This window comes from Scomber japonicus, chromosome 8 (genome assembly GCF_027409825.1).
Source record: "Scomber japonicus isolate fScoJap1 chromosome 8, fScoJap1.pri, whole genome shotgun sequence".
Lineage (NCBI taxonomy): Eukaryota > Metazoa > Chordata > Actinopteri > Scombriformes > Scombridae > Scomber > Scomber japonicus.
The window spans coordinates 26,807,021-26,878,411 of record NC_070585.1 but is presented as its reverse complement, the minus strand read 5'-3'; the positions used below and the strand labels follow the sequence as shown (position 1 = coordinate 26,878,411).

Sequence of the window (71,391 nt, the reverse complement as noted above, 5' to 3'; positions counted from 1 at the left end):
TTTCGTTAGGTGAATCAACCATTCAGGACGCAGCTTCAATTCTCGTCATTCAGTCTTCCTCCAATGGCGACACAGCTTGTTACCGGCTGCAACGTTGCTACTGGCAACGGTCGTAGCGTTTACATCGGGGGTTGTCAAGTGTTGAATTAACAAATTGAGCCTAATGTTCGTGTTTAAGGAGGAGTTGTTTGGTAACACGCACTAACAGCGGAGGTGCTTGGTGTGTTTTTATTTCGCTCAGTAGATTTTTTAAAAATATTTTTTTCCAGCTGGCGTGCGAATAAATCGTGTTAGCCAATTAGCTTGCTAGCTAAAGGTAGCACGCCGAGCTAATCTCCTCGCTTTAGATAATCCAAGTCCCTCTCTCTTTCACATTGACATCGTTTTCTCATTCTGGTGTACATCCTGCCAACGACCTGTGAATGACGACTGTCTGCAGTGGACTGACTACTTCTTATCGGTACAGTTTCATAGACTGATAACCAGCCTTACTTTTTCCTCTTAAGATAAAACATCCAGTGGAGAAAGAAGATGGAGCTTCATCTAAATCGAGTTGACTACATCCAGGTAAATACTAAATCCAGTGTGTCATTTACTGGGCTTTACTTGGGTACTATATAATGTACAATCATGGTATTTCTTCTTATGTAACTCTGTCAGGTTTTGTTATAATTATTGTTTTTCCTTCTGCTCTTTCCTCTCAGGTTGGAGTAACATCCCAGAAAACTATGAAGCTGCTCCCAACACTTGGAAAAAAGGCAACCCAGAAGGTATATTAACTTGTCCTGAGCTTACACACTAATCTAAATGTATTAAAGTGTGTAACATACTTAGTTTTAGGGGTTTTTTTGTTCATCAGATAGCTGTTTTACATTACACTTAACTGGTATTTCTTTGTTTCAGGTTGCTATCGCTGATCATGATGGTGTAGTTATATGTTTTGGGATGAAGAAGGGTGAAGCAGTGGTGAGTATCTTGTCTGGGTTGAGATATTTCATAAATTATTTTTGTATTTGTCAGGGACCATGTACAATTGGCATTAATCTCAAAGAGAAAAGATGATAGTCAGACACAAGAACTACAAACATTAAAAAAGGGTAGACATACATATATATGAACAGATAGGGCAGGGTGGGTAGATAGACAGTACTCATCAGGAATGGTAAGAAAACATAGATTAGTAGACGCATAACAATACTGTAACAACAACAAGACAATAGACAATCAATACAACAGCAGCTGAAACATTAAATACAGTTCCAAATGCTAAAATATTTCCCATAGGACGACCCCTACATATCCATCTTCCCTCAACACCTGGCAAAGTGCATACAGAGTATTTTAAATGTCAGTGCATCCACAACCCAAATTAGCCTCCCCCGTCACATGTAAGAATATACATCAGTTCAAATATCATGAGAAAACGCAACAATAAAACATGTATTTGGTTTGATGCTGGCTTCCTTAGTAAACAGCCAATGGTTCACAAATATGTTACCAATATCAGGAAACGTGTCTTTGTGTTGTAGCCCGTGTTTAAAACACTTCCAGGGCAGAAAATATCCAGACTGGACCTCGGAGGAGCTGCGGGAACTCCACAGGAGAAGATCTTTGTCTGTTCTGGTTCTCAGGTCCGAGGATTTACAAAAAAAGGCAAACAGTTCCTCACCTTTGACGCCAACCTCACCGAGAACATTAACGCCATGTAGGAACCACTTCTCTCTACATTTTATATTTTAATGACTATATAGTACAGATAAAGATGGATCATTAGAGAAATACAACGCTGGCTCATGTCAAACTATTTGATCTCTTTTCCAGGCATGTCTTAGGCGCCGACCTTTTTGTGTGTGCGAGTTACATCTACAACCACTACTGTGACTGCAAGGACCAAGACTACTACCTCTCTGGAGACAAAATCAACGACATTGCATGTTTGTCCTCTGAGAATCTGACTCGCCTTGTCCCGGTCCTGGCGTGCCAAGATCGGGTCCTCAGGGTCCTGCAGGTAGACCACGCTAATATTTATTCATATGAATGGTTCCAGACAAATCGAATAAAGCTTGTTATTCCAAGCTATCTTTCTTTTTAAATTCTGTAGGGATCTGAGCTCGCCTACGACATTGAAGTCCCTGGCCCTCCATCTGTCTTGGAGCTGTACAACAAAGATGGAGGTAAGTTTGTGCTGTTTGCTCTGCCTCTGAATAACATTACAGTCAGCTAGAGTAATTTACCAGTTTACTATTTCCTCACTCATGCAAAATAAAGTATGTCTTAGACTTAGAACATATAATGTTGTTAATTCATTGGAAGACATGTTAATTTTGTATACAAAACTTACATTTTCTAGAAGAATAATACATGAGACTATGACTAATATTTTTTTTCTACAGGAGAGGAAATCCTTTATGGAACCACAGATGGAAAAATAGGATTGGTTGAGATTGGTGAGAGCTCAGCTGCAACTAAATGGGAGATTGACAATGACAAAAAGAAAGGAGGTATGTTATTTATGGAACCGGAGTGCTTAATACAAATCTGTTACATCAATACCAACCATTTACCACAGCACTGGCAATGTTAAAGTTATTGTAAGACACTACATCCCCTCACCTCATCAGTTTAGTGTGTCCAACACCCAGTCTGAACATAAAATTATGACCAACAGCACAATTACACTTTTCTGTCTCCTATCAGGAATTCTCTGCATTGACACGTACGATATTACTGGAGACGGAGTGAATGACATCCTGGTGGGCAGGGATGATGGGACGGTGGAGGTTTATGGATTTGACAGCTCGAGTGAGCCCACGTTACGTTTTGAGCATGTGAGTTGTTCCTGCTTTGCATTGCTCATCAAAACAGAACTTTTCATAATCATATCCTGAAACTGTTTTAGATGTTGCTTATATTGTATGCTGAAAGCCAAACCTGTATGTCTGTGTGACTCTGGCCCACATCCCTTCATTTGTGCCATACAAATAAACCTGCTGTCAAGTCAAGTGTTCATTACTTGCAGAGGTTAAATTGGGGTGGGGTTGCCTGGGGTTCAGCCAAGGCACATAGGTCTATGCTCTTCTTTGTCATCAGGTGACACTTAATTTCACACATCTACAACAATGTATATATTTTTACTCTTTTCTCTGCCAACTGCAAATATCAGAACTTTTACTGGGTTTCATTATTTTCTGTCAGTGATTTTCCTTAAAGCTACCCAGCAGATCAGCGACTTCAGTCACTTGTCAGTCAGTCAGACAGCACAGATGGCAGAATGATGAAAGTGGATAGCAAGGTAGGGAGAAACACAGGTCAGAAACTGACAGGTTAATAACAGAATGTCTGATATTCTACTTAAAACATATTTGACTTTAGAAAATGATACTATAATTTTAATGCACAATAGTTTATGGGCAGATTTCCTCCAATCTTTGTTAATTAACTGTTACATTAAGCTAGCTGTGAAGGTCTAATAAGTCAAGCAAGCTGGCATGTTGTGAAATCTCTACTGAGTTGAGCAGAACAGGGCAGGTGATGAGAGAGGAGAAGAGGAGCTTGGAGAGGAGAGAGCAGCAGTGTAGGAGTAGAAAGAAATTAATTTGAATATTTCACCTAGTTTTTCACACTGCCAACATTATCTATGACTCTGACTAGTATTTTAGTGTTCAGAATAGAGCGTTATCTCACCTTGTTTTGGTTTGTTGAATGATATCATTCAGATTTTGTAGTCTATGCACACCTATGGTAACGCTGAAACCACTGCCCCACATAACAAATCCCAATTTAACCCCTGCTTACTTCCTGTACTTTTCTTAGAAACTGTCAGCCATTACCCCAGTGAAGCACTTTGTAACCTGTATGAAAGGTGCTGTACTAACTAGATTACACTGGTTTACTTACTTCCTTACTCATTGACAGACATGGTGTCCTTTCTTCCTCTGCCACAGGTGTTGTCAGAGAGTGTGACCTCCATCCAGGGTGGCTGTGTGGGGAAAGAGTCCTATGATGAGGTCTTGACTGCCACTTATACAGGTAAGATTATTCATATTTCACCAAACAGTATACCCAGAATTCTGTGTCTGTAATTTTCCCTCATTGAAAAAAAATGGCTGTCCTGTCTTTCAAACTTCCATCTTCAAATCTTAAAACCAGAATGCAAAACAGTTGCAATTAGAGTGCATGCCACATACAGAGCCGACCCCAGTTCGAATCCCGGCCGGAGGTCCTTTGCTGCATGTCACACCCCCTCTCTCTCCCATGTTTCCTGTCTGTCTACTGTTCAATAAAGTTGTCTATTCCAAAAAAAAAAGTAAAGTAGTAAAAAGAGATTTGACATGTATAGTATACTCTGCATTACTGTTATCACCTCTTCCAGGATGGGTGACTGGTTTGACCACTGAGCCCCAGAAGGCTGAAGCAGGTCCTGGAGATGAGCTCAAGATGAGCAAAGAGACCCAGTCCAAAGTGGAAGCACTCAGGTACTAGTTTTGTTCTCATTAAGGAGCATATTCTGGTGCAGAAATTGTTCAAGAACGATTTCCAAAGAAAGCGGTTCTTCAGGCTTGTACATTATTTCCTTGCAGGGCTGAGTTAGAGCAGCTGCAGGCCAAAGTCCTGCAGGGCCGGGAACAGTACCAGCAGACCTCTCAGTCCAGTACTGCTGTCTCTGCTGTGCCCGTCTTCAGCATTAATGACAAGTTCACCCTCTGCCAGGATGATGCCAGCTACAGCCTCACCCTGGAGGTGCAGACTGCTATCGACAACCTGCTGCTCCAGGTATAATCAGTACGACTTGTGATGCAAGACTTGAGTAATGCCTGTTTTTAATCCCAGATATAAATGTTAAAGATCATTTTCTCCTATGCAGAGCGACGTCCCCATTGACCTGCTGGATGTGGATAAGAACTCAGCCGTTGTCAGTTTCAGTGAATGTGACTCAGAGGTGAGCTGTGTCAACTCTAGATGCAGAACATAATTTAAATACTAACTTAATCACAATCTGTTTAATGCTCTACTGACTCTTACTGACATTTTTCAAGCAGCCAAATGGGAACTTCCTCCTGGCCACATACAGATGTCAGGCCAACACTACCAGACTTGAACTAAAGGTAACACTTGCATAATACTATAGTCGGTCTTCTTTTGTGAGATTATAGCTGTCCTGATTCCAGAAAGAATTCTTGGCTTTATCTTGAACTCATTACTACAAAGCATTACCTAGATTATTGTTTGTCCTCCACAATTTTGTAGGTGAGGTCCATTGAGGGACAGTATGGCACCCTGCAGGCTTATGTTACCCCCAGACTGCAACCCAAAACCTGCCAGGTCCGTCAGTACCAGATTAAACCTCTGTCGCTCCACCAGCGGACACACAGCATAGACCAAGAAAGGTGAGGATACATAAAATTTTAGTAATTTAGACTGAAATTTGAAATGATAATGTAATCTTACCTTGATGACATTTTAGGTGTTATTCTTGTGTTTTCCAAAAATCAAATGTAAAGGTTTTGATAGTTTTGAGGCATAAAGTCTGATTAATGTCAATCCTATTGAATTGGTAATATGATTTCAGTATTGCTGACAACATCTCAGATTTGTTCACAATGAATGAGGTGAAATAAAAAGGCACTCATACTACTGGAATGGTAGATTCAGGCTGAATTTAGAGGAATAATGAGTATTTGTCTCTCTGATTTTGTCCCTCTGTCTGTCACACAGGCCCATGAACAGGCTCAGTCTGGTGGGGCAGTTCAGTTTTGCAGAGATTCACTCTTGGGTGGTTTTCTGCTTGCCAGAGGTGCCAGATAAAACACCAGCAGGGGAGAACATCACTTTCTATTTCCACAACACTTTCCTCAGCACGCAGCTTGAAGCCACCTACTGGTAAATGTGGGCACACAGCAGCACAGATATGTTTGACTGAGATTATCAGGCAGCTGACTACTGCTTATGAAATGTAATCTTCTGCATGATGCTGCTAGAACACTAAATATTTAGACAGTTCATTTTAACTTTTTTTTTTAGTGAGGATTCATGTTGAAATCTACTTGAAATTAAACACCCATTTTTGATTTGTAATTTTAGCAAAGGGGAGGGTCACTTCAAGTCCGACAACATATCTACCATTTCCATACTGAGTGATGTTCTTTCAAAGGAAGCTACCAAACGGAAAATCAACCTGAACATTTCATACGGTAGGTTAAATCCGTTTTTATTCAATTTTAATGCCTGTTGTAGATTAAATAAAGTAAATTAAATAAAGTGGTAAATTAAATCTTGCTCCATTGGCCTTTTGTTTGTTTATCAATCTTCCAGATATCAATGATGACTCTGTGAGCCACACTCTTAGGATGATCCATCCAAAACTGGAGTGCCAGCTGTTGCTGGCTAAGAAAGTTCAGCTTATTGATGCACTTAAAGTAAGTGTTGGTTAGATATATCACACAGAAAAAAAACATACTAATGCAAACATAATCATTACTCTCTTGATATACTGTCTGTCCATATACCCATCTTTGGTTGAAAGAACTCATGCTTGCCTCCACCTTTCTCTGTGATTTGTAGGAGCTTCAGGTTCACGAGGGGAACGCAGACTTTCTCATCCCAGAGTATCGCAGCATCTTGGATGAGTCCACTAATCTCCTGGATGAGTACAAGAAGCAGCCAGCGCACCTTGAGAGGCTTTACGGTGTGGTATTAAACAGTCCCTTTAGCCTTTATTCTCACTGACTTAACTAACTGACTTAGTAGGCTTCCATTTGCATTTTGGAAAATGGGCATTGTGGAAAATGCATTTAAGAATTTCTAAAATTTGCAGAATATGATTGCTTATGAAGACCTAATTCATATTTTTTTCTTCTTCTAGGCATGATCACAGACCTCTTCATCGACAAATTCAAGTTCAAAGGCCAGAATGTGAAAACCAAGGTGTCCTCATTACTGGAGATTTTGGATAATTATGATTTGAATTCCCTTTTAGATTTTTTCAATGAGGCATAATGTCATGTAGCTCAGAGAGTTTTGTCTTTATGTGGGATATTTTTGTATTGTAAATACAATAGTTTTATTTTATGGTGGTTAGCAGTGTCACTGTCATAATGTAATTTAGATACTGTTGATCCTATCCATGGTTTGCAATATTTAAATATTTATCATGTTTGTCAATAGCATTTAAAGTGTGTAGCAGGGTTCCCGCGGGGTCTTAAAAAGTCTTAAAAGCATTGAATTTCAAATTTGAAAATAATACCTTAAAAAGTCTTGAAAAAGTCTTGAATTTTTATATTTGGGTCTTAAAAATTGTGCTGTTTGTAACTTCTCTCTATTTTTAAGTTTTTATTTGTCAATCGCGAATATTTAATAAAAAATAATGTAAATACAGAGAGGCGGAACTAATCATTTCGACCGCACCGCAATCAGGAGGGTATAAATAATCTGAACACAAACTAGATACGTCACTGCAGATTTTCGCGCTACAGGAGACCGACGTGACGAGCTGGAAGAAGCTAATAATGGGGAAGTGTAAGTTTAATGAGGGTTGGTTGGATTCTGTGCATTACCGTAAATGGTTAAAACCCGTAGTTGGTAATATTTGTGAGGCCTACTGCACCATGTGCAAGAAAAAAATTCAACTCGGCACAATGGGGGTAAAGGCGCTCGACTCGCATGCCAAATCTGTTAAGCATGCAAGTAACGCGCGAGCAATGGAGAAAACTCTGCCCATCACCGCCAGGTTCCCGCCAGCAAACGGGGCTAAAGAACCCGTGGCCAGCACTAGCCGGCCAACGGCTACTGCTCCCCCTCCTGAAGCTAACTTCAGCCAACCAGCTGCAGATGCTCCACCTGCTCCCCCTCCTGCTACAGCCGCTGCAAGGGTCGATCTACGGACATCCTTCGGGTCCACGCCAACCCTGAAAGCTGAGGTTTTGTGGGCCCTGCACACGATCTCCAAGCACCACTCCTACAATAGCAACGAGGGAGTTTCAGCGCTTTTTAAGTGTATGTTCCCCGACTCTGACATTGCGAACTCGTTCAGTTGTGGCGCCGACAAAACGGCTTATATAGCTAAGTTTGGTTTAGCCGTTTACATCAAAGAAGAGCTGGTCTCTAAAGTAAACAAGTCGCCGTTTGTGCTCATGTTTGATGAGAGCCTCAACCAGACCACAAAGAATAAGCAACTGGATGTGCACGTTCGCTTCTGGGATGAAGGGCAGGTGCAATCACGATACCTGGGCTCCGAGTTTATGGGTCACTCCACTGCCAAGGACTTACTGTCCCACCTCAAAGTAAGTACAATTAACCACACACACAATGACAGACAGACACACACATGCACAGACTGTCCTACATATGCTAGAGTGGATTGTTCGTCACATTTTTGTTTTGTATCTTTTATCTAATTTTATTCTTAGAGGATGATACACAAAAACTAATAATGCAGCTAAATCAATGTTGTTACTAATCTTTGACATATCCAAGACTGTAATAACAGGTAAAAAAAATCTCTAGGCTCCAATAATTTTTTATATTGAAAATCAGCCATTTTGTGTGTTTGTTTGTTTTTTTAAATCGGTGACACCACTTATATAATTGGCATTTAAAATATTAAAATTATTAAAAATATTTAAATATTTGATAGGACAAGGGGAGTATACAGAATGTTAAGATTTCACAAGGATTAATTTTTATTTTTATTTTTTATCAGTATTTATTGATTTCTTCAATTTTTGTCCATAAGAAAGGGTTAATTGACCAATTAGCTACTTCCTTTAGCAACCTGTGCTTATTTAGTCCTTTTATCTTGGGTAAATAAAAACACAACCCTTTTGTTCTCAGGGATGTATGGGCAAACTGGACCTCAGGGGCTTGGTGTCCCTCTCTATGGATGGGCCCAGTGTGAACTGGAAATTGTTTGATCTTTTCCAGAGAGATCACATGGAGCAGTACGGAGGTAAATAGTTGTAATTCTAGTAAACATGTTTATGCGATTGACTTTTGTATTAATGTGGTTTCTAATATTTGGTTTTGCAATGAAACCCCCAGGTGTTCAGCTTGTTTGTGTGGGGAGCTGTGGCCTGCACACGCTCCACAATGCATTCAAGTGTGGGTTCACTGCATGGCAAATCGACAAGTTACTTAGAGCAATGCACACATTGTTCCACAATGTGCCCGCCAGAAGAGAGGACTACATCACAGTCACAAACTCAACTGTCTTCCCCCTGTCCTTCTGTGGCCATCGTTGGGTCGAAAACCTCCCTGTTGTGGAGAGAGCCCTTGCAGTCTGGCCATCACTGCTCCTGTACATGGAGGCTGTGAAAATGAAAAAACTCCCCAACCCTGGAACAGGTATGCCCTTTAAGTGCCATGAATAGGTCTGTGACCTGTGACCTAACCTTGGTAGTAGTGTGGCCTTGTAATGTATAGCTTAGCTAACTTAAAATCTCTCTCTCTCTCTCTCTCTCTAGCGTCCTATGACACAATTGCAGCAGGATTGAAGGACCCCCTCATCTTGGCCAAACTGCAGTTTTACGCAGCTGTGGCAAGAACCTTCATTCCATTCTTAAAAAAGTATCAGACCGATGAGCCTGTGCTGCCCTTCATCACTAAGGACCTGACAGAGTTGATGATGGTACTGTATATTATTTTGGTTGCACAACACATTATAATCAACACTCATGTTTAGTTTTGGACAAAATGTAGTTTGTGGTTGTAATATGTAAAAGAAAAAGGGATACATTGTGCATTAAAATAGTCTATTGGTTAAATGGTTGTTGCTTATTAATGTGCTGCTCCTGACAGTTTTGTGTGTTTTGTTTTTCAAAAGACTCTACTCAGACAATTCATCAAGAGAGAATACCTCCAGGATATCACTGCCCTGCAGCTGACCCAACTGGATCTCACTGACAAAACCATGTGGCTCAGCCCTGAAGACATCAGCATTGGTCTTGGTGCAGAGTCCGTCCTGAAGGTAGTGCCGTGTTTTTAAAAGTCATTTTACAAATATTGATAGCCTACATTTGTTATTTTAGACAGATTTTATGTTCATGACTCATTTTCTTGTCTCTCCATAGAACATCAAAGGTGCACAGCTCAGGGTGCTAGAGTTCAGGACAGAATGCAGACAGGGACTGGTTAGCATCGTCAGGAAAGTTCAGGACAAAAGCCCCCTCAAGTACTTGGCTGTTAGGCAGATAGTGTGCCTTGACCCCTCTGAAATGTACAGGGAGCCAGAAAAATGCAGAAAATACATGAAAGGGCTGGTGCAGAGGTTTCTCCAGGAAAAACAACTTGCCAGTACTTTTGCGGGTAGGAATAAGAAAGGCAAATTGCAGGCTACACAATCTTCATCAATTTAATTGCTTGGTAGTGCCCAATAATTATCCTACAGCTCAATGATTTTTCCTTTTTCATTGAATGATTTATGAAGATTTTTCCTTTTTTACTTTTATCTATCTTGTGTTACAGGGGATGTCATACTACAACAATATGACAAAGTCCTGTCCTTGGAGAGTCGAAGCATCAACTTCCTCTCCTTTCCACCAATGCAGAAGAGGCTGGACCTCTTTCTTAGCGGTGTCCTCAAAGAGCCCTATCCTGAACTGTGGGCCTTCTGCCAGAAGCTGCTTCTGCTCTCCCATGGGCAAGCTACAGTTGAGAGAGGCTTCTCCATTAACAAAGAAGTGGAGTGTGACAACATTCAGGAGGACACTGTAGTCACACAAAGGCTGGTGTGTGACTACATAATTCAACATGGAGGTGTTACCCAGGTAAGAATGGCCCCAGGCTGGACTAGAAATACGCCGTTGACAATAGGGATGTTTTGTGATGCCACAAATCACTTTTGTGTCTAAAGCCCTACAGTATCGCTATCCCTGGTCTTGCCCCCTTCCTTCATTATGTTTACAGAGTCACAATTGTATCTTTTAATCTTTCCAATAACGCACAAAGTGTACCCACGGTACAGGCAGAGTGACAGACAGGCTTATTGTAAATTTACTAAAGGACAAGCCTATAGCTTTAACTGTCATCTTGACTCCTGGCACTTAAACCTGAGCTGCTTTTTCGCAATTATTTAAACAATAGTCATGTGTATTTTTTGTAATATACATTGAATTTGTATGTAATCAATGAAAGGTCCTGCTTCACTTTAACTTTGTTCTCCCTGGTGTTTATTTTCTATATATAATGCGATTGGACAAGGAAGCAACATGTTAGATTCTGATGATGTAGCAATTAACCAGCCCCATAGGAGTTGATAAACTCAAGATCAACTATCTTGATACTCATCTAGTTCTCTTTTTCTGACCCTAATTAGGTTCCACTAACTAAAGATCTGTTGGTGAGTGTAGCAGCAGCCAGGACCAGATACCGTGTCCATCTTGAGGCGGAGAAGAAGAAGAAGGAGGCAGAAGCCAAGGCGCAAAAAAGGAAGGGAGTAGAGGACCAACTTCAGGAGTTGAGAATGAAAAGGAGACGGCTGCAAGAGGTATCTGAGGGTCTGGTCAGGGATGCAGACAGGCTGGCAGAGGAGGCTGAGGGGAAGGCAGGGAGCAAGATGGCTGACCTTATCTCAAGGTCTAACCTCCTGAGAAGAGGACATAAAGAAAAACTGGCAGAACTGGCCAACATTGACAATGAGATCTCTGCAAAGAGTGCAGAACTCAGGCATTGACTTCATTTATGAAGACCCCCTGTTCATTTGCATGGTTACTGTGAACTGTTTTTCAAATAAACGCACACTGTGAAATTCAAGAATTTCATTTTTCTTCTTTGCCGATATGGCTGTAAAACAGGCCGACTAAAGTCTTAATTTCATGTATAAATGGTCTTAAAAAGGTATTAAATAGTCTTAAATTTAACTTTAAGAAACTTGTAGGAACCCTGGTGTAGTGATTTAATAAACCACTACAGTGATGTCAGGATGATCCCTTGTTATTATTAGTGTCTGAGCTTTTGTTGAGGTTTGAAATGTCACAGTTTAAAAGCACATTGAACATATGTTTTTATATTATAACTACTATAGAACCGTTCCTGTCTATGTAGTCCACAAGCTTTTTTAAAATAAAAATGAGATCTTATTCTTATTTGCTGATGGAAAGTTTAGATGCTACTTGAATGGGAAGTTCTGCAGAAAGTATAGGTCTTGTATGATACCATGAAACATATGTGACAAATGTTCAATTTTCCATACAACATGCTCAAGCCTTTATTTATATATTACACAAACAAAAACTGGACTGGGTAAATAAATCAATTACCAGACGTGTTTTCTTTCTAATATTTGTGTGACAATTACTTGAATGCTTTACTTACACAGAAACATTGTATGAAAAAAACTCAGGATGGGTGACTTCTTTGAAAATATTGTATAAAATATGCTTGTTTATACTATACATTAATAATTCAATAATATATAAAGTGATATAAAATGAGCTTAATCTGAATCAGCTACAACAATTAATTTTCAATAGCTCCATTTTTATTATTTTTAAATGCAAACAAGGCATAATAATTAAAACACTACATACTAATCAGTATTTTTTTTTAACTGAACACTTCTTTGCTTTCCTAAAATTTCAATGTTATTTCAATAATCCTGAGAACAGATATAATTGTGCATTTTCGTGACTTTTTCTTACATTAAAACTTAAATTAGTCAACCATTAATATCCGCATTGATTATCCTCCAGTGACGTCATGGCTAGTTACGCGCTAGAACGTTGCTACTTGCAACGGTCACTACGATATTGTCCCTCCATTATTGTATTAACTTCTTGAGCCTAATTAAGGAGTTTTGTAATATTCACTGACATTAGTTTTTTTGGTGTGGTTTATTATTTCGCTCAGTAGATTTTAACGTCTTTTTTTCACTTCTTCAAACATTGTTTACACATTCTGATGTAAAATTTAGCCAGAGAAGTTGTAAATGACGACTGTCTACAGTGCACTTTTATAGACAGATAACCTACCTGGGAGATTTGCAAGATGGAGATCTATCTAAATCAAGTTGACTACATCCAGGTAAATACTATAAATTTAAGCTCTGGTTCTATGTGCTCTGCCCTCCATTGGTTTATCCTACCAGGCTCCACCTCCACACCTGAGAAAGATCTTGGCACTCACTGCCCAATGCAAGGGGCATCGTAGTCCAGCTGGCAGTACACATAAGACACTTTAGACATAGATATGGTGGTTATAATTAATGTTTTTACCTGGATAACTCCAATTCATGTGTAGCCCTCTAACCACAAGCATATATGGCCCCGGTTGTTGTTGAATTGCAAAGGGAGATCAGCTGTGAGTGTGCTTGGGTTGTAGAGGGGGTGGGTGCTGCAAGGTGCTGTTAGGTTTTGTTATAATTATTGTTTTTCCTTCTGCTCTTTTCTCTCAGGTTGGTGCAACATCCCAGAAAACTATGAGGCTGCTCCCAAGACTTAAAAAAAAGGGAACACACAAGGTATTATTAATCTGTCAGAAAAACACCAGAATTGATACACTAATCTAAACTGAATATAATAAGTAACAGTCTTACTTGTTTTTGGGGCAGGGTTGTCCATTCGATAGTTGTTTGATATTACACTTGACTGATATCTCTTTGTTTCAGGTTGCTATTGCAGATCATGATGGTATAGTTACATGTTTTGGGATGAAGAGGGGTGAAGCAGTGGTGAGTATCATGTTTGGGTTGAGACGTTTGGTCCATTGTTGAACAGTCAGTGGTACAAAAGTATGTTTCTAATATCAAGAAACTTGTGTCTGTGTTGCAGCTCGTGCTTAAAACACTTCCATGGAAGAAAATATCCAGGATGGACCTTGGAGGAGCTGCTGGAACTCCACAGGAGAAGATATTTGTCTGTTCTGGTTCTCAGGTCCGAGGATTTACGAAGAAAGGCAAACAGTTCCTCACCTTTGAAGTCAACCTCTCCAGGGACATTAATGCCATGTAGGAACCACTTCTCCCCATTTTGATCAGAACTGAGCTGAACATTATATATTTTAATGACTATATAGTACAGATAAAGGTGAATCCATAGAGAACTACAATGCTGGCTCATGTCAAACTGTGTGATCTCTTTTCCAGGCATGTCTTAGGCGCCAACCTTTTTGTGTGCGCGAGTTACATCTACAACCACTACTGTGACTGCAAGGACCAAGACTACTACCTCTCTGGAGACAAAATCAGTGACATCGCATGTTTGTCCTCTGAGAAACTGACTCGCTTCATCCCGGTCCTGGCGTGCCAAGATCGGGTTCTCAGGGTCCTGCGGGTAGACTGAGCTCATATTTACTCATGATGTTCTGGAGAAATCAAATGAAGTGTGTTATTCAAAGTTGTTTATCTCTCTTTTTAAAAATTCTATAGGGATCTGAGCTCGCCTACGGCATGAAAGTCCCTGGCCCACCATCTGTCTTGGAGCTGTACAACAAAGATGGAGGTGAGTTAGCCGGTGTTTGTGGTGTCAGCTCTTTCTCTGCATAAAATTACTGTCAGCTAGTATAATTTACCAGTTAAATATTTCTTCATTCATATGCCAAATAATCTCTCAGAACATTTAAAAAATATTTTTATAAATCTACAGTAACACACTATTTTTGCACACATCAAATTTATCATTGAACTTTATGAAAAATAACAGTAAATAGCGCAAATCACGAACACAACTTACAGAATAATACATGAGACTATGACTAATGATTTTTTTCTACAGGAGAGGAAATCCTTTATGGAACCGCAGATGGACAAATAGGATTGGTTAAAATTGGTGAGAGCTCAGCTGCAACTAAATGGGAGATTGACAATGACAAAAAGAAAGGAGGTATGTTATTTATGGAACCAGAGTGTTTAATATATCATAGTTTTTAATACAAAAGTTAAATGTCAAACAATGTTAAAGTTATTGGAAGATGCTACATCCCCTCACCTCATCAGTTTAGTCTGTCCAACACCCGGTCTAAATATATAATGCAGGAATTCTCTGCATTGACACGTACGACATTATTGGAGACGGAGTGAATGACATCCTGGTGGGCAGGGATGATGGGACGGTGGAGGTTTATGGTTTCGACAACTCGAGTGAGCCAGCGTTACGCTTTCAGCATGTGAGTTGTTCCTGCTTTACACTGCAAAAACAGAACTTTTTACTCACTCCAAGTTTAATTGCAATTTCACTGTGTTGTTTTTAAATGCTGATGCAAAGAACTATGTAGAAATGTGTCCACTGTGTTTTAACAATTTTACTCTCGTGAAGAACTTTGTTACTTTGCACTGTGAAAGGTGTTATACTAAATAAACTTTACTTACTTATTTACTTACTTGCTTACTTAGTTACTCATCAACAGACATGGTGTCCTTCCTTTCTGTGCTAAAGGTGTTATCAGAGAGCGTGACCTCCATCCAGGGTGGCTGTGTGGGTAAAGAATCCTATGATGAAGTCTTGACTGCCACTTATACAGGTGAGAATATTCATATTTCACTAAATAGTACATCCAGAGTCATGTGTCTGTATTTACCTCAGTGAAGAAAAGGTGTCTGTCCTGCCTTTCAAACTCTCCATTCATCTGATTTGATTCTCAAAGATTATTGCATTAACTGTCTGGCATCTGCTGTGCTTTTCTTAAAATTCAACAGTTGCAATTTAAAAGTGAAATAGTAGAAAGAGATTTGACATTTTGACATTATGGCATTTACTGCATTACTGTCATCACCTCTTCCAGGATGGGTGACTGGTTTGACCACTGAGCTCCAGAAGGGTGAACTGGGCCCCGGAGACGAGGTCAGGATAAGTAAAGAGACCCAGTCCAAAGTGGAAGCACTCAGGTACCAGTCTTGTTCTCATTATGGAGCATATTCTGGTGCAGTAATGGTTCAAGTATGATTTCAAAAGAAAGCTGTTCTCATTATTTCCTTGCAGGGTGGAGTTAGAGCAGCTGCAGGCCAAAGTCCTGCAGGGCCGTCAACTGTACTATCAGACCTTTCAGTCCAGTACAACTGTCTTTATTGTGCCCAACTTCAGCGTTAATGACAACTTCACCCTCTGCCAGGATGATGCCAGCTACTGCCTCACCCTGGAGGTGCAGGCTGGCATCGACAACCTGCTGCTCCAGGTATAATCAGCACTAAATCTCTGTGGTTACATCCTTTGCTGACAGTACAACTTGTGCTGCCAGATTTGGATTGAGCATGTTTTTAATCCCAGATATGAATGTTAAAGATTATTTTCTCCTATGCAGAGCAGTGTTCCCATAGAGTTGCTGGATGTGGACAAGCACTTTGTCCTTGTCAGTTTGAGTGAATGTGACTCAGAGGTGAGTTGTGTCAACTGAACATAAATACTAACTTAATCACAACCTGTCCAATGCTCTACTGACTCATAGACCCTGTTTACACCTGGCAATAACATGCATCTCAGGTGATCTGATCACAAGTGGACTCTATTATGCATTTTGAGCTGACGACTTGTGTCCAGATTTCTTGCTGCTTACATCACTTCAGTGAGAAGCTCAAACAGCCCCGCTTGCAGTTAGACGAGTGCCAGAATAGTTTTTACTGTGGGCTAAAGAGCTAAGAGCAGTATTTCAAGAACTAATACACATGTATGGGCTACTCTGACTGTTCAGATTAGTCCAACCATGTAGATCTGTGCTCATCTCCATTATTTCAACCGTTTACCAAAACAATCACCACATCCTGCGTTGATGATGTATTTTCCTCCTACGTCCTTGCCGAGGATTCATCAGAACACTTTAGCATTTTCACTACAAAAGATATGTGGTCAGCTGCGTCACAGACCACCTCGGCAAGTGGTTTGTGTGATCGGATCACAATGCATCTTGGAGGTCGTTTACACTTGAATTTAGTGCTGTCCACCTGTGATCACATGACCCAGGATGCATCTTAATGCCAGGTATAAACAAGGTTGTTTTTCCAGCAGCCGAATGGGAGCTTCCTCCTGGCCACATGCAGATGTGTGGCCTACACTACCAGACTTAAGATCAAGGTAACAGTTGCATCAAAACTCTGAAAATGGTGTAAGTGTAATTCCTTTAACTTAATGCAATGTGTATTAAGAACTGTTGTAAAAAAAAAAAAAAAAAAAAAAAAAAAAAGACATAATACTATAGTCAGACCTCCTTTGTGGGACTATAGTTGTCTTGATGCCAGCTTTGTCTTGAACTCATTACATCAAAGCTTTACCTAGACTACTGTGTGTCCTCCATAATGCTGTAGGTGAGGACTATTGAAGGACAGTATGGCAACCTGAAGGTTTATGTTACCCCCAGATTGCAACCCAAGACTTGCAAGGTCCGTCAGTACCAGATTAAACCTCTGTCTCTCCACCAGCGGACACACAGCATAGACCAAGAAAGGTGAGGATTCATTAAATTATAATGATTTGGACTGAAACAGTTTAATCGTAATCTTACCTTGATGATATTTTAATTGTTGTTCTTATGTTTTCCATAACTCAAATGTAAAGGTTTTGAGGCATAAAATCAGATTATTGAATAGGTAATATGGTTTCATACATCTGTATTGCTGACAACATCTCAGATTTGTTCACAATGAATGAGGTGAAATGGAATTGTACAACTGGAATTGTGGATTAAGGAATAATGAGTATTTGTCTCTCTGATTTGTCCCTCCGTCTGTCACACAGGCCCATGAACAGGCTCAGTCTGGTGGGACAGTTTAGTTTCGCAGAGATTCACTCTTGGGTGGTTTTCTGCTTGCCAGAGGTGCCAGATAAAACACCAGCAGGAGCAAACATCACTTTCTATTTTCAGAACACTTTCCTCGGCACGCAGCTTGAAGCCACCTACTGGTAAATGTGGGCACACAGCAGCACAGATATGTTTGCATACAAGTCCATGACTGAGATTATCAGGCAGCTGACTACTTCTTATGAAATGTAATCTTCTGCATGATGCTGCTAGACAAGTTTAACACTAAATACTTACACAATTCATTTTAACTTTTTTTTAGTGAGGATTCATGTTGAAATCTACTTGAAATTAAACATTCTTTTTTGATTTGTAATTTTAGCAAAGGGGAGTGTCACTTCAAGTCCGACAACATATCTACCATTTCCATACTGAGTGATGTTCTTTTAAAGGAAGCCACCAAACGGAGAATCAACCTCAACATTTCACACGGTCGGTAAAGTGTGTTAGTATCCATCATTCATGAATGATCTGTAGTAAATTAAATTTTGCTCCTCCTCTTGTTTGTTTATCAATCTTCCAGATATGAGTGATGACTCTGTGAGCCACACTCTTAGGATTATCCATCCAAAACTGGAGTACCAGTTGTTGCTGGCTAAGAAAGTTCAGCTTATTGATGCACTTAAAGTAAGTGTTGGTTAGATATGTGACACAGAAAAAAATTAAATCATTACCATCTCAGTAAACCCACTTTTGGTCGAAAGCATTTTGAGAAATTATATTATTCACTAACTTACCTCCACCTTCTTTGTGATTTGTAGGAGCTTCAGGTTCAGGAGGGGAACGCAGACTTTCTCATGCCAGAGTATCGCAGCATCTTAGATGATTCCACTATTCTCCTTGAGGAGTACAAGAAACACTCGGCACACCTTGAGAGGCTTTACGGTGTGGTATTTTGTCACTTTTAACAATCTTTATTTTCACTGACTCTCATCCATGAAGGTAGAGCTTGTTGGCTTGCTGTAATTCATATTTTTTTTCTTCCTCTAGGCATGATCACAGACCTCTACATTGACAAATTCCACTTCAAAGGCCGAAATGTGAAAACCAAAGTGTCCTCATTACTGGGGATTTTGGATAATTATGATTTGAATTCCCTGTTAGATTTTTTCAATGAGGCATAATGTCATGTAGTTCAGAGAGTGTTGTCTTTATGTGGGATATTTTTGTATTGGTCATGACATTTGTAACCATTTCATCATCATCATTCATCATTTGAGGAAGCTAATGGGAAGTTTAGATCCTACTTAATTTGTAAATTCTGCAGAAAGTAAAAGGCTTGTATGATACTTTGAAACATATGTGACGAATCAGTTTTCCACACAATATGCAAAAGCTTTTATTTATTACATTACTACACCAAACAAGTCTGAACTGGGTTAATCAATCAATTACCAGACTTGTTTTCTTCTAATTTGTGAAATCTTACTTATTGCCATTAATCTATACTTATACTTCACATTACACAGAAACATATTATCCTTTACTATATTTATTTGACAGCTGCTACTTGTCAGATTATTTCTAAAATATGATCAGTTTATAAAAATATGCATGTTTACATTGTAGATTTAACAATTCAATAGTATATAAAATGGTTAAAATTAGTGTCACCCGAAGCAGCTACAACTCTGAAATGTTGTTTAAGTACAATTTTGAGATTTTCATTTTGCACTACAACTATTTCATCGTCACAGGGAAGCATTGTACTTTCTACTCTCCTACATCTATGTGAGTAACTTAATTAATTTTAGTTACATTTTAAATGAAGATTCAGGCAGCATGTTTGCATGTTGCCTGAATATGTATATTTAGTCACTGGAAATTAAAATTAGACTTAACTTAAATGTGCGGGAAACACAGAGAGGTATTGGCATTCTATGTGCAGAATGCAATAAACCTCCACTGGCCCTAAAAGACAGAGGGACATCGGATGGAATTTCTTAATCCACTTCTTTATCACACCTCATATTAGCAGCAATGCTGGAGACAGTGTGGGCAGATGAATGACAATCTCTCACATGTTTTCTGGTCATGTATGAAATTACAAACATTCTGGGATAGGGTTACTCAGATTCTTGAGGAGAATCTATACTACAAGATACCTATAGGGCCCCTGGACTATGCACCTGGTTATGATACTAGAGGACTTTATTCAAAAAAAGGACATTTATCTCTTCAAATTCTTGATATTGGCATGCAACTAGTTGAAATGTGACCCTCCAAGCCCAGGAAAGGAAAGACTAACTCACTATCTGAGAACTAAAGCAGGGACTCTGGATCAACGCTTGCAAAAATGGACTGTATACAGGAGAAAAGACGGGTCGAGTCCTCAGCGGAAAGGAAAGAGACAAAAGTTGTAAAGAGAGTAATTTATTTACTTTATTTACTTTCATAGTCATGTTTATTTTGTTATTTAGTCATGTTTATATACTTACTTATTTAGTTAAGTTATATTTGATGGCATTTTGTAAGCACAATTGAAAAAGAAAAAAAAAATGAGGGACACTAGCATCTTTTCTTGTCAACAATGCTTTTAACATTGATAATGCATTGTACCGTACCTTTCCTTCAAAATGAGAATCAAAGTGCTTCATTATTAATAACAGAACACACAACATAAAGAAAATAATAATAATGAGAGTTAAGATGAAGAAGTGTTCCTGCATATAAAGGGTTAACAATTCAAAAATAATATATGGTGAGAGGAGAGCACTTAAAACTACACAACCAGGGGAACCAGGGAGAATTTGACATAATGCCCTGGCTGCAAGTGTTCAAACCCCCTGCTAAATTATTCATTTCAGTGGATAACGTAAATGACAACAAGAAATATTAATACATAGTAGATTTCTACAGAGAGCACCCTAAGTTAGTTTATGAACCCTGAGGGAAAGATTAAATATTAATGACAGAACTAGCCAAATAATAATAATAATACTTTATTTATGGGCGCCTCCACAATTCCACATCAACAAAAAACAAAACAAAATAAAATAAAACACTATAATGACAATACAATAACAAGACAGTACAGAGACAGATACAGACATGCATTCCAATGCCTCCAAAAACATTTTTTTTTTTTTGTGTCACTTTGTGTAGGCTGGGCTAATGCCATCATAACTTCATTTTTTGATTCATTTCACCGAACCACTTCCTTAATACTGCATAAAAGGTGGGGACATTGTTAAAAACAAACATATGACTAGCACTCGTCCATCGTGGAAGCCTAAGTATAAAATCTAAATGCACATTGTATGCAACAACTTTTAATTTTTGCTTTGCTGTAATTGCACCACAGATGGGCTGTAAAGAGTGGAGTACAATATGCTTTAAAAAGAGCTGTCTTTACATCATCAGTACACATGTAAAACTTGTGTGCCAGCATATTTGCTTGTGCATACATTTTATAACATTGACACTGCACATCGTCATCATCACACAGACCATCCCTGATGATTTGACCCATATATTTTACTCTGCTCACTGCATTTAACACTTGATCTGCCAAAAGAAAAGAAGGAAAGTTTTGCTTCCATTTTAACAATCATGACAACACTCTACATTAGACCTGTTAAAATGAAACCATTTGAATCTGTAGCATAAGTGTTTGTCCCACTTCTAACAGACAGGCTCACAAAATAATTAGTTGTAGCCTATAATAAGTTGTATAAAATATTTTTTTAGAAATAAATACAATAATAATTTATTTATTTTTAGGTGTGCTGAGATCAAATTGAGCACCCCTAAAATCGCCCCTGTATACAACACAGAGGAAGGTTTGTATTGTTACAGCTGTTTGTTCCCATTTTGCGACTTTTACATTCAAAAAAGTGTCAAACCGGTTTTGAATTTGTAATCATGAGAACTTTGTCCTCTTTCGGCTGCCGTATTTCTAAAACGTCACAGCCTTCCGCGCCCTGATTGGTTCGTTTCAATCCTCGCGGGCTACTTGAACTGAGAGAAAAGCAATACACATCTGCTGGTCGTCTCTTGTGTGTGTAGATGCACCGAGGTTTTAGACACTTTCTCTGCAGGTTGGTAGCTATTTCTAAAAGCTTACGATTATGGCGACTTAAGGCAGATTATATCTTTTGATTATCTATATTTTCTGGCGCTAGCTGTGCATCTTTTTGTGTCTGCTTTTCTTTGTTTTTTCTAGCGTCGTTGCCATCTCAACAGCTTAGTTTTAACTTAAGCCTCGGTTTTTATACATATACTATAATTGTGTATGTGTTAGTTTTTTTAGATCATTACAAGAACCCAAGGTGTAGTATCGTTACGTTATTTCTCGTGAGGAAACATGTCAGGAGCTAACAGAGGGCAGGGAAGCGCGGCGAGTGACTATCACAACCAAGAAAACATGCTATCAAGACTGAGAGGATCCATTAAAGCCAGAGTTACTGGTGCCGGTGGTGCTACTGGTGCTGATAACCAAGAGAACTTGCCACCGAAACAAGCCGCTGCAGCCACAACCAGGACCGTACTGGGGGCCCTGCAGAACAACCAGAGGAGCAAAGCCCAAACCCAGCGCGGTAGCAAACAGGTTAGTGTGCTGGAGGGGAGGGGGAAGAAGCTAAAAGTGGCTCTGTCATTGTGCACTTCAGAGGACATGCTCTACATTTATCACATTAATCTAATATCCGGGATAAAGCCAGGTTTCAACCTTTCATTTGTATTTGTGTTTATTACTTGTAATCTTGACACAAAGCTAGAGCTACATCTGTTACCCAAGTAGTCCGCCATTTTAATATCTCCACCAGCTCAGTGCTTCATGCTCTTACTGTTAAGTTAATCAGCTCCTTCTCCCTTTTTTAGAATTAATTAAATACACAAAGCCTCCAACTTGTCGTGATTTTCAGGCTTATTTTATTTGAAAAGGAGCTTCTCCCGCCCTCCCTACCAACATTACTTCAATATTTCTTTATCTATTGTTGCAGCTTTTGAAAATAAGCGCAATTTTAAACTGTCTATCCCGCATGTATTAAATGCACCGTAAACTGCCTCTTTCTTTCCACACAGCTTGCTCCTCTAGCTCTTATTACAGTCTTATATTTAAATATAATGTAGTTTTATCTCGTAATCTCTATAATTGCAAATACACACACTGTAATTTAAATTGGAGCTAAATTTCCTCTATCAATGTTGCCACCTACTGTGTTGTGCATGTGACATTAATCTTTTGAATGTTGAACTTTTATTCAATATTGCATTATTGTACCAGTTAATGTCTGTGTTTGGATCTGCTTGACACAATTTCCCTCTGAGATAATAATCTGATCTTGTTTTGTGTTTCTAGGACTCTTGTAAAAATGAAGACTTTGGAAAAACCTGCTATGAGAAACCAACCTCCAAGCAGCCTGCTTTCCAGATCCATGTGGACGAGCCTGATGGCGCCGGCACCAAAACACAGCGGCAGCCGGTGGTCAACGCTGTCAAATCAAAGTCCATCTCAGAGGATTCTCCTCTGGCCATTGACAATGCCATGGCACGGCTTCGACAGCCGCTGGCCACTATTGATATCCCATCAGCAATGGATGTCAGTTTTGGTAAGTTGTGAATACTTGTGTTGTATTTTCTTCAGTTCAGATATGGTCTTCATTTCTAAGTTTGTTTTTTTTCTGTCTGCCATCAAGACTGCAAACCAGATTTTTCCTGCATTAAATGTTGTTCTTTTATCAGACTCTCCAATGGACATGTCTGTGATTGAGGGGGAAGAGAAGCCTGTTAGTGTAAATGAAGTCCCAGAATATGCTGCTGAAATCCACACATACCTGAGGGAAATGGAGGTGAGACATTAAGTGACAAAGACTCAACTAGAAAATGGCACTTCTGTCACCTGTTAACTACCCAAAGTGTGACTGTCCCTGTATTCCTACTAACATGGTGTTTCCCCTCCCAAAGGTTAAAAGCAGACCTAAAGCAGGCTACATGAAGAAGCAACCTGACATTACAAACTGCATGAGGGCCATCTTGGTGGACTGGCTGGTCGAGGTTGGAGAGGAGTACAAACTTCAGAATGAGACACTTTATCTTGCTGTCAACTACATCGATCGATTCCTCTCTTCAATGTCTGTCCTGAGGGGGAAGCTTCAGCTGGTTGGGACTGCTGCTATGCTGTTGGCTTCGTAAGTATTTATTGCCATGATGGACAAATGGAAGCCCCTGGGCCAAATCTGACCCAAATGAAAATATTTAGACCAGGTGAAAGCTGAAGATTCTTTTTTATAGTTTACATATTGTGACTCATGAATATATTCAACAAACTGTCTAAGTTGTTTCAAGGTTCTTTATGCAACTTATTCACTGAATTGAAAGAAATGAACACAAAACATAGACCTGTTTCTGTCTCTACAGCATTTTTCACTAATGAATAATTAAGTGATGCATTGCTGAACCCAAAGTAAAGGTTTCTACTGCAGTTACTCACTAATTTGAATTTCCAAATACAGTAAATTTGAAGAAATCTACCCCCCTGAGGTGGCCGAGTTTGTCTACATCACAGATGACACCTACACTAAGAAGCAAGTGTTAAGAATGGAGCATCTGGTGCTTAAAGTGCTCTCCTTTGATCTGGCAGCACCCACCATCAACCAGTTTCTCACCCAGTACTTCCTTCAGCTTTCTGTTAACAAAAAGGTGGAGAGCTTGGCAATGGTAAGCATGCAGTCACCTCAGCTTTTCTTAGCAATTTAGATGCATATCAAAAGTGGCAGTAAAAATAAGATCACACAAATCTTGCACTTAACACTATTGAATTGTAATGTAATCGTCTGTTCTCAGTACTTAGGGGAGCTCAGCCTGGTTGACTCAGATCCCTTCTTGAAGTACCTGCCATCACACACAGCTGCTGCAGCCTACACCCTGGCCAACCACACAGTAACTGGTGCCTCATGGGTAAGTTTGAGGAAAAACTTGAACTGTTCTCTGTATTTCTGAGGGTGTTCAAGACTTTAAGAACTAAAGTATTCCCCTGAATAATGGATTGTGTTCTTTCCAGCCCAAGGCCTTGATAGAGATGACTGGCTACTCCCTGGAGGATCTGATGCCATGCATTGAAGATCTGCACCGAACCTACCTTAATGTTGCTCAGCACGCCCAGCAGTCTGTTAAGGAGAAGTACAAGGGTGCCAAGTAAGTAGGCTGTTAAACTTTACCAAAACACATTTCTTGTGTCTTAAGACCTGATTGTAGAGGTTTATATTTAGATGAACATGACTGACTATCCTGCTCTCTGGCAGATGTTCTAACATGGTTATTTTGTTTGCAGGTACCATGAGGTTTCCCTCATCGAAGCTCCATCGAAACTGCAGCTGAACTGACTCCTTCCTCCCCTGTTTGTGTAGACTTGTACCTCCCCTGTCATTTTTTTAATGATGTACCACATTTTTTCAAATAACATAACCTGCTCTTCTTGGAGTAGTGCAGATGTTTAGAGTTTTTTAAATATTTTTTTATTCTAAATGATACAGTTGGTTAATCAGGCAGTTTTAATGGTTTGACTTTTAATCTGACAGAAGTCTTTATCACCACACTGTAACATGCTGCTCTCATCTACAGTCTCTTCTCATAGACCTGTGAATGTTGAACTTGAACCCAGAAAACCTTTTCATTCCATCTTGTGTTTTTTTAATACACTCTAAAGGATTGAGTTTTCTCCAAAGCAGTTGTTGCCGTTTGCCTTTTTTGAAAGGTGTAAACTACAAATATTTGGCCTTGTGGTATACAGATTAAAGTTTTTCTCTGTCATGGAGTCAGCTGTCTCATTACGTTGATCTCTGGGAAGTCGACAGATTTTTCCAGAAATCTTCTGCACTGTAAAATATGGCTCTTGTAAATAAAATGCATTTAAAGATCTTACTTCTGTCTTTATGCTTACACTGGACTTAAGGGGGCAGCAGAGGACTAGTATTGGTCCTAATGAAAATTGGTTCAGGTGCATAAGGAAAAGGAACCCAAACAAAAGTGAGTGGTCAACATCTGTACACAAGATTTACATAGGGATAGTTATATTTAATTTAAAAAAACAAAATTATTGTAGTGCCTTGGCTAGGTGTGTAACATTTCTTTGTCTAAATATATGGTTGAACAGGTGTGGTTATAACACTACTTAATTGCAGTAGTAATGATAGAGTACAAGGCTCTTACACTTAACTCATGGGTGTGGTCACTAAAACCACATCCTCTAAAATGGTGAACTTTTTCCAATTGTCCACAAGGTATTTAGTACACATTTCAAAGCAGTAAATGCGTTTTTTTTTTTAAATTGTAAATGGAGCTAAAATTTAAAATGCTGGACAGAAAATGAAGGAGGGAAGTACTGAAACATGAACAAATTAAATTTAAGGGAGAATCTTAAACCATGGCAGTTCATGGTTTGCCTCAGGTGATATGACTGGTTAAAGCCACTTAACCAAAAACGGCTTCATCTAATTTCAAATGGATGATAAATGTAAACCAGCATTGCAAACAAGGATGGCCCTCTGTCTACAAATAAGACAGTAGGATTTACATTTCCTGCTTCTCATTCATCAGTGATTTGATTTTCTCTGTAGAAAATAAAGTAAAGGCAGCCAATGGCGTTGAAAGCGTCTCTCCCTCTCGGCCCCCCTCTCTCATGATAAATGGGGAGGCTGGCTTTGTGCGAGGAGTCTGACAGGAGAGGGGAAGCACAGCTCAGCTGCAGAAACATTTTCACTATTTCATCTCAAGAGAATGAGCAGCATCGAGACCATGCAGACTCTCAACAGGTTTGCTTCAATGCTGACAACGCTCACCTCTGACCAACTGAAGGATTAAACTATGGAAGTAAATGTGAATTCTATAACATAATTAAACCAGATGGATACCTGCTTTGCATCTTTCTAACCCTAGAGAAGATCCAAGAGAGGCACTTTGGAAGAGGTGGGGAAGGATAGGTTGTTGTCTGACCCCATGCCTAACCCCATGCCTGCCCCCAGAAGATTTTTGGTGGCATCCACCTCAATGCCCCTGGCTCTGGGCTGGGGCTGGAACCTGAGCTTGTACCTGGGAATGTTCCTCGGTCTACTGATGCTCATGATGCTTCTTCTCTGGATGCTCCTGAGGCAACTCAGCAACTCGGTGGCGAAATCCACGCTGCAGCCTGTCCGCTCCTTCAGACAGCCATGCGCTGATAAGAGGTTACAGCGGGTGTTGTGAAAAATGGGACAATACACAGCCAGGACTGAGGCTTGTGGGAGTGTGTGAATGTGCCTTTGCAGATTCATGTAAGAAAATGACTTTAAAGAATGATTTGCTATGGACTCAAGTGCTTACATTCCCTCATTATATAATAAAAGCTCATGTTCTTATTTATAGAAACCACTGTCTATTCTTTTACCATCTTCATATGTTTGCTACTGCATATTTCTCAGACAAGCATGAAAGAGGGAGTCATCAATGTTCTTATTAATCAAAAGACGGGTTTTTTTCTTATGCAACATCAATTTCTTTTCATCTCTCTGATGAATTTACACAGCCAAGCTCTTAATTGCTGAGTAAAAGCACAAGCCAAAATTAAATCTGCATCTTGATTCACTCTGATTAAAGCAGTGCATTCAGGAGAGCAATTTGCACCTCTCTCATCTCATTGGTGAACTAAGCAGGAGGGATATCGAGAATATGCCGCTGATGAAAAATATACAAGGAGTGCTGCTTCCCCCAACTCATGTGTCCATGTCAGGGGACAAAGTAAATGAGACCCTTGAGGCAAGCTGCTAATATCAAGTGCTCAAGAGTTCACCAGCTTCACACTGTTTGATATTTCTCAGGTATTTACAAGTGGTTACCATGCATGGGAAAGGCATTTTTTGAACCTTTAAGAGAATATTACTCAGTTTGACTTTGTGTATTTCTTTCTTAAATCATTAGTCAGAGGTGGCCAGGCTGTGTTTGATTGAATAATCCAAGAGGAATCAATAGCCTCTTAGGCCTGAGGGGAGTGTGTTAATTACACATCGTTGCAGAAAGGCAATAACACAAATGCCCTTAGTTCAAACAGAGTGCTTGTGATGCCTTAGTATTGTTAACATTAGTCGAGGGCGTAAACACTGGGGGAAAAACCATTAGTTAGGTTAAATTAAAACACTGAAAATAGGTGTACAAGACATTTTTCCTCCCTTTTCTATAATTTACTTGATCGATTCATTTGTAGGCATTTATGTTTTGTTGTTTTTGTAGCTGCCGTTAAAAGAACAGTTTGACACCTGGGAAATGTGCATACTGTTTGTTTTTCCTGCTAAGAGTCCATGAGATCACTGCCACTCTTACACTGCATCTGCACTTTGATATGAAGCTGGAGCAAATTTAGCCTAGCATAAAGAGTGGAATCAGAGGGAAACAGCTAGCCTTGTGCTAAGCTAAGCTAACCAGTTGGTTGCTCTAGCTTCATAAACACCTTGTGCTATCACTCCTCTCATCAAGTTCTTGGAAAGACAGTGAATACATGTATTTCTCAAAATGTCAAAGTATTCCCTTTAACATTTTCTCTAGTGAATTCTTAGTGCTTTTGCCTGAAATTTTCACTGCCTCTCCCCTGTTTCAAATCAATACTTTCTTTTTGAATTCTCCACAACAGGTCTGCAAGCAGGTTATTTCAAATCTAACAGCTCGCTTGTCTGTTCCCTTCAGCAACAAACCTTTAGATTAATGAGAGCTGTTGTCGAGCTGAAAGCTTTCTTCTGGCACTGGTGGCGTCTATCATCTTCTCCAGATAAAGACAGGGCCATAATATCTCTCAATACGACACAGGTGCAGGTCTAATAAAAATAACAAAAAAAACACCTTAGTATAAATGAACCCAAACATGAAATGAGTGACAGGCTGTACGAGATGTGGCGAGAGATATGAGGATGAAGAATGAGAATGACACAAAATGCTCAGTCAGACTCATTATTGTGAGCCTCGGTTGCATTTTTGAGAGTGAGACTGTTAGCGAGGAGATCAAAACGCCTACTTGGAGATAATAAAAGATAAATCAAGGTAAACTATGCCCCTGAGCAGGGGAAAAATCATTGCTTTACAGCTATTATGGTAGCTGTAACCACTTAAAAAGGACTAACATGAGGGAACTAATTTACCATTTCATGATGAAAACATTGTCATATTACTTTTTTTGTCATTTCACAACGTGTTATTGGATTGTGTTGATTTTTCCCCCTTGTGACATGTTAATTTTACGTAATTATTCATGTCATCTTGACAAGATAATTGTGTCTCTATATGAAACTGTACTTTTACCCTATACATAGCTGAAAAATGCTGCTAATTATCCTTCAGTTTGCAGGTAAGGATGACACAGTAAAATCAACACAGTCCTTTTGCGTGAAATATGTAGATTTCAGTGTCAAGTCTCTGTGTTCAAATTAAGATAGGGCACACGAATGGAACAAATATTTGTCATATCTGCGATTTACCACAGATAAATGAAGTTGAGCTCAAGAATGAATCACTGTATCAAACTGACTGGGCAGCCAGGTTTATTGCGTGTATGTTGGTATCAGATTATTCTCACATTTATATGGAAATATAACATCAAAGGAATATAGTTAAATATTTTGGGAAATGCTTACTTACTTTCTTGACTAGAGTTAGATGAAAAGATTGATACTGCTCGGTCTGTCAAATAGTTGGTGCTTGGTGGTATAAGAAGCTTAAAAACTAAACAACTAGGTCTACTACTTGTCTTTTTTACAGTCAGGTTTTGTATGGAAGGAATATAACATGTTCTAGGGGGGGAAATACTTTTTAGGCTGCTGAGGATTTTCTTGCAATACCATGAGTGGCCACTAGGAAAACCTGTGGGCAAGGCTGAGCAGCAGCATTGTATCCAATTTTCTTCATACATCCAAGCTCCATACAGGTATAAATCACAGATATGACAGGGGTATCAATCATCTTAACTCTAAGTAAGACAGCAAATAACCATGTTTAACAAATATGGTATGGTAAAACTAATCCAATTGACCGTAGCATCAAGTGCTAAGCTTTTATACTTGATCCTAACTCTAACCTTGTCTAAAGTAGCTAACGGGAAATAAGGCTATAGATAACTACTTCACTAAATCTGAGTAGGCATTGTTGTTGCTGATGTTGCTGCCTAATTTTGTCATCGCCTCCGTTTTGAAATAGTGCTATGTGACAGTACACAATGCAATGCAGGTAGAGTTTTCTACCTGAATGTGACATTCAATCAAAATGGCCACAATAGGACTACACTATTGTTCCTTGTCGTTACATCAGTTAGAAAACACCCTGGTCTTAATTTTCAAGCTGTATACTTGGTTCTTTATGTCAAAAAAATTAACTGAAAATGTCAAATATTCTCAGTCAATCTCAGATATTGATGTGATTTTCGTGCTCTCAAAAGGTCCATGAGGTCAGTTAATATTTGTTGAAAGGGAGCCATCTGCATTCAATAAAACCTGCCGTCTACACGGAACAGGATGGCAAACGGAGGTGATCAGTGGTGGCGGGGGAGACCTTTGATTGATGATAGAGCTTATTGTTTGTCAGTCAGCTCCTGACAAATTGAGCTGTCCACAGCTATATATACCAGGCTGTCCCATGGTGCATGGCTCATGAATTAAAATCTCCCAGTGATTTAGTTTTAAAACTGACAACTCGGGGATGATAGAGGGAAGTGAAAGCAATAGTAAGCAGTTTTGCAGGCTCACCGGCTTGTCTTATGAAACTTTAATCTTAATCATAGTTCTGCTTTTTTCATATCGAAACCAAACAGAGGTTCAAAGTTTATTCTTGACCTTGGCAACGATGATAAAACAGTCTCACTACATGGTCTGTTTGGTGGCTTTTCTTGAGCTTTCTTTCACATCACTCAATCAAGATGTACTTGATGGTCCCCATGAGGAAATTTGTCATGTACTCCGCACTGCAGTACCACAATAAATTACCAAAGCTCAGAGGTACAGCACAGACCAAAATAAGACAGACCAGAAGCACACATCGTTAAACCCCCGTCTTCTCATCATGACCTTTCTCAGCAGATGGGATTTGCCAAACTGTGGTGGAATTGTAAGGATGGCAAAAGTACTCAGTGTACAAACCACAGACTGTAAATAAAAGATGGACGTAGCCCAGAGTTACAGCAGTGCCATCTTTTCCATTTGTGCTAACAGGGCAGATATTCTAATCAAGTCACATTAAATTTAGTAGTGAAATTTTGTGTGACAGCGTCCTGTGGGTCTTGTTAGTGCAACTCCAGAAAGACAAACATTGCAGCAAAATTATTGTATTGTTAAAAAGCAGCTCTGAAGGTCCAACTCAGTGTGAGTCCTGGACCTGGGGAGACCAGCAGGTGAGCGAATTGTCAATCACAGCTGTTAATCAACATCCACAGATTAGACATCAAAGCAATAAGTCTTCAAATCTTATTACCAGAGAATAGGGCTTAAATTTAGCGATTGATTGACTTTGAAACTACTGGTTTAGTACTTCTAGAGAGAGATTGATGCATTTTGAATGGGAGTCAGTTGGAGCGATCATCCAGCAAGTGACAATGACATCGCATTTTAACGTACTTTAGCGTTAGCTTCAGCCTCAAGCCATCGTAGCTGCCACTCGGTACATACTGTTAATGTCTCTTATGGTGTGTGTTACTCCATTCATCATTAAACATTGCATTCATGAATGTTGAATCAACACTTTCTGTCTTAGATGTAATCAAAAATAGATTAAATCAAAGCCTTATTGTTTTTACTGTTTATTAATTTTCAGCCTGCTAGCTTGAAGATTGGTCTTTGGTCAAGATTTTGTACATAGAGTTGTGGTTTACAGAAGATAAATAAATGACTTTTTGTTTAGTGTCACCATGGGGTTGACATTTTTAGCTGTTAGTGAAATCTACTGGATGGATTGTCAAGATATTTGATACACATTCATGTCCTCTTCAGGAATGCAATAACATTGGTAATCATTTTATTTTAACCATCTTTGTCCAGTATTTTGGTTTATTACCAAATACTTTGCACAAATTACACCTATTATTTGAATACTTCAAATGAGAAGCAGAATAAACATCTTAATCTTGTAGACACATTTTGAGTATCCAAGGCAGTACACAATCTGCTCAGCTTGTTCAACAAAAAGACTGATTAAAAAAATCACTTAATCTGATGAGTTTGTTATTAGCTGTGAGTGTGCTTGTTTATTTGTGATGAAAGGAAATTGTCTGTGAGGCTGTGAGATGAACTGACAAGCATCTGTAACTGGATAACCCACAAGATGGTATTCACACTCTCATCTTCTCACAAGTGCTCACTTTAATTAAGGTTTGCTGAGAAGGACAGTAATGATGATATGGGAGCTGCACCTTTGCGCTTCGCTCTGTCGATTCCTTCACTCCTATCAGGCATCAAACATCTCCTGTCTGTCTCCTGTTCACCATAACACATATTTACATCAGATTAAACACGCTTGAAAACATGGTTTCCTTAGACATGCGGCGCATGAATCTCAAAGTGAACCATATAGAGAGCAAAGGAGAAGCATTACCTAATTAAAAACAACTACCATGTTTAATGAAGTCTAATTTTAAAACAATTTGTCATGTAAAAAAATGACCGACCCAACACTGAATTAATTATGGACTAATTTCATCAGACATTGGCTTACAAAAATGTCATTAAAGGATCAGTGATGGACAGTCACTAAGTACATTTACTCATATTTTATACAATTGTGAAGAACTTGTACTATATGTCAGTATTTAAATGTTATACTAATACCTCTACTCTACTACAATTCAGAGATAAATAAGTGTATTTTTTTACTCCACTTCATTTACGTAACAGCTTGACGTACTCGTTACTTTTCAGATAAAAAATTTACATTCAATATAATATGATGGTCTGATTAATTACACTACATCATTAAAGATTAAACCAGTGGTTCCCACATGTTTTGGCTTTAGACTTAGTTAATCCTCTTTGCTCCCTGTGGAACATAAGGCTGTAAGTATCTGCTTTCATCTTGTCCTATCCTGTGCAGCATGTTGTGTATTGCCCCAACTCAGATTAGCCGTTTTCGGTTCCAAGGTCACAGTTCTCCGCCAGGTTTTTTTTGGCCTCCCTTGTTTCCTCTTTCCAGCTGGAGTCCATCTAACAACTACTGTAGGGATGCGGTTCTGGTCCATTCTGGGGACATGTCTGAGCCACTGCAGCTGGTTCAGTGTTGAGCACCACATTGTGACACTTTAGTCTTCATTGGAGATCTGTTCTGGCCAAAAGATGCAATATATCTTTCAGAGGCATCCATTGTGCATTGATCTTTTTCAACCACATACCAGGTTTCTGAGCCGTACAGCTGAACTGATTTAACATTGAATTATGTAAAATCAGTGTGTTGTTGTGGTTCCTTCAATCATTTCCCCTCTAGGCCTAAACCTCTCCCATGGTTTCAGATAAATAATCATTCAAGGCTCAAAAGGATAAAACTGAAAACAACAAATCAAAGTCTGAAATATGAATCCAACTGTATAAGAGCTTAGTTTTCTTCTTCTTTCCTCCCCCATTAATCATCTCACACATCCCTTCACTTTGTGACCCTTTTTTGGGCTCCCTGAACCACTGGATTAAATTATCCAAAGTAGCTCCATCTCCAGCAGCTACAACAGTGAATTTTTTGATGAAGCCCACATACATATACATTTATTTGTTTTCGCATATTAAATACAGCATTTCAGCAAAAGTATGTTTATTTCAAAAACAAATTGAATGTTGAATGTTTACAAAAACATAAAAGGTCATGCTGTGTGAGTGATGAGAGAGTTTTTGTTGAATCTAATCTAAAACATTACAGATTGATTGTTAACCTGTGTGGAAATAATTTTCTCATTAAAATTATTTACTATAAGAAAAACACTGCTTAAAATGATAACTTCTTGAAAATAGACGACCATCCGGACCCTGGAGACGCTTAATGTGGATAAACCTTCAACCTTTGTCGCTATTTTTGAAGGTCAGTTAAAGCCAGCTGAATGCACGAGGTCATGAGCTCCTGCTTGACTGACAGCAAGTGAAAGATAACACTGCATGCGGATGAGGAAGTGCCTCTTGTCAGCTTTCCCCTGTGACACTGCACCGTCCAGAGGAGCCACTTTTAAATGACAGAAAGTAAAGATCCTCTTCTGGAGCCACACGGGTCACCTGTGAGGAGAAAGAAGACAGACACACCTGCTGGTATAACGAGAAACTGGTTTCAATTAGGAGCTAACACACCTGGTGAGTACATTTAATTGACTTTTTTTTTAGACTACAACATGTCTTCAACCGGTCATCTAAACATGTCTTCCTGTCTTTTGTTTAATCTGTTCGTCCTATTTTTTTTCAGTTTAGAGCAGTTGTCCCTTCTATCAGCAAAAAAGATGGTAAGTGTTAGTTTGATTTGTTTTACTTTACAATAAATTAAATATCCTAAAAGATGGTTAATGGCAAATCTTTGAGAAACCACTTCTGGAAGCTGAAATTCACAATTGTCCAAGTCATACTAACTCTGAAAGAGGCTTTACTTGCTGTAATCATTCCTCCTGTTCATACTGGCTAGAAAAACATCCCCTTCAACTATGCCTTCAGTATAAGGCCCCGTTTATACGCAGGCTTGGTTATTTTTGAAAACCGAGACATTAACCATCGTTTGCATCCTCCATTTAGACACAAACGGAGAATTCGCCCCTGAAAACGATGCTTTTTAAAAACTCCGGCCAGAGTGAAGATTTTTGAAAACTCATTTTGCACGTTTGCATGTAAACAGAGAAAAACGGAGATTTGAGGAGCCGGAAACTGCTCCTGGGTTAAATGTGACATTGTTTACAATCTATGGTGATCATGGATGCATGCAGAATAACAATCCCTTTGTATTTGTTTGCATTTGCAAATACAAGTGTTGTACTAGGTGAAGTGACGTTGTTGTTGTTGTTGTTGTTGTTGTTGTTGTTGCTATGCGGGATTCTGATTGGCTAACGTGGGCTCGAGCTGCTCTTGATGGCATAAATACAATCATACAGTCTATGATATATATACACGAGTTAGTGTAAACGCAAACTTTTCTGAAAACGGACTGGTGTGCACGCAGTTTTTTTTGTAAATGAAGAGGATGAAATGTCCGTTTATGAAAATAGCCGGGCACGTGTGAACGTAGTCTAAGTGAAAGGGCCCACACTTTCATTTTGTACAAAAATGCTTTTAAAGATTTAACCCTAACCTAAACCCTGAAGCTTATATGAGGCTTCAGCAGTCTGAATTAATATCAAGTGAATAAGCATAAGCATAATAGAGCCTCCCTTTTCCCAACAGACACTCACTACCAGCACGTCTTGATTAACCGAAATAAGCCTCTTTCAGTTTACCCCCAGAGTGTCTTCCCACGGGTTTAACCTCACCTCTTTCAACCTTGTTGAAAGATATCTACTTGATTTGACTCACTTTGATGGCTGAAGCTTCTTATTAGCTTCAGATAAATGTTTAATTACATCTTTGCACAGAGGGAGGACTGTGGGTTTTGGCCCTCATCACTTACATTTTAAGTGCAGTAGGGATTTCTAATGGTCAATATGAACAACATTTGGGCACCAGGCTACTGTTAAGACAGAATTGAAAATAAATTGTGAACCAAATGCATCCTCCTTTAATGTTTGTGTGATGAAGTGTGTCTTGACTCTTGAAAGGTCAGCGCCTCTTCAAGCCTGCATGATCACTCCTAAACAATACATATCACAAATAACTGTCAACACCTGCCTCAGGTTGTCATGCAACCTTAAACATACATTTTATTGAAGTCTCATTTCATGAAATCCTCAATTGTGTCCATCTTTTGCTAACATTTACTGCAAAGGCCTGAGGTGTGCAGATACTTCGACTTCTTGATGCTCTTTAATTCACATAAAGCCATTTCAAGGTTCATGTTTCGTTTATTGTCATTCAAAAACATGCTTTCACATGAAAAGACGGAAATTTGCACTCCCAGGTCCCAGCAGTGGAGACGCACTCATTAGTAAAACATTGGCAAAGAACGAGCAGCTTCATTTGATATCCATGATTTGATTTTATCCTCTCCAAGCTTGTTGAAAGACATCAGACTATCTGATGAGAATAAGTTGATTTCAGGCGTAAAGCCATGGCAAGAACCCGTGATGACGGTGGTCTCATTTGTCCCATATTGTATTACCACGTGTATGGAAACTGCACGTATGAGTGTCTATTGTTCCCCATGGGGTTTCAATTTCATCAAAGGCCAGTTAGGGAGACAATGTTCCCTGATGGCTGACATGGAAGCACACTGTCACTGCTGCTGCTGCGCTTTTTGAAAGGTTAATAAGTTTGTGAGATTAGTGTTGACTTTGATAACTAAAAACATGCATTCACTCTGTTCCATCTGCCTTATTAGATATATTTTTAGTATATTTTCGCACTTAAATTAATTTTTGAGAGAGGAGTTCCTATTTTCTTAATGTCCAATTGTCAAAAATACTCCACTCTAGTGGTTCTGCTTTGAGCTGCATGCTAATATCATGCTAATCTTTTCACAATCACAATTTCAACATGCTAATATTTAGCTCATTTAGTGTGTTTGCTAACATTTGCTAACACAGGACAGTTGAGGCTGATACAAATGTCATACATTTTGAAGGCATTTGGTGTGACAAATCGCCAGAGGATCACCAAAGTCAATATTCATCTTCTGGGTAATTGAATATCTATACGTACAAAATGTTTGTTTAGACATGTGAACCAAGTGTCAGCTTTTTCTCTAGTCGGTGTGTTGTTCACATTATCTATGAGCTGCTAGTGGTGGAGGATGAAAAGTCAGGTTATCATCAAAGTTATGTGGATTCATCCTCTGGATACCTTGAATGTCTGTGACCAAATTCATATCAATCCATCCAGTAGTTGTGATCAAAGTATTTCAACAATCAATATGGCGTGAATTAAAGTATTAATAATAGAATATAAAGTAGAATAGACAAACTTGAATAAAAAATATATTCTGATTCACAACCTAAAGTTTAAAATTTTTAGGAAGAAAAGTTATTTTAGTTCCTGGAGAGATACTGTGGTGTCACATTGATATGCAGCTTCACAATATATGCCAGCAGTATCAAGTCTGTGACAGTGATGTATTAATGATGTATGACAATATGAGGAAAAAGTCCTCATATTGCAGGAAGAGCTTGTTCTCTTGAATATATCATTGCCAGCCGGTCTGTGTGAAAACAGATGTACCAACAACAGAAACCATAAACATAAACCTTGTCTGAGACAAGGGCGAGACAATATTCTTTCTCTTCTCCCACCTGCGCAGAATTTGAAACCAGGCTGGAGCCAAGGCAGGTGTTTTATTGCTTTTCTACAAATTACATTTTTCTCACAACTGAGACCTGGCATTTTTTGAATTAGCTGTGTGATTTAAAACAAAGCAGCAGCCAGACTTGATTTACATTATAATTAAAGTACTTGTCGCTGAGTTAAAACCTATGTGGGTGTTTGATGGCCTGTAGCAATGTTTTATATAGTGCATCACCCAAAAGTCATTTGCAGCAATATTCCATATCTTAAAATGTTCCTATGGCTAAAAATGAGACATTGTGTTCAGTTGGAGGCACTTTAAATGCCATTTGAGGCTGATTTATGGTGAGTCGCTTGACACTTTTGACATGTTTTCAACCGAAATAAGGGTCTCTTGACACTTTACTTTCATGTTTTGCACTTGGAGAATTGTGTTATGTTGCGGACATGTTTTACGGAGCAATGTGATTGGGTATACTGACATCACCATGGAGACTGTAGTTTTCACTGAACTTCCTTATTAACATTTTGGTCTGTAACTTTAGATAAGGTGTACCATCCTTGTTTAATTAGTTCCAGTCAGGATGATATAACACTAATGTAACTAAGCGAGACGGCTGGAGGATAGCATCTGGTTACCATGGAGACAACTGAAACCATCTTGCATGACTGTTTAATTCCTATTTTAGTAACACGTATCAAAAGTGTCTAGTGAACTACCATAAACGGCATTTAGACTATATTTTTTAGCAACTCTTAAAGGCACAGAAACCTATTTCACCTTTTATTTTTATTATCACATAGGCTAATGTAACAGAGTAATTTAAGTTAAATTTAATTGAAGGTTTGTTATTGGTTACAGATAGTTATGGTAAGTGAGAAACCTCAGCTTGTATTGTATTATATTTCTTTCATATCTCTTTTTTAATTTCTTATACATTAGTCTCAAATTGTTCTACATTTGTTCAGGCTTATTATAAACTTGTCAGTCATCTGTAAAGCACTTTGAACTTGTACAGAAGGTGATATACAAATAACGTTTTAAACTATATAGAGTGTTTATTTATATACGTTTCATTGTTATTTACAGCTGTTTCCTCAACCAGCCAAAGAAAGGATATTTATTTAGACTTTATTTGTGTTGCTCTCTTCCCACAGCCATACAGAGGCAGTGTCAGACCTTTCGTGGACTTCAATGCCAAACATGATGCTGAACTCCTCCATAAAGCCATGAAAGGAATCGGTCAGTTCCCTTAAAATGAATGCTTGACTCTACATCTGTTTACTGTAAATGCTTTCATCCAGTATTTTATTCTACTGGAATCTACAATATAATATTTCATATGTGTGTGAAGGTGAACATATTTTCAAAGACTCAAATATTCCCTTTACAATGTTCAAGTTATAGCTCATTTACAAATTTACCCACAATTGTTAGTTGTGTTTATGTGTTATAATTGTCAATGAAGTTAGTATTGGCAATAGAGTTTACTTGAAAAAGTGTCATCAAGATTATTTTTACCATGCAATTGGATGCCTATTATCACACTTCCTCTAATGATGCAGCTGTCAGGAAAGCTTTGCCACTTGTTTAAAATAAAAAGTGCTTTTCCAATGTGTTTGGACTCATTAGAAGAAAGTCTGAGTATCACCAAGTTTGGAATAATGACAAATTCACAGACATGTCACAGCTCTAATTAATTTCAACAAATGAAGTGCGTGAACTGCAAAAACACTGCAATAATGAGCACTTTCTATTCAGGATGGAGCCAATGCAGAAACTGTACAAACTGTCAGGTTTATAATTTGATAGCAGAAGTGTGGATTCAGAAAAAATCTGAAATGTTTTTAATTGTGTGATTTTTTTAATTTATTTTTTGGATGGTTTATTGGTACAATGGTGACACTACAGGGAAATTAAGCTACAATAGTATATATGTATTATAATAGTATTATCAGGGGTATATTCTGATATTGGCAATAAAAAATTACTTTCATAGTCAAATCATAATTTTTGGTCCCCAACATATAATCCTTTACTGTAAAAGTGACTTTGCTTCAGTAATACCTACAAACACATTTGGATGAAGATTAGTGATTATTATGGGCGTAGTGAAGAAAGTTTAAAGACACATTCTTAAGACCAAATCATTTTATTTAGTAGTTACCACGAAACAGCCATGGAAAGATAACTGCTGATAAACATCCTTGTTGATCTTAATGAGGCTGCTGCATTGGCAAGGCTGTCACACAAAATTAATAAATAAGTAAATAACTGACACACAATGGAATATTATAATAGAACCATGATACAATATTATTTAACAATGCACTTTATGTGTGTTTTTCTGTGTGTTGAACATTATTTCTCCAAATTTAAAGACGCTGCTACTAGTGATAACTTTCTGTAAAACCTTGCCTTATAGAAGTTCTGATATCCCTTCATGCTGAACTCTCTGTTTTTATATATATTTCCTCATTGCTACCTGTTGCTATATTTTATATATAACACAGACTCATGGGTGTATAGTGTTCCTGTGTTTTTTCCTTTGCAAAGTCTTGCTATTTTTACTCTGAAGGCCTTTAAAAATGAATTCCCTGATAAGAAATAAAGATAACATTCAAGCTATTTTAATCTTGGCTAAAACCTGCTAGTTTTAATTTGGGTTACGTTTTAATACTTTGACTTTTGACCTCATTTGCACCTCTTGCAGATAATTTCATTTGAATGTAATCAGAATGTCCTTCTGTAGTCATTATTGTAAATCAATAAGCCTGATGACGATCAATGAATAACAGGAATATACAGGCACAGATGGAGGAACAATCCAGACCAGTGCTTGTTCTGCGGAATATAAATTTACGGATCATCAGCATCCTTGTTCCCATTCTCAGATATTTACACTGGCTAGTCTGTCTGTCAAATATTTTATTTTAAAATGCTACTTTTGGTTTATAAAGCACTGACTGGTTTAAGGCAAAAATACGTTTCTGATCTTCTGCTACATCCAGACCTCTCAGGTAATCTCGGACAGGTCTGCTTTCTATCCCTAGTGTCAAAACTAAACACGGAGAGGAGGCAGCGTTAAGTTTTAATGCTCCACATATCTTGAACAAACTCCCAGAGAATTGCAAGTCTGCTGTAACTCTCAATTATTTTAAATCACAGCTGAAGATTTTTCTTTTTACGCTGCCTTTTATTAAATCACATATGTATTTATTTATTTCTATTTTATTTGAGCTTGTTTCTTGTCTCTTAGCACTTTAATGACTGTTGTTTCTTTTCCACTTCATCGTGACGGTTATAATGTTTTATGTAACGCACCTTGAATTGCTTTGTTGCTTAAATGTGCTTCTTATAAATAAACTCGCCTTGCCTTTTGTCTCCTACTCTAACTTTCTGTCAAGTTTAACAGTCTTACAATAAAAGCAATTAGAAGATATTCATTTGGAAATGAAAGAAAGAGGCACTTGAGAATATAAAAGGGAGGAGAACAGTGATAACCTGAGTTCATGGGGTTTCTTGCTAAAATCGTCTGGGACTAATTTAACATTTTAATCCCTCTGAGGAAATATCACGTGCCGCTCTTCTGCTTGTTTGTCTATCTGAGCCCTTTTCTCTGAGGTGCTGGTGACTTTCAGGAGTTATTGATTATTAGATTATCTGCTTTTCCAATCTCTTTGGATCTTAATCTCCTGCTTTAATGGGTCCACTCTTCATTTAGGGGTGTATTGCAATGTCTTAATACCTACCAATATTTTACTCTTAATACCCACATTTCATGATGAAAATGTGATGGCATGTGTTTATACTGAATCTCCCACAGTAGGTTTCCATATGTTATCTAATGCTTTAATTGATTTCTGGTCCAGGCACTGATGAAGATGTGATCCTGATGCTTCTGACGGCACGCAGCAACGATCAACGCCAGCAAATTAAAGCAGCGTACAAAAAGGCATACGGAAAGGTAAGGTGAGCTGCTGGGAATGGAAGAGAGAGCTGATGATAACCGGCAGTCACACTAACAGATGGTTACAGGTCATGTCACTCACTGTGTCCTCCTCTCTCACCAACATTACCTGGATGTTCCTCAGTCCGACTCCGACTGCACTCACAAGTATCTGAGAGACATCTGCTGAAGTTTACTTAGCTCAAGACTCTTTGTTTATTTGTTTCACCTTCTTGGCTAACCTCTCATTATTTCTTTTTTCAGGTAATGCAAAACCACTAACTGTCAAATCTACTGTAAAGCACTAATATGGTTACAGTCATGTTGACAGATTGCTGCCTAGTGTTGGATTGTAGAAATATCACATTTACTCATGTCAGTTTTAGTCATAGGTTTTAGTGGGAAAAAACATTTTTTACATAATTACATGTGGTGACTTTTCATTTTTTAATTTACAGAATACAACTTGCTGTTAGAGATCAGTGGTTTCAGAGCACTCTGGTTATATAAATGAAAGAAAAGCTCACAAAATGATGTGGTTCTTTAGAGGGGGCATGAGCCTTATTTGAGAACCAAAACTTCCTTACCATATATAAAATAGTTAAAACCAGTTCCAGCTTGACACATTGCACATTAAGTATTAACAATATAATAATGTCGTATATAATAAAATATCAGTCATAGGCATTTTTCTGCATAACGAGTACTATTTTGATAACTGAGGTACATTTAGCTGATAATATGTCTACTGCAACTGATTTTTGAATGCAGCACTCTTGTTTGTTATGTTGTTGGTTTACCTTGTTGTCATAAAAAGGTTTAATAGCAAAATCTAAAACTATCTAAAACAACAACAACAAGTTCTTCTATTATTAAGAAGAGAGGGAACAGGTTCACATTTTGCACCAGCAGCATCCGACAGTCATGAAGGGAAAATTTAATTGCAGAAGAATATAGACCAATTTAATACAATCTCCATGGACCATATGCTGAGCAGTTGGTTATAAGACCCCGGCATTTTATGCTCCCTTGCACTTACTGTCAGGTTATTTCATGACCACCTGTGAAAGCAGAAAGTTAATTTGCCTTCTGTGGAGGTTATTTAAAAGCATTTTTGTGGATATAATTGCTGCCTGAAGTATAAATAAATGAGGCAGTTTGAGAGAAAAAAAATGCATCGGAATATCACAAAGCCACTCCTGAATATTATTTTATTAAAATGTGCCACAGAATGAGCCCATTTGCTTTTATCACTTCTCCAGTGTGCTTTTATTACACCTAATAAAATATAAATGTATTATGGCGAAAAGAGACACCCTCTTAGATGTAACTGTAAATGAGTACTTTAACACCAGAGCTGGAGGCTGAAAGTTCACATGAGTACGTCCATCCATCAGAGCGACAGTGAGGAGAGCGTGCTCCTGTTTCTCTGTTTGTTTTCATGTACGTCTGATGTTACAGCAGTCACACTAACAGAAGGTTACAGGTCATGTCACTCACTGTATGTCCTCTACTCTCTCCAATATTACCTGGATGTTCCTCAGTCCGTCTGCACTCTGAGATATCTCTTAGTTTACATGTTTCACCTTCTCAACTAGCTTTAGGTAATGCAAAACTACTGACGGTCAAATCTACTCTAAAGTACTAACCCAATTACAAATAAAGCCAAAGATAATTGAGGATAATTGAGCATTTTTGTTTGTGATGTTGTAGGATTAGTTGTATTTCTACAAGGATTTGAGTTCTTTTTACACATCCAGCTGCCTTGGCTACAATACCTTTTTATGTAAATTAGATTTTATTGATTTTGTAGATTTTAAATTAGAACTTATTATAATGCAAGAAACAGGATTTTATAAGTTTTCAGCTGCCTAAGAGCTCATTGTTTGTATTCAATGTGTCTTTGTACTGAAGAGTACTGACCAAGCACAGTAGATTATACAGTCCTGACCAAATATGTGAATATTCATCTGAAAATGTCAAAAATATAGTGAAATGTTACCTATGCCTTAATTTCTTCAACTGAGGAACCAAAATATGTATTATTTATTCTATCAAGACGTCCAAATTAAACAACCAAATGCATCGTTTGAGACACATCAGAGCATTGTCTAATCTGTTAAGGATGGCAAGACATCACTGTTATAATGATTTTTTATGATGTGACAGTGCTGCGTGGTTAAAGTCTGGTTAGGTTAGGGGAGTAGATCATGGTTTGGGTTAAAATGATCACTTTGTTAGGGTTAGAGAAACATGTGATGTGGATTAAAGATGCTAATTCCTTGAAGTAAGGCAACCGTCATCGTCATGGCTACAAAAATGATCACAAAGTTAAGGTTAGGGGAAAGTCGTAGTTATTTTTTTTTTCTTTTTTAAACTGTTTCGACTTGCATTTGGAAACAGGAAATGGTCTCCTGGGTCCATGGTTGGGGTACTTCCTCCTTCCACCCCTCCTCCTCAACTTTTATAGACGTCATCTCATTTGCGCCACTGCTCCAATCATAATTTCTACGACCACTAGATGGCATCTGTCACTCTTATGTAACTGCATGTCATGTTGGCGATATTACGAGTTGTTGTGTGACTCTTCTTGGGAGGACTGCCTCTTTTATTTTGTAATAACTTAGTTTCACACAACCTGCCAAAAAAGCACAGATAGCAGACGTATCATCTGAGAACACTCACCCTTTCCCCCCCTGTCACTACACTGTTATGATATTGTTACTTTGCTGAAATCCATGATGGTTCATGACTTTAAAGGTTGTGGCATCAGTCTTCCCGTGATTACTATTGATAGTTCATTGTTTGGTTTCTTTACAGTGACAGCTTTAATGATGCAAAGTAAAATTCTATACAAATACAATTACTATTGTTGTTCTTCTCATCATTAATCATCATTTGCTCACAGGATTTGGTCAGCGCACTGAAATCGGAGCTTGGCGGATTGTTTGAGAGTCTGATTGTGGCCTTGATGACGCCGCCTGTCTTATATGATGCCTCCCAACTACACAAGGCTCTCAAGGTAACCGATGAAATGCAACTCGGTTAAATTGAATTTTAATGTTCAATTATTCCTCAAATGGCAAAGTAAATACACATATACAATTTATTTACACACATTAATGTCTAACCTTAAAATGCAAATGTGTCAATGTTAGGAAGAGTTAAAAATACACAAGAATTAATATATATCCAACCACTCACAGGTACAAATTATGTAAGAAAAATGCCAAAAGTGCATGTGTGTTTCCTCAAATACGCATAATAACCCATTATAACACTTATAAATGTGCAAATGAATACAAATCCTCAGTATAGACACACTTTATTACATTTTTGCACAGCTATTTCTACATCTGATGCAACATTCAACAGAGCAACAGGTCTTTACTTATAATAAAGGTATTTATTATAAGTAATTAAACCTGTAATTGACGAGACAGAGGAAACATTTTCTGCTCATGTTTGAAGCTAAATCATGAACAAGATATCTAAAGCTCCACTACATATTTTATTTTAACAATAAGTTATGACAAATCTGCAGCTTGGCAAAAGTTTTGAATCTCTTTTTAGCTCTTTTCTTTGGCTTCAGTCTCCTGGCAGCAGGCTCTGAACTCTCTGTGTGCTACAAAGAGCCAAATGTTCCCCTCAGGAAAGTGAATACTGATATTATATTTGTGAGTTGGACAAAAACACGACACCAAATGAATAAGAACATTTTCAGTGACTGGGTATGTAAGTACATTCACTAATACGTTAGACATTCCTTTATGAGTGGATAATTTCTCAAGTTTTTGCTTTGTTCTTTTGCCTTGAAGCTTTCAAAACAATCGATGTAATTTTGAATTTGAGCACCTAGTCTATTTAGAAAAAGATAAAACAACTTAAAAGGTTGCTGAACAAATATCTAAGACTATAAGTTGAAGTTGAAAATTGAAAAGAAAGGCAAGGACACAACACAATCAATTTGTGGCACAAAAGATTAATAATGATTTTGTCATAGGTGTGATGTGCTCAAACTCATTTAGAAAATGTCCTCAGCAGACATAAAGCTACATGTGGTGCCATGAAAACACACCACTATAAGATTAAAACAGAAACAACCCATTGCATGTTCAACAATATACTGACACATATTCCACACTTATTAAACAAAACAAATCTAAACCACTGTGATTATTAAGGTTTGAGATTTTAGATGGGAGATAACCTGCTGCAACCACATGATGTAACCTAAGCACTCAGTACAGTACATGTGCTCCATAATAACAATCATCTTTCACATTCTGTCATTTTTATAAATTGGACTTGTCTCCCTGTATCTGCTTCAGACTTATTGAAAGTCAGAGGCCGAGCTGCTCCTCATTAGTGTTACTCTGGAGACACAAGCACATCTTATTGTCTCCGGGTAGTTTGGACTAATGGGGACTCCTCACATGTTCAGTATTCAGTGTTCAATACATGTTGTAACATCGGGGAAATTGTTCCTGGACAGCTTGGTATATTGGATTTTTTTGGTAAGGGTTTATTTTCCTTTAACTTTATGCCAATTTCCTGGAAATTCAGTCATTAGCAGGAATTGAACACTTAGCTTTTAGGACATTTTAAAGAAAGGGTGGTTCACAGAAAGACATGTTAAGCTGGTTTTAAATAGTACATACGTTCTCATTATATTTGAATCTCTCTATATTTGTTAATTTGCAAAAATCCTTAATAAATTAGACTCTTAACAATTATTTAACAACAGAAAATGTAAAAAGAACTCCTTACTGAGGGCATTTCCCATACACTGCCAACTCACTGCTTAAATCATTCAAAGAAATGTTTAATTGTGTATCTGCTATTGAATTCCCTAGAAATTAGTAAGAAACTACATAAAATTGCTACTGGAATTGGTGATAGACACTTGATATTATGTTTTTCTTTTCTTTTTTTTTATTTTTCTTATGATTTGTACCAAATTGCACCACTTCTTTTGCAAAAGTTTTGTAAAATTAACCATTACATACCTGCAAAACACAATACAAAACAGAAAATTAGTATAAAATGAAGGGACCTGTAAGATTTTTCTTCATATTCATCTATTACACCTGTAATATTGCCTAAATGCATAAGATTACTCATCACATTATAATAATTAGCATCTGATCTCAGGTATCATGGCTCTTTATTGGAGTTATATAGACAGTATCAGCTCATTTCTTTTGTATCTCACAGGACATTTCACTTTTTAAGGCATCACATACTTGCAATCAAAGTTCGTAAAGTTTGAAGTCTGAGGATAATTAGTTTATCAAATTCCAGGATCCTTTTCATAAGTGAGAAGTTAGAAGTTTTTTGTTCTCATTATTCTTTAACCACATTTACATTTGCATTGCCAGCATGAATGAAGTGTTCAATCAAAGTGAAGATTTCATTTAGGACTTGGCCTCGACATTTCAATCACACCTACTGTTCCATTTGTTTGGTATGTCAAAGGCTTTTTTGGGCTTTTTTTCCCTGAAATGGTAATTACAGCAAAGAAAAGAGAACTGGCTTTAAGGTACAGCTGAACTTAAAGTGTAATTCTCTACAGTACTGTTTTTTTAATAAGCCTATTCACATCCAAATTGAGTCTGTACTTATAAATTACACTTCTTCTTCCTCAACCACTTACCTTTTAATAATTTTGTTTTGGCTTTAAGCTTTTTTAATCACTTATTTCTCTTTAGCAACTAAAGATGTGATCTAATAACATGAGAAAAGATAAGATTGCTATGAGAGCACAAAGCCATGTCACCTCATATTGAGTTCATCCACATATTGCGTTTGCTTCCCAGGGTGCCGGGACTGATGATGAAGTTCTGATTGAGATCCTGGCATCCAGGACTGGCGAACAGATTAAAGATATCGTCAAAGTGTACAAGAAAGGTGACTTAACTCAGCTGTGAATGTGTGAGAGACCAAAGACAGACTGGTGACCTTATAACTGTCCTCTCTTTCGCTCTTTCCTGTCATTTCCGGTCACCTCTACATTATTCACTATCTAATAAGAGTGCAATAAATGGAAGGACAATATTATACCGGGGGAAAAAACGTGCATTTTATAGCATCTATAGTAGTTTCACCAGTACATAGAAGATTTAGAAGGCTTCTTTCCCCAGTGCACAGTACTAGTTTACAGTATATGGAGCCTTTCTCACTGTAAATTGTCATCAGTGTATTGAACACTCTCTTAACACCTGCCCAATAATAATATTTTTTTCTAACAAACCTTGCAGCTTAAATTGCAACAAACCACAAAGGAAAATTACATGTGACAACAGATGCACCAAGGGCCAAAGGAAAAGAGACCAGTTTATTTGATCTGGGAAAAAGAGAAGGCTACACTGTCTGTTAGCCTGATAACCAAATCTAGGTCTTCCTGCAAAACAAAAGGGACAACCCACTTGGGTCGATTGCAACCATTAGTGACTGTTGTGGGAATGGGGCGGGAAGTGTAAGCTATCTTCTACCCCTCTTCTCCTGTTTCCTCCAGAGTTCAGCAGCAAACTGGAGAAGGATATCTGCAGTGACACTTCAGGGCACTATCAGAAACTACTAGTGATCCTCCTGCAGGTAGGTGGAGGTGAAGGGAGGCTGCTGGAAAGACTTACGTTTCTTTTCCCAATAATGAGAGCCTCTGGTGATGCCATTATAAAGTCATGAGGGGTTCAGGTGTGGGTTGAGGCAGGGATGGGAGGGGAAGGGAAGAAGGGATGATAGCACCTCTGCACTAGGGTTGATTTCTCTAATGTGTTTTGGTTTACAGACTAAAATGTAATCTTCATGATTGTGAGATACTCAGTGGATAATATCACCTTTAGGGAATATTGTACTTGGTTAGAAAGAGGCCCCAAGCAGGTCTGAGCTCACTGCGTTTCCATCCAGCCTAACCTACTTTGCTTTCTCTTTGTCCACATGTCCACCTTTCTTTCTACCGATCTGTCTTTCTTTGTGGTTAAACGTTCATCTGGATGTGAAGGGGAGCAGGGAGGAGGGCGTAGACGAGGAAAAGATTGAGAAAGACGCCAAGGTAAGAGGCAATAAAAACTTGGCAAGATTTTTCTTCTTTTGTTGATGTCCGGTGTCATTTTTATTCACAAATGATCCCTTTTTCATCAATAATCCTTGTTATGCTATGTCACAAAGAACTAACCCTAACCCTGTTGCTATTTGTCCACTCATCCTTCTTGTTCTTTACTGTAAAGGACATTCAACACTGATATTTTCTTATGTCCAATGCTAATGTTTTCAAAAGATCTTGCTCTCTGCATTATCCACTCTTTTAAGATATGAGCTAAGGGTTAAGATATGGTTCAAGTTAAGCAATGAAACACAGTTGGATAAGAAATTTATGGCTAAAATGGCAAATGTTGCTAGTCTGAGACGTGAACGTACTACGCGAACTTCCACCACTCCGACCTCCGCACCAATATTTTCTACCTCGCTACATAAAGCCAGTCTTGTACGAACTGTGATCTAGTACTTTACTTCCTCCTGCACTGGCACCGACTGCTGGCACTGGGCGTAAATCATGAAGTGTGGAGTCATCCAGTGTGGATATAATTCTACTGAAAGAATAAAAGCCAATCAACCATTTATATATAGTCTGATGAGGTAATATTTGAAATTATAACCTGTAAAAACATTGCATCCTTCTTGTTAGGAGCTGTAAAGTGGTCTAAACCTTAATCTAACAATAGTCCATCAGTTATATAATGCAACATACAGCAGCTTTAAAAAAATCATATAAATAGATGATGATTGTGCAACAGAGAATTTGATTTCACTATCTTCCTCAAAATGTCAACATGTTAAAGATATAAGTGATATTTGTGAGGTTAATCTCCAAAATGCAGTAAAGCTAAAGGCCATGAAAGCTTTAAAGAGATCACAGTGCTCGCTGAAGAATAGTCAATATAATAAATGAATTATAAGATTTAAACCTCTGGGAATATCATGGAACATTTTGTTTCTAATAAACTGACCTCATTATCAGTATTGAGCCGTGAATTGGGATCCAATAATAGTAAACTTTAAGTGTTTCTCATAACAACACTCGTAAAAAACACCTCTACCTAAAGTGCTAAAGTGCTCTGTGATCAAACCAGCAGATATAAGCACAGCAGGACCCAATATCCACAATTTCTCTCAAATACCAGAGACAAAACTTTTCTCTGCTGTTTTGGCCCCAACAATCATTTCTACACAAAGTTTGTGTTTGTGTGTGTGTGTGTGTGTGTGTGTGTGTGTGTGTGTGTGTGTGCTATTAAAGGACTTGTATGCTGCCGGAGAGGGAAAGTTTGGCACAGATGAGGAAAAATTCATCACAATTCTTGGCAACAGGAGCCCTGAGCATCTCAGAAAAGGTGAGAGTGAGTTTGTGCCTGGCAGGATTTGGATGTTGTGATTTATGTTGGTTGTATGACCAACCTGCTGATACATATACTACCATCCACTTTACGCTATACTTTTTCACCTCTGTCATTCAAAAAACTTTTAAAGGGCCAGTTACTGTTTAAATAAATGTTAAATTGTGCAAAATGGTAGACTTAAACAACTTTGAATGAAGCATCTTTGTTGCTGACAGATAGTTCACCCATCTCAGGAGGAAGAATTTCAATTGATCCCTGTGGCCCTGTGTGCAGGAGAGGCTAAAACAACACCGAACCAACTGACTCACAACTTGAGAACATGAGGACAAAATAAAAGCAAGCACCAGAGTTTGTGGAGTCCATAAAGAAAGGGTCTGATAAACAACAACCAGGAGCTCTGCTGCAGTCCTGAGGGCAAAAATTACTCAGAAGAAAATGTCAAGAACTTGTTGAAGCTGGCAAGTCAGTCAGGTCCCGAGTGAGTGCACAACTCACTGAAAAATATTTAAGTGGACAGGTAATAGCAGCAGAAGTCCAGTCGTATGAGCTAATGGTTCAGATACAGTAGTCATCATTCCAAAATCTACTTCTACTATAGCTACAGTTTGGTGTTTTCAGGCAACTAAAACTATTCAGTTAACTTTAGGGAAAAAATAATCATTATAGCTGAATTTAAGTAATGTTAACTGTCAGTATGGGAAGGAACATGAGCTGTTGTCTCCAGTGTCAACGTCAGATGTCGTGTTGAACCAACCTTACACACACACACACACACACACACCTTCTCTAAAAGGTTACAGACAGTATAACGACGTCTCGCTACTACTTAATTCACTTGTGATGAAAGCTTGAAGACAGGTTGTTTAAACACATGACCGATGCTGTCATTTTTCGGGTGAGGATAGTCTCTCTCTCTTTGCAGTTATGAATACATATCATCTTTCCCTGGCATGACAGTGATTTCGGTTAACTCTGATGGCCTTACTCTGAATCTAAACCAACAGCTTGTCAAAGATATGTTGTGTCAAGCCACTGAAATACGTCACATTTACACATTGTCTCACCATGCATTCATAATATGTGGGTTGTGTTGGAGACATATTCATGTACTCTCGTCCACGTTGTGACAGCAATTAACCAAACCACTACTTGAAGGGTTATTTTCAAAATTCACCCCCAAATAATAATAAAAAAACATTTTTTCTAAATATGTGTGATCATGAAGTGGTGAAGGTGGTTGCAGTGTTAGCTTGTTGAATCCATGCTTGATGATGATGATGATGATGATAATACTATGAATAATGATAATACAATACTCTACTACTACTGCTACTTCTAATAATAATACAAATGATGATGATGATAATACTATGAATAATGATAATACAGTACTCCTGCTGCTTCTAATAATAATAATAATAATAATAATAATAAAAAAATAATTATGATCACGATAATGATTATAATTCTAATTATAATACTAACTTTTTTTATATAGCACTTTTCAAAACAATGTTACAAAGTACTTTCCATAAAATCAAGTAAAATATTAGGGCAAAATTGATATTTCTGATAAAAGTGGAGGCAATTAAGATTATAAAACATCAAATCATAAAACAGTAAAGCCAACAACATTCAAAACCATGAAATAGAGATAAAATATAGAATTAAATACGGTTGGCAAAATTATAAGAAGTGAGTTTTAAGAAGCAATTTAAAAGATGAGTGATTCTGAGATACTCTGGCATCAAGCTCCATAACTGAGGGGACAGAAAACAATGTCACTTTCATACCTTTTATAAAATGGATTGGGTACAATACAGTTAATAAAAACAAAACGATGCACTGAAATGCAATATACACAACACACTTAAAGCAGCGCACTAAAGCAAAAAGCGAAGGGGAAACCAAGAGTTCAAAAAGATAAATCTTTGGTTCACAAAAAGCTGTCTGTTTAATGGCTTACATTTTAATACTGAAGAGGGTTTGTTCGGCTCCAAAGAGAACATCAAAGTGTCGCTGTGCGTGTTTTGTTCTCATCAGTGTTTGATGCCTACAAGAAGCTCTCTGGCTCGGACATAGAGGACAGCATTGAAGGAGAGACCACTGGGAATCTGGAGAACTTACTGCTCGCTGTGGGTAAGACTTGTAATCTATCAGGATGATAATTGACTGGCCATAAGCAGAAGACAAAGAACAGTGATGCCTGTTGGTCCTCTGTGTTTGTTTCCCCTGACATGCATATTACAGTGAAATACAACATAAGATTACACTTGACAGCAAAAATCAATTTCAATCTGATGTCAGATCAGCATGACAAACATGTTTTTTTCCCCCTCCATAGTGAAATGTGCCAGGAGTGTCCCAGCTTTTTTTGCTGAATCTCTGAATAAATCCATGAGGGTAGGTATCAGTCCAATGTATGTGTTTAAGAAAGAAGAAGAAAAAAATACACCCACTATTGGATATTAAATATAAAAGTAAAAGAAATTAACTTGTTCAATTTATCTGATGCCCTGCAGTCTCTTGAAGGCATTAAACTTGCAATGACCAATTTTATTATTTATTATATATATATTTATTTTAATATGAAGTTAAACTATTATCACCTTACAGAATTGGTAAAGCACATTTTTGTATATAATTATTATAAATGTATAATTATTATAAATATGTTGTATGTGTATATAAGTGTATATAATGATAAATAATGAATATTTAAACATCCAGTAGACTAGAACAACATGAGCATTATTTGTAGTCGTGTTTCTGTCCTCCTGACTAATATAAGCTCTGTTTGTGTTATCTAATAACTCCTTAGGGAAATATCTTTGTCTCTTTAGCTGTTAATAACTTCACGCTGTTCTCCAGGTAGATGCTAACTGTGTCTGCAGGTAGTGTTAGGCAAGTTTTTACATCTGAAAATAGCTGTCTGATGCAGATGAAAACAATGAAGTTATTTCTTCATTTGATCAAATGATCAAGCTTGCCAGGTATCTGGATATAAGAGAGCTTATACCAAAGCAAAGCAGGGCCTGATATCCAGAGGCCAAACTAAAAAAACAAAACTTTTCTGTGCTGTTTTGCTATCCGTGTTGTCAGTTCCAAGTGAGTCATGTCAACACACGGTTGCTGGGTGTGTGCAAGCACAAGTGTGTATCTGCCTACAGTACTTGTATGCTGCTGGGGAGAGCAAGTTTTAGCACAGATGAGGAAGTGGGTTTTTACAGTTTGCCAGTTGCAATGATAAGATGCTACGAAGAGAGTGAGACTGAAAGTTGAGGGACTGAAACCCCAAATAATGAGATAAAAGATGATGTAAAGCTCCAAAGAACTGAGTGAAAACTGCAGAAGTGGGTGATAAGTTTCTTTGAGTTTATCACTATGAGCAACCCTTTTCACTTTAATAAAAAATGATTAATTATAGCCACTTAAAAAAAACATACAAGAGGTTTCTGAATGTTTTATCCCATTTACTATAAATACTTCACATCATAGCTCACCATTTTGTAGTCAATGCTGATATGTTTTATATTTGTAAATTATATATTTCTTTACTGTCCAAGACAGCTGTTAATCTCCATTCATTTCAGTGATGAAAAACAATCAACAGACTCATGAGAGTTGAGGAGTTATGCAATCCATCACAGTGAACATCAACTCTGCAATAGTTTTCATCAAAGTCATGTTAGTGTTTGCTTATAATGCTGTTTAAGTGCACAGTGATTTGAAAAGTCCACCCAAAAAGTGTTACAAACCTCATTTTCACTGACAAGAAGTAGCTTCAAGAGTCTGCTAATTAACTTCCATCTTTTATAGAAATGAAATGAAATGAAATAGATGTCTGCAATGGTAGAAAACTGCCTCCAAGAATCTAAATCTGTCCAGCCTGCACTTAAAATATATTGGCATGAAAGTATATATATATACATTAATTAGTTAATAACATATTTATAGCATGTTAATATTAATAATATGAATAAGTTCCCTTTAGGTATAAGAATCATTTGAGTGTTTTTTTCAGTGGTTGATTTACATGACAGGGAATTCAATTCTTCACCTGTGCTACCATCGCACTATGATCTCATGGGTTATCTCCCTGGATCTGAGGAAGAAAAAAAATAAATAACTGCAGCACCTGTAATAAATAAAAGGAAGATGTTTTAAACACAATTTCAGTTTTGTTTTATTAACTCCAGTTTTTGTGTTTAGCGCGCTGGAACTGATGATGGCACCCTGATGAGAATAATGGTGTCGAGGAGCGAGGAGGACATGTTGGACATAAAAGTCATCTTCAAGAAGAACTATGGAGTCTCTCTCTACTCCACCATCCAGGTATATATACTCAATAGAACATAAAGATTTAACAACCTCGTCAGTGTTTCTGTATAATTGTTTTATATGACATTAAAGTCTTATCTTTTGCAAATACATTTTTATAAGATGTGACGCACTTAATGATCTAGTCCTCCGCTGCATGCATGTAAAGCACCAGCTGGCTTTACTATGGTTATGCTGCTCATACATCATTGACGTCAGTGCAGTGATGGGATATAGACAGCAATGAGACAGCTATCTCTGCTTTTCACAAAAGCTGAAGTGAATGAATCTATTCTCCCAGGACCAGATGTTCCCACAGTGGAGGGAAATTGCCATCTTCCAGTAGAAATCCCAAATGGTCAATAATGAATAGATACATAGATTAATAGATTAATGAGAAATAAATACTGTCATGAATACATGAACATATAAATGAAATTTATATTTTTTGCAGCTTTAGTGGAAGATTTTTAGTTATTAGATTTAGTTTAGATTTGATTATACAAGTGATGCATTTCATATATTATTTTATATTATTTTTATGATGATTTTGCATTAATGTATGAATGTCATGTCTTAATTTGAATTGCAAAACAGTGAGAGATGGCTCTGCGGACTGTAGCTCATGGCTTTTTAATAAAATCAGTAGTGGAAGAAGTAGCCTATACTTACTTAAATAAAAGTTGTATTACCAGGTAAAGTGGTAAAGTACTTGTTTTTGAATTTTGATGAATTTTCCAGAACTTTTCTCACATTGTTTTGTGACATCTTGGCGTTTTACTCTTTGGATTATGCAGTGCTTATTTAAAAAAATCAATTTAGAGTGTCTGACAGCTTACAGACATCTGAGACATTACAAGGAAATATAGCTTCACAGTGATTTTATGTGGAGTTTGGGAACCATTGGTTTAATAATAAATGATGAAACATAAATCAGAAGCTTCTCCTATGTCATGTGAAACTCTAATCTGAAAAGTAACTCAAGTTGTCAGATAAATGTATTGGAGTAAAATGTAAAATATTCCCCTCTGAATTGTAGTAGAATAGAAGTATAATGTAGAAATGTTGGGTCTCTTTCAATTAAACTAAAGGTTACGGTTTATACCTGCTCTATGTGTAAAGTGCCTTGAGATGACTAAGTATCTCAAGGCACAAGTATAAAATTATAATTAGCTACAGTACATGAGTAAATGTTCTTAGTTACGTTCCACCACTGTAGTTTATGCTAAATCTAAATAATGATGATCACTAAGCATTGTTTCTGATGATAAATACTGTAAATAAATAAAACATATTGAATTATAAAGGGTTCACAAGCTGATTAGTTTTGCATCTCTAGTAATGTTGAGCTAAGAAAAGGAGAGTTCACTAATAAGTAAGTGGCTAAATTTTGGTTGAATTTACTGAGCCTGCCAACAGAGGAGATGAGGACATGTGCTCATCTTATTGGTGACAACATCATTGCATTACATCAATTTTACAGAAACTTTTATCCAAAATGACTTTTTGACATTTGACATTTTCCTCCCCCCTCGCAATTTGGAGTTCATTGTCTCGCTCGAGGACACTTCGGCATGTGCAGAGGAGACACAGAAGATCCACTCACTCTCATAGTCAATGGCTGCACTACATGTCATTGTGACGTATAATCGTTATTGAAAAAAAACCCCCATACCATAGGTCATTTTGAAATAAAAATGACCACAATGACAAACAAGCAATGCCATTAAAACTCAAATTAAGTGGAAAGATGGCAGCCATTGAGTTTATATGGATAGTGGAACTTTAAAAGCCTCATAAATATCTTGATGTCTTGTCTTTTTCGCAGGAGGACACCAGTGGAGATTACCAGAAGGCTTTACTCTACCTCTCTGGTGGAAATGATTAATGCTGTTTTATGATGTTTTCTGCAACACTGAATGATGAGCCACCACGGTGCTGTGAGACAAAGCTACTATTGATTGAGAGTTGTTGACTCTTTGTGACATGAGCTTGCTATTGATTGAATTAGTGTGAATTACCCACTTGTCAGTTTGACATATGACAATATCTGCTGCATGAATAGCATTCACTTAAGAGCTATCTAGTTGTTGTGTAATGTCACATACAATTTAGTAAGAAAATAATCAGAAATGTGACTTTGTTTGAAATACTTAAATATTTGGTTATTTTTTGAAACACATAGATTGTCTTTATGTAATCGTCTGGCACTATTTCTTTGTCAATTTTACACACTATGTTAGTTGTTTACCTTATTTGTGCACAGTGTTCACAACATGTGTTAAATGCAACTTAGAAAATACAATACTGCTGCTGAATTATTAAACACTACATGTCGACAGTGCACCAGCTCTCATTAATTACAAATGAACTGCTGATCCGGACTTGAATTGCAATGCGGCTGTCAGTGATCAATAAATAATGGGACACTATTAGACATTTGTTGACTCATATAGAGACATCTACTGCCTCCGTGTCTTTCCGCATGACGGTGCGATGATAGCAAAACAAACTAGGCCCTTCAGTCAATAGATGGGACGTGACTTCACTTTGCAGGAGTTGCACCACACGAGGGCAGCAAAGCCTTTAATTGTAATGTAGTCTGAGCCATGATGAAGTGATGTTAAAGTAAGACTTCAAAAAGAGCAACAGATTAAACTACCTGACTTTATTAGATATGATTTACCTCATTTACTTGGTAGGAAACTCACTATGGAAAAATATGTTTATTATCTTGTGGATAATTTTGTGCACATGTGCCTGCATGTATCTGAGCTAGAATTTAAAATAAGGTTTGAGAAGTGCTTATTCCCAGGATTAACAGGTGTTTAATAATGATATATTATCCAGTTATTTGCATTTTGTCTCCATGACAGGATGATTTTCAAGGCAGCATACCAATTAGAGTAGCAAGTTTGTTTACTCCCAAACAGATATGTAAATGAATATCTTGAGTTCATAAATTCATCCTAATGATCAGTTAGACGCAGACTTGTACGGCGTAAAAATAAACCCAAGTGATTTTTCACAGGTGTCTCTGTAATTTGGGGGCCCTCCTTACATTTAGCAAATCTCCACCTGCCAGACTCTGTGTTCCTCAAAAACCACCCCAAGGTTCAAGTTTGAAAATGTTTTCATGTATTGGCATGCTCTCCTACATGTGGAGGCTCCTGCGCTCTCTGCAGATGTGTATTCACTTCAGTTCAGTACAAAAACACTCATAAGTTGGCATCACTTTCACTCTGTATTTATTGTCACAGGGGAATTTTATTTTGCTGTCTGAGCTTGTTTTTTTATGGCATTTAAGCTACTATATTATTTTGTTTCAAATATGCTGTGGTTTCAGATACGAAAGTTGTTTTGCAAATGTTTACTGAATAGATGTGAAGACTCAGTTTGAACAGAGAGCTTCAGCCTGATTGACAGCTACTTTTTACTTTTTTTTTTTTTTTAGCAATTTTCTAAAGATCCCAACAGGTATCGCAGCTTAAACAGAAGCAGAATAAAGTAAACAAAATATCATTATCATATTATAATGTCCTTAACCAAAATAATACAAAAAAAAATTAAAATAAATTAGGTGGCAGAAATGTTTACACACACTCCCTTTGTCCTTTTTACTGGGCCTCCAACAAAAAGAAATCAATACAATGAATAAATCATACAAGAAACTGAAAATTGGGAAAGAAATGGAAAAGTTTAATTTATATATGTGGCATGTATCCAATTATATATTTAAACTTTTGATAGCAGTCCTCTAATTTAAATGAGGTACACCTGCTGAGTTGAGATGTTCCAGGTTTAATGCTGCAAACTAACCTGATTGGATGAATTTCAGTAATTCTTTAATGAGGAAGGTAATTAGTGTGAGTTCATGATGTGTTTACTGAACCTACTGACAAGTCAGTACCTTAAAGCATATGGCTGGTGATTATTTTTATTCATTTATTTATTCATGTCAACAAATCTCATGTACAGAGCCAAACCAACAATTAATTGATCCCAGTTGCAAGTGTTGTGTACGCTTCATATTATATTCGTCCTTCCTTTGCTGTTGTCCAAAAAAAACAAGTCAATGAGCAACACCACTGCAATGGATGACATGCTTCTTCAGTTTTGGGCTTGTTAGATTGTTTGGAAAAGTCTCCAAACATTAATAACAGTAATCACATTGTCAGTTGTTGCCTTCTGTGTAGGCAGATGAACAGGAACATAGTGTTGTTTTGAGTTCTTCTACCTAGTACTTTGCATACATTTCTACATAGTTAAGAAGTCATGACATGGAGCACAAGTGGTGTCTATCTTACACACAACTACTCTCTGGAGACAGACAACATGATCCCTGTTTTGTCTTTAAACCTGTTTCTAAACAAACTATTGTTCTCTATTATTCTTTTCAAGAAGAAAGAGCATGTCACCCACTGCAGCGGTGTGACTCGCTGATGTGCTTTTAATAGTTTTAGGACAACAACGGAGGTCTATGGCAGAGAACAATAAGATATATCAGTCTTTAGATACACACACAATACTTCTAAGTATAGTTAATTTGGCTCTGTACGTATTTATCTTTATCCTTTGTATGTATAGCCACAAAATTACATTATTGAAGCTCGTGTTTAGACTGAACAGAGGCATCACAAGTTCCAATAAACTAGATTCTGCAAAAAACAAAATCTTTCACACACAAAGAAACTCTATATGATTTTATGCTTGTGGTTATTTTTATAACGGGTGTAATATATAATATTACAGAATCACTGAAATATATCCAAAGTCTGGGTGATTGATACAGTTGTTAATCAATAAGAATGACTCAGCATGTGGGTGGCCAGTGGCTGAGAGCTCTGCTTGTCATAAATCACTCGTGCTCGTTGCTGGAAGCTCATTTTCTATAAACGAGTCCCTGGCGTCATATTTCACTCTCAAATAAAAAATGCTGAAGTATTACTTGTAACAAATTTCAGAGAGGTTATGTAACTTCATGGATATTATGAAAATTGGATTTTTGTCATTAACAAGCCAATTAATTCTGCAGCAGGTGGCTACTCATTTATTCTGTTTCTTGGTCCGTGCTGACTAGAATTAGCAACATCACACATTCATCAGTCTCATTTTACACTAACAATGCAATATTTGTGGTGTTTCATTAATTCCCTTCAGCTCTTTGTAACTTTGGCTCCTTCAAGCCTAAAGCTCTTTATAAAGAAAATGCCCATTCACCCACATACCAAGGTACTCATACGAGCATGTAATCTGGGGTATACACACACACACATACACACACATACACACACATACACACACATTGTGCCAAATCTCCTTAGTGTCAGTACTAATGGGGTGTGCTCTCCTTGTGTTTGGTATGACCAAGGCCCACTTCTCTCGGCCAATCAGGAGCCACAGGCAGTCAGGCCACCTGTAAGTCCACATCATCCACAGTCCACTCAGGAGGAAAGCTTCTGGCATGGAAAAAGGATATGAGTAGATTTAAAGCAACATGCTGCAAGAATAGTGAGGAACAATGGTGAACAATGCTGCTTAGCGGAAAACTCCACCATATTCATTGATAGTGTTGATCCAATCCTAAACAGTGAACAGCTCAACACTTGAGCCTCTTTACACTTTTAGTACTTTGTTGATTGTTGCACTAGTTTCTTGTTTATGGTGTTTCTTATGTGATTGTTTGAGTCTTTCTTGAATAATTATTTTGAAATATAGTTCTGTGTAGAGGTCTTTCATATTGCACCTGTACCAGATCAGCTTCTTGCTCTCTGTATGTCAATGTAAATGTAAATATCTGCTACCCAAAATGACAGAAGATAGTTCGAAACCATAGTGGTGTCATACATCTTTCCATTTCAGCTAGAGGATTATGCACCTCGTGATTTATGTGTGATGCCAATGCTCAGTGCCAGTTCAGGGATTAGAGTTTCCTCTGTGTACATAAGCAGAAAGCACAGGTATGGGCTGGTAAAGAAAGCCAGGGAGGCCAAATATTCATCTTCATCTTCTCAAAATGTATCATTAGAGGTATGAATTAAAGTCTCTCCCTGGTAGGGACGTAGCAACAACATGGCAGAGGTCAACACATCACAAAGGACTCACAGGTGACTTAGGGTTAGGGTTAGGGTTAGGGTTTGTTACCTGGAGGCCAAAATGGAGGTCTCCAGTAACTTGGGAACTGATTAAACACTACTTATATTTAGGTTTTAGTTGTCTAACCCAAGGAGATGCACACTGTGTCCAAAATATACTGCTGACTAATTCTAGTGGTGTTTTGGCTACATTCATATTTTAGATATTTCAAAATTAAATCAATGTCAACATATATATTATTTTCTACCATAATATTTGTTGCTCCACAATGTATAGAGTAATGGAAGAAAAAGTCAGCGAATTAGCTTCTGCTAAGAACAAAACAAAAAAAAATCCAACACAACACATAAAAAACAAAAAGTCTTGTGGCTGAAGTTGTTTGTGAAAATCTTCAGCTCTATAATTTCACAGATTACTGCACCTGAATCACAACTGTTTTTGAAGACAGAGATAGCACTGATAGGTATTTATCTGAGCTGCATGCTGATACAAAGGACCACGTGCCTCTGAAATACCAGCGGAGCAAACATACACTCAAACAAAACAAACACTCTTTGCTGTAAACTTTTATTCAATGCAAGGCTTTGTTGTCCATTCACTGAGATATACCTGTATCTGTAGCAATTCATTTAGTTCCTTTAACTGGACATAGTTTATACACTGAGAGAACTAAATATGTCATTACTGAACAGAAGGGAGTCCTAGGTGTTTGCTGATATGGTTTGAGGTAATAGTAATTGACTTTTGATGCAATTTTAAAACATATTTGCAATGAACCTCTTTATTCTCTTTAATGTGTCCTTAATTCTCAGCCAACATTTGAAGGACCAGATTGTGCTCATTGCTTTACCTATTTCAACAGCTTTGAGCAGTGAAGTCTGTCTTTTTTAAATTACATTATTCCTTATATAAAGCTATTAAATGGTGACCAGGTGTTCTTTTGGCCTTTTGTATTATCTTTTATGGGAAGTGTTTTACTGAGTTATACAAGTTCTCTCTCAGCAGTGCCTTGCATCACATTTCACAAGCTGCCCAGCAGAATTAAAGTCTCATGTTTTCAGCAGCTGGTGTTTTAATGTCTTGCTTGGAGGAGAACTCCTCCCTTAATATACTGCTAAAAAATCGTTTTTTTTCTGCTTTTCACTGGTTTTCTGCTGTTATTTTGTGACTGCCCTCTAATTTAGTATTTGTTGCACCCACATTGCTTCAGTCTGCCTCATCTACAATACCTGTGAGCCCAGAATGCAACCTGCAGAGAGTCTGAACTTGATGTATTTCAGCTGTGGGTAATACATTACAGCAGTAGATGAAACTTAACTAAAAAAAAGAGTCTTTCCCATTTCTCAAATTGCAGCATGTCCCAAGGCTGCTCGGTTGAGGTTTACTGACGCTGCTGTGGGTGGAGGAAGATGTGTCATCCACTTGATATTACATTGCATAATATGCATTTAGCTTTTGTTTAAAACTACTTTAAAAAAAATGAGCTGGATGTCATCCAAACAGTTAAAGGTTGGACTGGTGCTCATTAAAGATGGATTTCTCTCTGTGTGATTGTTGAATGGTAGTAATGATTAAATGCTGTTGAGGTTTCAGCTTCCTGAAATAAATCCTGAGGTGACATCACATTATCAACATGGCTAGTTAAAGCAGGAGGAGGAGAACAAACAACAAATATATATCCAGACATGCAGTAAAGTATGTCACCAACAGCTGTTTTCGTACTTGTTACAGGATGATTACAGGACAGGTTACTTTTCTTTGAAGGGCAACATTTAATTTTTGCTGTGGAGGTTTTCAGATTTCCCCAACAAAAAGATATGAACTGGCAGCCTTCATGTTACAAATACCCTTTACTAATGGAAAATAGAAATATTGCACACGTGTATTTAATTAGTTAAGGTTTTCAACTCTTCCCAGATTAAACAGTTTGAATAATTTTGTCAGTGAATATAACTTTATAACAATTGATAAACTTTATCCAGGGTCTTCAGTACTGTTTTTACTCTATATCAGTTTTAAAGCTTTACAAAAATCTATGTTGTGACATTGAAACAGGGCAGGAGGTCCCACTGATCATGATGCCAAACATACTGTGTATTGCTGAAATCTTGGGTTCAATTTACCAAACATTTGTGTTGTGAAATCGATCAAACACCCTCACCAGAACTCTTCTGCCCAACTTTGCAAGTTGGGATATAGAGTTTTAATAGTTTCACGCCGAGAATGTGGACTCAGAGGCTTGTCAGTGCCAAGGTATGCAGGCTAAGGCTTCTAAAAATCACACTGCCTCTGGTTAAATTACTGTGTCAATACCCAACATGCTCAAACTCCTAATCCTCTGAACGCCTTCAGCAAGACTGTACACACATTCGGAGACAGACAGAAAATTAACCTTTTTTTAAATTAAGTAGAAGTTGTAATTTTTAAAAGAGCATGATGTAAAACAAAAACATTGAAATGAAATTATATGAAGAAACTGAGAGGGGCTGAGCTGCCTGTGCTTTCGTTTGAGGAAGTTTATTTTATCCTTTGCTCTTGAGTAGTAATTTCTTAAAGCAAGTTATCATCCCAATCAATAACAGGCAAATATACAAATCATAGAGCAATAATAAACAAACAGAGATTGAATATTGAGTGATAGAAATTGAGAAATACTTCAAAGATGTGCACTTTACCTACAATCAAAATATTCTGTGAGAATAGATGACATTTCTGCTGAGTAACAAGCATCTATGACTCTATGATAAGACAAGCATTAACAGCTGAATCTACTGTAGTTCTTGTTTTTTCACTGTTTCAGCAGTCTCCATCCTGCACCATAGTAAAAAAGAATGTGCAAAAACTCGACCAGGAGTCCTTGCAGTACTCGTATGCCAGTTTCTTGTTATCAGGTAGACAGGATTTGACACCTGTGGACGCGGGCCGTGGGGCGGAAGGCGGGGCCGGGATCTTCGCTGCATTATGGAGTCTGAAATTTGCATCACTGGCAGCTCTTCTGCACATTCCTGCTCTGATCATCGCTTTACTGTCCTGGCACAAATTCTTTTGCTTCTTCAGCGCCCTGGCAATTTGCTTCCAGTAAAGTCTGACATTGGAAACGTACTCGGGACAGACAGCCGGTCTGGCAACATACTCACAGCTGAAACTCCTGTCTCCCTTCTTGCAGGTGACACTGAGGGTGAAGAGATCCTCACCTGTTGCAGCCCAGGTACAATCTGATTTGTCTTTGGTGACCATTTTCCCCTTTATGGGCTGTGGGGTGACCGATTTAGATTGGCGGCTCACTTTTATCCCCTTGCTCCTGTCTTGTCCTCTGTCTACTCTTCCCCTCTTTCCCTGGCTCTTCTGACAGCTGCTCAACATCAGCTGATGGGAGATGCAAGCCAGGACCAGCAGGATGGTGAAATTGGTGATGAGAGCCATGACAACAGCACAAAATACCCTGCAAGAGAATAAACTGAGATTTAGATATCTGACCTCAAATCACCTTTAATTTCCATTCTCAAAAAGAGCCATTATAATCCCATATTAGACCTACATGTAAAGATAAACATTATGAAGATATTCCATTGTTTAAATTAGCTGCTCTTTTCTCTTGTTCTCTAAAATGTTAAGCAGAGTCAAGGTTAGGGATAGACCTACATTTTGAGTATGAAAGGAGTTATATGGTGGTTATATAAATTAAGATTGTTTATTATATTCTGGAGATGACACACGCACCTGTCTGACACTCAATAAAATATGACCAATACAAATTGATGGAGTAACACACTACATCAAAAAACAAATCAATTTAAAAGTTGGTTCTTAAGAAATTCAGTGAAACCTAGTGGAAATATCCCTTAAGCTCCAAAAGTTAAGTTTTGTATTGCTATAACATATAATAAATATTAAAAAAAATACACATATTATTGACATTGTTTGGGTACAGTCAGTACACACACAGCGATCTGTTGACTAATCTTAATCCTACTTTGACTAACCTTAAATACCTTCAGTAAGATTATAGGAATCCCACAGAATTACCATAGATATGGAAACAAACACATAAACAAGCAAGTCACTGCAAGCCCCAGAAAATCTATTAATGAATAATATGAACATTAAAGGGACTAATTAATAAAGCAGGGTCCAAAAAAGACACACACACTTCCCAACAGTAATTCTATGGTAATACAAAAGTGAATTGTTATCAGCATGACTCACCTGAAGTTTGCAGAGTGAACTTTAGTTCTATGTCCTGACACCTGAGAGCTGAGAGTCGACTTCAGCTGCAGCTTGAAATATGCTGCTGCAGAATTAACCCACCCCTTTACACACACACACACACACACACACACACACAAAGGTTTACTTAAGTCACTTTTGGGGTATTTACAAAGCCTCACATTAATTTCCTGGAAACTAACCCTGCATGAGCTGACCCCAGTCAACTGGCCTTAAATCTGGTGTGTGTCCCTGAAAGTGACTTAAGTCAAACTTCAACACACACACACACACACACACACACACACACACACACACACACACACGCACAGTTTAATGAGCTCAGACTAGTCCAATGAATGGACAAATGATTCTAATTTAAATTTAATTTTCTTGCAGCAAATAAAATTATCATAAACCCAGCAAACGACTTCAATCACCATTAAAGAAACTATCACAAACCCAAACCCATAATAACATAACAAATGTTTTCACCATTCTACTTACCTTTAAGACATCACCTCCTCAGTTAATTTACAGTTTAATTCTGACAAAAAAAACTATAAACCTCTCTCTAAAGGCAGAGGCTAGTGATGTTGAGATATCTGCTCTCAAGATTTATTTTTATACAAATGCAAATAACTTTTTTAATATGAGCCATCTGGTGTTACAGTGTGCCAAAGATTTATAAATAAATACATTTGAATATATTAAAACGAGCCAGATGTCTTTGCAGGATAAAATCACTGAGAGATTGAAGTTAGTGGTGGCTTCTTTCATTTATCAGCACTGACACCCAATGGTACAATGTGGTACTGCAGGTGACTCTTGCAGTATTTTACGATGGCTACACGAATGGTTCATCAGTCCTATTTTTAACACTTTCACCACGCCTCACACAGTCAGTTTTACAAACATGCTCCTGTTGGCAGTTTTTGAAGTAGTAAATGACTTTGTGATCTCTCTGATTTTTGTGTATGTGTTGTCTTTTAATCGTTGATAGTGTTATAAATGTGTATATATTTTGTAAACAAACTTCATTACAAAAATAGCCTAGAGGCTAGTCATAGAAGTGCAGCAGGAAAGGATTCAGTGGACTTTATTTTGTTTATTTGGTTTTAGGTTGAATATAGATGCATTAGTGTAGTTATGATTTAGCTATATGAACAAATATTAGTTTTTGAACATAAACTGAAGAGTTTTGAAGAAAAATGAGCTGCAGATCCACAGTTTTGTTAGCTGTTTGTGTTTGAGTGAGAAAAGTATTCAGGAAATGTAAAGGCAGTAGTCACTGAATGTGTTTGAGAGGAAGCAATGCAAATGTCATCACAGTTTGATACAAGATTGTTGCTGTTGTGTAAAGTTGAGTTTTGAAGTTGTATACTCCGTACTGAACCATGCAAGTAACTAACTGTAAAAAACTGTATGTAACTATAATAATATTAATAATACATTTAATTTATAAAGTGCTTTCCAAGATTTCAGACACTTCACACAAGTTAAAGTGTCTGACAATTGACATGATATATTAAAGTGATGTAAAGCATCCATTATTTATATAATAATGTATTGACTCGATAGAGTCAATAACTTCTACAGTTCATCGTGGATTTTGCAGTCTTTCATAAAGAAGAATAAATAAAAGCACAAAAGAGCACATCCATACAGAAATACTAGGAAATAAAGTTTATTCACTTTATAAAAAACATTTTAACATTCAGTATTTCTTTTTGTCAAATAGACCGATACACAAACCACTGCCTTTTCAGAACCATTTCCAACAATGTAATATTCAAGGTAATATTAAGTTATGCAAATTGGTTAAATACTAGTAAAACAAAACAAAACCCACAAATACAAATAAATGACACCAATGAGCTTTCTGTCATGTTTGGACATATTGATGAAAAGTTTTGTTAAGTAGTAATTTTCTTGCCCCATTTCACACTTGTGTTTCATAGCTCATGGTATACACTGTTCTTACATGTTGACGTCAGGTAGTAGAGGTCCCCCAATCTTGATTGTTGGTAGGATGTTTAACCACACGTTTCAGAGTAGCATGGGCCACAGTGGAATTTGATGCATGCATGGTTCATTGAGGAAAATCCTGCCAGTCTTGGTAATGCCATCCCTCCCCTGAAGAGAGCCCTACATTTCTTTTACTGCCACTAACAAACAGCTGGTCGGGTATATCCACCCCAGGGCAGCTTTATTCAGACATCAGAAGTGATCTTCATCACAATTGTAAATCTGTGAATATAACAGAAGTGGAGGAAATGGTTGAAAATTATGTGCATCAGTAACATCTTAAACAAAGAAGGGAAAAAAGTTTGAGTTTTGCAAGTGAATAATGGAGGCACTCTCGACTTTCTCTCTCGCTCTCTCTCTCTCTCTCTCTGTCTCTCTCCCTCTCACACACACACACATACACATACAAGAACCCTCATTCCACCACAGTAATCTTGGATTAGTCATAAAACAACTTAATAAATGCTGTGTGTGAATAAAGAAGCCCAGTACTTTTACTCACCTTCCTCGTTAATTCCGAAACAAACCGATGATGTAGCTGCAGACGCCTTGAAGTGACCTCCAGCAGTACTGCCGAGCCATCCTCTTACGATAGCTCTCCACAGTCGGTGCTGTTGGCTGTGGAATGGCTTTCTGTGTGGTCTTTATTCTTGGTGAGATTTGGATGGATTTTGTAGAGGCTTGTCTCACTGACTCAGGCCTTGTAGATGCAATTTTGGGTTGAGGTCTTGCAGGCTGTACTGCTGGTCTTGATCCTGTCTTGGAAGCCCCTGACCAGGAAAAGGAAGCCGATGAGAAGACCATTTGAGAATCATTGCTTGCCTTCCTGCACATATGAGGTTTGATCTCCCTGGGAGCCTGGCAGGCATTGTGGAGCTTTCGCAGACCCCACATCATCTGGACGAAGTAGTGACGAGGGTTTTTGTTGTAGGGGCTGCATATGTAAGGCTTCCCCAAGTACTCACACCAATATGAGCGCTTGTTGCTCCGGCATGACAGCCTCAGCCTGGTGTACTCCCCATGCCCGGTGATCACCATGGTACACAGGTCCTTAGCCTTGGTGTTGAATTGGATGGGATCATCCCAGATGCTTTGTCTCCTGCCGCTGTTGCTCTGAGCCTCAGCCTGACAAAGGCAGCAGGCAAGTAGCAGCAGAGCACTGGCCTGGGTCCACATGGTGTTAGATGGATGCTGAGTGCGAGAGGAGGAGAGTGGGACTGCTCAAACTAAGGGTCCCTCCTGCTATATATTGGCTAAGCAGACAAAGAGGGAATTCAGGTCACAAAAAAAGTAGTCAGACTAAACAAAACTTTCTGAACAGGAGGAGGAGAGCAACAACACCATGAGTTAAAGCAAGAGCCACATGTCAAGCCAGCTGAGATGTTGATAATGGCACACATGTTTATTCATGTGTTATATAACAGAAGTATATACTGTAATACATGAAAAATTCCTGAAGAACTCAGTTATGTCAATTGCACCTCATATAACCATTTCTTAGCGACCAGACTGACGCATTTTCTTGCCCGAGGGTTAATATAATCATGCAAACATCACAGTTCTCAGTAACTCTTCTCAATTAAAAAGTGGCACGTCTGGGAATACGCTCATGTAAACGAGCCCCCCGAAGTTCATGCTTGTTTTAAAAGGCTGTTAGCCCTTGCAACCATGCAGCACAACCTATCATTTTGCTCCCAAACATAAACACAGTCAGACTGCACAACCACAAAGAAACGTGAGTAGGAGTCAGTGACACATGGCGGGCAAAGATCAGTGTGGAGCATAGAAAGTAATTGCCATACCAATTAACAGAGAACAAGTAATGCCTCTGTAATACAGTGGCTGAGTGTGATTATCAGGCCACAAAAGGGTCAGAGAGTGTGGGGTGGGGTATGTTTTAAGTGGCTTTATTTTCACATCCATCTGTAGAAAAAGGTCTCTTTGTGAGTGAGTCAACACATCCGAAAGTGGTTTAAGTTTACTAAGTGGGGTGAAATAATACAGTTTTCATTCATTTAGTTTTTCATTTAAAAAGACAAATGATTAATTTCTGTAAAAAAACACTGTTTTTATATCAAGGTCTCAAAAAAGCCTGTATATTCACAGGTGTCTGAAACAGTGTTATGATCATTCAATGTCTCAGTTTTGGGATGAAGGGAAATTCTTCAGTTGCAGTCACACCTTTTTCTATACACCAAATCAACACTGTTTCTCTTAAAATTGTCCTTCCCCTCCCCTTTTAGTGTATGCATTCCCCTGAGATTGCACCATATTCTCCTGCACACTTGATATAATGTCAGTAGTACAATATGTTGTCTAATGCCATGTATAATATTCAGTTCAAAACAGCTTTACTTTTCCCTTTAGGGCAATTGTAGCTATGTGGAATAACCCACATGATAAACTTCGCAATAACAATAACCACTAATTAGATTATAAATTCAGAACAATACACATTTAAAAGCTAAAATTTGTGTATGTGGCATTCTAATGATAAACACATTCATAAATAAAAAGCTATGAAGCCAACAATATAAACATAGCATTTCAGCTAGTGGACAGTCCTCATGAGTATTATATATTTTACTCTTTGAATACTTTCCCACAAAGCACCTTTAAATATATACTTATATGGCATTGCAAGTCCTGGCGGTGGTGTTACTGTATTGCTCAGCCTATCAACTTGAAGATGAACTGTACATAATGTACAATGTGCAGACCTCAGTGCAAACCTTGGAAATAACCATTCCAATAAAGCACTTGATGTGTAAAGAAACACAATATAAAGGCATTTTCTCTGAACCGCTGCTTCTGTTTTTGACTGTTGAGAAGAAGGAATGACTTGTTGTTGTCATGTGGTTTTTCTTTTGGTGTTTATTCACATACTGTTTGGTTCCTGAGAAAAACCTCAGAACGAAGCTTTTGGAAGAAGATAATCATCTCCTATTAAAAATAGCTGACCAGTAACGCTGGCCAGTGGGTTCTGGCCAGCAGTGGCAGCACCACCACAGAATGTGCAGTCATAGGTTCAACTGTTACACTATAGGCAACCTGACTGTTGTTAGCATCAAACACACACAACGGAACAAAGTGTGCATTCTTTCTTTTATCCCATAAGACCACACACATAATGTTTATTTTTTGCTAAAGTCTTATGCAATTTCCTTGTTTGCTGCAAACAGATTTTTTTACCTTACCAAAAAGACCTGAATGCTTTTTTTCTCATTTCCTTTGAGCAAAAGTATTTTCCCAAGCTTAAACCACATTACCCAAAAATGCACTGCATATTCAAATCACTATTACGCCCATATGAACAAAGTCTTACAAAGGCACTATAGTGTAAAGAAGACTGGAAAGAAAGACAGTGAGATAACAATAAACTGAAATCCAGTGTTTATTCACAATTTGTACACTCTCATTTCACCATCACCACCACATGTAAAGTTCCTTCAGTGGCTCCATCAGTGCCCAACTTTGGAGCATCACACTTCCAACCAGTCACCACTATCTGTCCTGATGGCATCGATCCAGAGTTTGGAGACAAGATATCTAGTTTAAGCACTTAATAAGGGCATATCTTTCTTTCCCCAAGATGCGTCACATCCAGAGGCTTGCAAACAAGAAAAAACAGTGATAGTCCTGACAAAGTGAGCCCACTGATAACTTCAAAAACATCCATCTTAACAAGAACTGGGTATTGAAACAAAACAAGAAAAAAAAGAACTGGCAAGCATGCTAATTGAGGCCATTTTGAATTTATATCACACTGAGATTGAGACTTTATCTAAGACTAGCAGTATGTACTGTATACTGCATATTTATACACTTTTGCTATATGCTATATAATGTGTTAAAGTATACTTTATATGAAGTATATAGAACAAGAAGGCAGCTAGCTCACTAGCTGTAGCTGCTAGTTAACTAACCTAGATTTGTAACTAACATAGATACATTCTACGTGTGGCCAAAATTATTACTTAAAACTGTGAAACCTGTGGGTTACTCAGTTGGATTCATGACATTGTTTAGCTTGTCAATGTGATATAAATTAAAAATTGTCACTAGAAGACTTTTAAAACGTTGTATCAAGTGGTAAAACGTTGATGATACTGTTAGTGGATCAAATAACTAGCATCAAAGTCCTGTCTGCACTTTCTTAAAATAATGAAATGAGAGAAAAAATTTAAGTCCACTCATTTTATCCAAATGGCAATGTTTTTCTTGGTTCAATACAAGATAAGATTTTTTTTTAGTAAATCCTAAACTTGGTGTTGTTACAGTAATCTAGCTTATTCTGCTGTTGAACCGTCGAGTAAAATCCCAAATTTGTATTTATTACAATGGATTATATTCTTAATAGTGCATCAACACCATCAGCTCTGTAAACCATAAAGCATCCTACTGTGTCTCTACTGTTTGATTGATATTTCTCACTTGTCTCATGGATGGATTGTCTAATTTTTCACCATCATTACTACAAACAGCAGCTGCAAAATCTATCTAACCTGTAAACATGGAGGTGATGTGGGTGGGATAACTGGATTGGCTTGTCCAATGAGTTCAGCATATAATATCTCAGCCAACATCATCAAGCAAAACATTTTCTTAAAAAAAAAACAACCTCTTGAATACATTCACTTGTACCATAGTTTTAAATGTATCCATATAGCTACCTGGGGGTTTATAAAATGTTGAAACAAAATAAGCACATAATTGAGTTAGACCACCTGAGACCTACAGTTAAAAAAACAAGAATTTGGCTTGAGAAAGTAATTCTCCACTTTAAAAAGTATCATCACTATGAAAGAAAGAAAGATCTCAGTAAAAATGTCATGTTAGTCACAGGGAATATAAGATTTTACACTTTTGTCTAAGTATCTGACATATTAGGCAGATATGCTCTGACTTTATAAAGAGATTTAAAAGGGAAAGTCCACCCAAAGTACTGTACTCTAGACATTATATCTTAAATGTTTTAATCAGTTTGTTGTTTGGTTGTGTGTTGTTTTTTCTCACGTGATTAATATCCAAAGTTCGATGACAGCATGCTGTGGGGAGATATTTCCAGAGCAGGTTAGCAGCTGTGCTTTTCTGTTTAAAGCAGTGATTCTGAAATCATTCAAATTAGTAATTTTGAGAAGGGAAAATCACTCTTTGGTTAAACTTCTCAAGGCTTGCTGATATGTACAACTTGTGACGAGGAGTTTCACTTACACGTTGCTTTATTTTAAAGCATCACAAACAACAAATGTTGGGTACCGCTGGTCTAAAACACCAGTAAGAATGAAGGAGAACGGGCACTTTTCAACAGCCTCAGTAGACCAGAATAAATTCCCTCAGCAAGCCATGTTTGTGGTC

The 71,391-nt window shown here is 37.8% G+C and overlaps 6 protein-coding genes across 7 annotated transcripts; 4 read left to right on the top strand and 2 right to left on the bottom strand.

Moving 5' to 3' along the window:
• Positions 1–117: 117 nt before the first annotated feature.
• LOC128362486 (Bardet-Biedl syndrome 7 protein homolog) lies at positions 118–7,166 on the top strand. 2 transcript variants are annotated; one of them, XM_053323225.1, is made up of 19 exons: positions 118–567; positions 705–770; positions 904–966; positions 1,530–1,705; positions 1,822–2,008; positions 2,102–2,174; positions 2,394–2,501; positions 2,698–2,828; positions 3,945–4,029; positions 4,373–4,475; positions 4,581–4,773; positions 4,865–4,939; positions 5,040–5,105; positions 5,248–5,387; positions 5,716–5,880; positions 6,082–6,191; positions 6,313–6,416; positions 6,562–6,685; positions 6,863–7,166. In XM_053323225.1, exons 1-19 carry the CDS (start codon positions 532–534, stop codon positions 6,994–6,996), a joined length of 2,139 nt encoding a protein of 712 aa, XP_053179200.1. In that variant the 5' UTR covers positions 118–531; the 3' UTR covers positions 6,997–7,166. The 2 variants fall into 2 exon arrangements, with proteins under 2 accessions (XP_053179200.1, XP_053179199.1); XM_053323224.1 differs by having other exon boundaries at positions 5,037–5,105.
• Positions 7,167–12,978: 5,812 nt separating this feature from the next.
• On the top strand, positions 12,979–18,839 carry bbs7 (Bardet-Biedl syndrome 7). Its single transcript, XM_053323226.1, has 19 exons — positions 12,979–13,014; positions 13,385–13,450; positions 13,598–13,660; positions 13,761–13,936; positions 14,075–14,261; positions 14,357–14,441; positions 14,706–14,810; positions 14,963–15,093; positions 15,363–15,447; positions 15,709–15,811; positions 15,906–16,098; positions 16,225–16,299; positions 16,926–16,991; positions 17,222–17,361; positions 17,652–17,816; positions 18,038–18,147; positions 18,239–18,342; positions 18,477–18,600; positions 18,706–18,839. The coding sequence occupies exons 1-19, from the start codon at positions 12,979–12,981 to the stop codon at positions 18,837–18,839; spliced, it is 2,148 nt and encodes a 715-aa protein (XP_053179201.1).
• A 2,900-nt stretch (positions 18,840–21,739) lies between these two features.
• ccna2 (cyclin A2) lies at positions 21,740–25,331 on the top strand. The gene is made up of 8 exons (XM_053323227.1): positions 21,740–22,264; positions 23,018–23,267; positions 23,401–23,507; positions 23,623–23,846; positions 24,171–24,375; positions 24,502–24,615; positions 24,719–24,852; positions 24,989–25,331. Exons 1-8 carry the CDS (start codon positions 22,022–22,024, stop codon positions 25,038–25,040), a joined length of 1,329 nt encoding a protein of 442 aa, XP_053179202.1. The 5' UTR covers positions 21,740–22,021; the 3' UTR covers positions 25,041–25,331.
• Positions 25,332–27,360: 2,029 nt separating this feature from the next.
• On the top strand, positions 27,361–55,591 carry anxa5a (annexin A5a). Its single transcript, XM_053323688.1, has 13 exons — positions 27,361–27,447; positions 28,369–28,488; positions 38,196–38,280; positions 40,911–41,005; positions 43,896–44,009; positions 46,807–46,897; positions 47,505–47,584; positions 47,991–48,041; positions 49,284–49,377; positions 51,427–51,522; positions 51,728–51,786; positions 53,596–53,718; positions 55,532–55,591. The coding sequence occupies exons 1-13, from the start codon at positions 27,361–27,363 to the stop codon at positions 55,589–55,591; spliced, it is 1,155 nt and encodes a 384-aa protein (XP_053179663.1).
• Positions 55,592–62,595: 7,004 nt separating this feature from the next.
• fgfbp1a (fibroblast growth factor binding protein 1a) lies at positions 62,596–63,222 on the bottom strand. The gene has a single exon (XM_053323231.1). It carries the CDS (start codon positions 63,220–63,222, stop codon positions 62,596–62,598), a length of 627 nt encoding a protein of 208 aa, XP_053179206.1.
• A 3,321-nt stretch (positions 63,223–66,543) lies between these two features.
• Positions 66,544–67,209, bottom strand: fgfbp2a (fibroblast growth factor binding protein 2a). The gene has a single exon (XM_053324234.1). The coding sequence runs from the start codon at positions 67,207–67,209 to the stop codon at positions 66,544–66,546; it is 666 nt and encodes a 221-aa protein (XP_053180209.1).
• Between the last annotated feature and the right edge of the window lie 4,182 nt (positions 67,210–71,391).

Bases quoted from the DNA above. Each gene is read 5' to 3' on its own strand.
- bbs7 (XM_053323226.1), top strand. From the start codon at position 12,979: ATGGAGATCTATCTAAATCAAGTTGACTACATCCAG. The intron at 16,992-17,221 runs GTAACAGTTGCA...ATAATGCTGTAG, and splicing joins CTACCAGACTTAAGATCAAG to GTGAGGACTATTGAAGGACA. The intron at 18,148-18,238 runs GTCGGTAAAGTG...TCAATCTTCCAG, and splicing joins CAACCTCAACATTTCACACG to ATATGAGTGATGACTCTGTG.
- ccna2 (XM_053323227.1), top strand. From the start codon at position 22,022: ATGTCAGGAGCTAACAGAGGGCAGGGAAGCGCGGCGAGTGACTATCAC. The intron at 24,376-24,501 runs GTAAGCATGCAG...GTCTGTTCTCAG, and splicing joins AGGTGGAGAGCTTGGCAATG to TACTTAGGGGAGCTCAGCCT. The intron at 24,616-24,718 runs GTAAGTTTGAGG...TGTTCTTTCCAG, and splicing joins CAGTAACTGGTGCCTCATGG to CCCAAGGCCTTGATAGAGAT.
- LOC128362486 (XM_053323224.1), top strand. From the start codon at position 532: ATGGAGCTTCATCTAAATCGAGTTGACTACATCCAG. The intron at 967-1,529 runs GTGAGTATCTTG...TTTGTGTTGTAG, and splicing joins TGAAGAAGGGTGAAGCAGTG to CCCGTGTTTAAAACACTTCC. The intron at 5,881-6,081 runs GTAAATGTGGGC...TTGTAATTTTAG, and splicing joins CAGCTTGAAGCCACCTACTG to CAAAGGGGAGGGTCACTTCA.
- fgfbp2a (XM_053324234.1), bottom strand. From the start codon at position 67,209: ATGTGGACCCAGGCCAGTGCTCTGCTGCTACTTGCCTGCTGCCTTTGT.
- fgfbp1a (XM_053323231.1), bottom strand. From the start codon at position 63,222: ATGGCTCTCATCACCAATTTCACCATCCTGCTGGTCCTGGCTTGCATC.
- anxa5a (XM_053323688.1), top strand. From the start codon at position 27,361: ATGCCGCTGATGAAAAATATACAAGGAGTGCTGCTTCCCCCAACTCAT. The intron at 41,006-43,895 runs GTAAGGTGAGCT...ATTTGCTCACAG, and splicing joins ACAAAAAGGCATACGGAAAG to GATTTGGTCAGCGCACTGAA. The intron at 53,719-55,531 runs GTATATATACTC...TCTTTTTCGCAG, and splicing joins CTCTCTACTCCACCATCCAG to GAGGACACCAGTGGAGATTA.